Here is a 60948-nt window from a genome sequence, read left to right as displayed (position 1 = left end):
ACGGAGACGCCCACAAACTAATCAGTGCAGACGGGAAACACACAGACTTCATCACAAAGTGCAAAACCCAGAGACAGGACCCCCCCCCTCCCCCCTTCTAAGAATACCTACTGGAGTTCCCAGAAGGGCCTACCTGCTGATTGTAATCATCAATAAGGGAGTGATCCAATATGTCCCTAGCAGGTACCCAACTCCTCTCCTCCGGACCGTAACCTTCCCGGTCCACCAGGTACTGGAATCCTCACCCCCCCTGTCACGAGTCCAGAATGCAATTAACCGAAAAAGTCGGTTCTCCATCTATGAGACGCGGCGGCGGGGGAAACGGAGTTGGCGGATTAGTACGTGCATAAAACACGGGTTTAATCTTGGACACATGAAAGGCGGGGTGTATCCTCCTGTATGCTGGAGGTAGTTTGAGGCGGATTGTCACCGGACTAATGATCTTGGTGATAGTAAACGGGCCAATAAATTTGGGAGCTAACTTGTTAGATACGGTTCACAGCGGAATGTTATTGGTAGAAAGCCACACTTTTTGACCCACAACGTAAACGGGAGGCTGTGACCGGTGGCGATCGGCTTTGGCTTTAGTGCGCTCCCTCATCTGGAGCAGAGTCTCGCGGGCTCTGGTCCAGGTGCGGTGGCACCTCTGGACAAACGCGTGAGCGGAGGGGACCGCGACTTCAGATTCCAGGCTGGGAAAAACTGGTGGCAATTTAAAAAACTCTTTCCAAAATTTGGATATAAATTGAGATCCACTGTCAGAAACCACATCTACCCGGAGGCCATGAAGCCGAAAGACATGATCTAGGACAGTGACCGCTGTCTCCTTGGCTGTCGGTAATTTGGGCAAGGGAATGGAATGTGCCGCCTTCGAGAACCGGTCCACTATGGTCAAAACGACCGTCATGCCATTTGAGGGCGAAGGGCGGTAACAAAATCTAGTGCAATGTGGGACCAGGGTCTCGGAGGGACAGACAGCGGTTGGAGAAACCCATCAGGAGGTTGGTTAGATGACTTACCACTGGCACAAACTGAGCAAGCCAAAACAAAATTGCGGACTTCACGAGCCAAACGTGGCCACCAGAATCGTTGTTTAACTAACCCATTAGTTCGTCTTATCCCTGGATGACAAGCAACGTTGGAGCAGTGACCCCACTGAATGACTTCGGACCTTAACTCCTCAGGCACAATAAATGGTTCGGTGGACAACCGGGCAGAGGCGTTACCTCTTCTAAGGCCGTCTTGACCTTCGACTCGACCTCCCATACGAGTGCTGAGACCACTACTTTCTCAGGTAAAATACACTCTGGAGTCACCGGGCGGGCGGGGGGATCAAAAAGACGTGATAAAGAATCGGGTTTGACATTTTTGGAACCCGGGTGGTACGATAAAGTAAAATCAAAGCGACTGAAAAAAAGTGCCCACCGAGCCTGCCTGGAATTGAGTCTTTTGGCAGTTATAATGTATTCTAAATTCTTATGATTGGTCCAAACAATGAAAGGTACCCCTGAGCCTTCCAGCCAGTGATGCCACTCATCTAAAGCTAATTTGACTGCCAACAACTCTCTGTTACCAATGTCATAATTGTGTTCACCAGGAGATAATCTATGTACCTTATCATCCGAGACAGCACGTTGGGACAACACTGCTCCTACCCCCACCTCTGATGCGTCGACCTCCACCACGGACTGCCTTGTGGGGTCAGGGGCCACAAGGATGGGTGTACTGGGAGAGGTCAAGGCTATCAGAGTGAAAGTGAAGTGAAAGTGAAGTGACATTCAGCCAAGTATGGTGATCCATACTCAGAATTTGTGCCCATCCGAAATGCACACACACAGAGCAGTGAACACACACACACACTGTGAGCACACACCCCGGAGCAGTGGGCAGCCATTTATGCTGCAGCGCCCGGGGAGCAGTTGGGGGTTCGATGCCTTGCTCAAGGGCACCTAAGTCGTGGTATTGAAGGTGGAGAGAGAACTGTACATGCACTCCCCCCACCCACAATTCCGTCCAGCCCGAGACTAGAACCTACAACCCTTCGATTGGGAGTCCAACCCTCTAACCATTAGGCCACGACTTCCCACTTCCCAGAGGTGAGGCTAGTTAGCTGAAATTGCAAATAAAACGGCGATAAAAATTGGCGAACCCCAGAAACCGCTGTAGGGCCTTATGGGAATCTGGAGATGGCCAATCTATCACAGCCTTAACTTTGTCAGGGTCCATACGTATTCCCTCGGACAAGACAATATACCCTAGGAAGGGAACAGACTGTGCATGGAATACACATTTCTCCGCCTTGACAAAAAGACCATTCTCAAGTAACCTCTGGAGCACTCGTCTGACGTATTGAACGTGTTCCTGGAGAGATGAAGAAAAAATCTGTATGTCATCCAGGTAAACATATATAAACTGATCTACCATATCTCTCAACACTTCATTAACGAGTGCCTGGAAAACACCTGGTGAGTTGGAGAGCCCGAACGGCATCACCAAGTATTCAAAGTGCCCTCTAGGGGTATTAAAGGCCATTTTCCATTCATCCCCCTTCCTGATGCGGACCAAATGATAAGCATTACGTAAATCCAATTTTGTGAACACGGATGCTCCCTGTAACCTCTCAAAAGCTGAAGACATGAGTGGTAATGGATAGATGTTCTTTATCGTAATGTTGTTCAGCTCTCGGTAATCAATACAAGGTCACAGAGAACCATCCTTCTTACCCACAAAAAAGAATCCCGCCCCCGCTGGAAAAGAGGAAGAGCGGATGAACAGAAATGTATTTCTCCATGGCCTCCCTCTCTGGAATAGAAAGAGAGTATAATTTGCCTTTAGGTGGAGACTTACCTGGCACTAAATCTATGGCACAGTCGTAGGGATGATGTGGAGGAAGAGAAGCAGCACAGGACTTACTGAACACCTCCTTCAGGTCCAGATACTCTGCGGACACGTTTGACAATACCATGTTCTCCTTCTGAAAGACAGAGACAGGGACAACAGGACAAGCAGAAACCAGACAAGACTCATGACAACTTTCACTCCACAATGCGACTGTGTTGGAACCCCAATCCACTCGTGGATTATGTTTCATTAACCAGGGGTGACCTAAGACAATGGGAGCTACGGGGTAGTCCATGAGGAAAAAGGATATGGTTTCACAATGTTTGCCTGAAGTGAGCAGAGTGATGGGTTCAGTGTAGTGGGTGACGTGAGGCAGTTCCTGGCCGTTGAGTGTGGTGACATGGATGGGAAGAGACACAGGCAGGACAGGAATGTTCAGGTGATGTGCAAGGAGTGAGTCGATGAAATTACCTTCGGTTCCGGAGTCCAGAAGGGCGTGACAGTCATGTGTGTGATTCTCCCACCGCAGTTTCACCAGAAGGAGAGTCGATGATGTTGTTGAGGACTTCCCAGCGGAGATCCCACCCAATAGTAGCCTCATGTTTACTACAGGGCTGGCTCTTTTATGGGGCAGGAATAGTTGGTATGTCCTGAGCCTCCACAGTACAAGCAAAGTCTTGCTCGGCGGCGAAGGTGCGGGGCTGTAAGGCAAAGTGCATGGAACACTTATTTAGGAAAGTTCTGCAGAAAGCTGGCTCACCGGAGTAGTTTTCTGGCGCCGGAAGTGGCGGCTCTGGCCAGAAGTGATCCTTGGGGGTCTCCCGGGGGACGGGCGGCACAGGCGGTGCGATGGGCAAAGTGGGAGAGGTGAGCTGATGGATCTGCTGGATGAGCTCGGACACCTGTGTCACCAGCGCTTGGATAGCACTCCCCTGCTGCTGATCCATGCGGTTGACGCTGTGGTGAATAAAGTCAGTTAAAGAGGTGGTGCTCGCTGCTTCCATTTTGGTGAGTACGTTCTGTGAAGACTGGGTGAAGGAGGAGCTGAAAACAAGTGCGAGTTAAACAATTTAATGAAAACCAAACAAACAAACAAGAGTACAAAACAATGCTGGGAAGACGACAATCCAAGATGGTGGGGAGACAATGAGTAATCCGGATGGTGATGGTGAGTTGGCAGCAGGAGAGGATGGCACAGGAACTGTGGGGAATCGAGTCAAAGGTAAGTGATGATGCTTGTGGAGGTCCGAAGAGTGGATGAGGTTCCGGGGGAAGACACGGACATCCAACGCAGAACAACACAGAAGCATAGAACAGTTACAAGACATGAAACAACGTTCTCACAAACACAAGACGTGAGACAAGCCAATATATAGGGAAAGAGTAATGAGTGACAGCTGCTGCTAATGACAATTAATGGAGATGATCACAAACTAATCAGTGCATACGTGAAACACACAGACTTCACCACAAAGTGCAAAACCCAGAGATCACTGTTTACCAACTGTGACAGTAACTCGCGTTACTTGTAATGTGTTACCCCCAACACTGATCATAGTCTGTAAATGTTTATCAGAATATGGTTGTAATTACATTTCTTTATTGTTATTTTAGACCATTAATACCGATATCATTGCCAATGAATAACAGGTGCAGATGACAACTAAAATATTGTTCAATAAATGCATCTTTGTGAAGAATCCCTTCTCCAAACCCTGATTCTCTTACCGGAATCCTTTCCATATTTGGCTGCCTCAACCAGCATAATATAGAGCTGTAGCGTTCCTCAGCTACAATTGTAATGATATTGTTTTTATCATCATGCTCTTGCAATAAGTAAAAAAACATGGTCACTGACCTGCTGGCCATTTACACAGTAGTCAAACTACACCCACATATGTAAAAGAGAAGCTACCGGTCAGTTTGTATTAATAATCACTCTGAGCAGCATTTGTTCAGCCATTTAAAATAAAACGTCACCAGTGTCATGTAAAAAGAACAAATGTGCATTTTAAGTACTTTTCCACTAAAAACATTTTACACCTACAGAACATATTAAGATTACTTGACCAGCCATTTCTTGCATTTTGACAGATAGTAAACAAACTTGGAACCATAGCAACCCACCTAAAATATGCACTTTGTTCACAAAAAAGCTATTGCCATTGCAATATTATGGCAAAGTGAGTCATTGTTAGGGTTGGTACATTTGTGCAATAAAAAAAGCTTTGTCATTGCATTTAGTAGATTATACTTGCAATAAAACATTTGCAATTGGTTTGTAAAAAGGGTTTTATGCATGTTTTGCCTGAGATTTTGTTCATGAGAAAGATGCAATATTCACCCTGCTGATGAAATATTTGTCCACTGACCAATTCTGTTATATTGACTGTCCCTGTGATCCCAAAAACACACAGTACCTAGTTGTAGTGACCTACATACATCTGTAATCACTGAATATTCAGTATCTGAAGTAGGTTGTGCATGTCATGCATGTGTGTGTGTGTGTGTGTATGTATGTATCTGTAGATATCTTGTCCTCTGGACACTGTTAAAGCTCTTGCTTAAAAACTAATAAGTCATCAAGAGTGTGAAACAGATTAAACAGTGACATTTTAACCTGAAAGATTTGTTGGTTTGGCTTTTTTTATGGATGTATTTATGGATTGATTGATGCTCAAAGTGATTTTATGAATCATCAAGTTACAAATTACATCTTGGCCTGGGGTAGTAAATTAATTTTGGGTCATTAAAATTTTGAGTCAACTACCCCTTTAAGTAAATATTTTATTTAACATTATTTAACGATTAGTCGATTATTTAAATGCGTAAAAATCCCAGTAGATCAGCAGTTTTTGAAATACTCAGACCAGTACGTCTGGCACCAACAACCATTCCATGTTCAAAGTCACTTAAATCCCCTTTCTTCCCTATTCTGATGCTTGGTTTGAACTTCAGCAAGTCGTCTTTACCATATCTAGATGCATAAATGCACCGAGCTGCTGCCATGTGATTGGCTGATAAGCTATTCTTGTTACCAAGCAAGTGGCCCATATTCTGCTGAATGTCATGTCACTTTAAAAAAAAACTTTAAAAGGTAGAACAGGAGCTCAAGTCCATGCAGTCCTTAGGGATAATCTCTGAAGTCGCTGAACCAATGGAATGGGACACCCAAATGGTGCCCGTAGTAAAAAAGAATGACTTCAGAGATTATCCCTAAGGACTGCATGCGCTTGAGCTCCTGTTCTACCTTTTAAAGTTTTTTTAAAGTGACATGACATTCAGCCAAGTATGATGATCCATACTGAGAATTCGTGCTCTGCATTTAACCCATACAAAGTGCACACACACAGCAGTGAACACACACAGACACTGTGAACACACCCAGAGCATTGGGCAGCCATTTATGCTGCGGGGCCCGTGGAGTAGTTGGGGGTTCGATGCCTTGCACAAGGGCACCTAAGTCATGGTATTCCCAGCCCGGGACTCAAACCCACAACCCTAGGGTTAGGAGTCATACTCTCTAACCACTAGGCCACGACTTCCCCTGTACCTTAGGCTACAGGGGGAAAGGCAATTTTGCAAAGGCTTGCCAGACTATTAGAAGTGGCATCTAACTTAAGTTTGATTTTCACCAGTGTACATTTGAGCAAGCCAGTGTAAGTAAAGTTTATTTATAGAGGGCTTTTCACAGATACGCCCAACTGCTCCCTGTGTGCCGCAGCATAAATATCTGCCCACTGCTCCGGGTGTGTGTTCACAGTATGTTTGTGTTCACTGCTGTGTGTGTTCACTTTGGATGGGTAAAATGAAGAGCACAAATTCTGAGAATGGGTCATCATTCTTGGCTGTATGTCACTTTCACTTTTTACTAGGCCCATCTTACAAGCAGTGCTTCAACTGAGCAAATTTTTAGTAAATGGTCCATCTACAACAAACCCCCTCCCCCCGAAATGTTTTTATACTTTCAGTATTTGCTAGGAATTTTCCCATACAGCTAACTTTCCCCCCAGGACTTCTCAAGGCCACCCTTGTAAGCTTTCATATGTACAGTGAGACATGATAGTGATGTCAGCCCCAGTATCAATTTTGAACTTGACTAATCTGGCCTGTATAGGCACCACTTGTCCTCGGACTCATTCATCACAGACCGAGTAAAAATGCATCACATGTCTGTCTCACACACTACCAGCACTGTGAAATTTTTCATTTTACATGCAATGGTGAAATGACCAAGTTTACTGCATCTCCTGCACTGCTATTTACATGCAGGGCATTTTTTCTCCATGTGTCTGCGATTATAATGTATGCAGTCTATAGCTTGTTTTCTCTCACCACCAGACTGCCACCAGATCTAGACCTCTTTGTCCAAAGTCAGTTCAGGTTCCATTTGTAACCTCTGGGAAAAGTAATTATCTGCGATCCTTATGACGACTCGGACCCTTAATTGTTCCTCTTTGCTTGTGCCGAAATCGCAGTATTCAGCCAATTCATAGAGACATCTCACAAAAGCCTCAACAGTCTCTCCCGATCGCTGTGTGCAATGATGAAAACAGGCCTTCTCATGTATGACGTTCTTCAGGAGAACAAAATGTTAATTAAATTTGCCAACAACTGTGTTATAATTATTTGCATTGTGATGTTTCTGCAAATGTGAACAATCAGAAAATCGATTCAGCATCTTTAACCACTGCATAAAGCAGGGAATTGAATTGTTCTATTGAATTTTCCTTGTTCAGCTTTGTGGCAGTGTGAAACCGGGAGAACCACTGGATCCATGCAGGTCAGGTTGCAGGCTGGGTGAAGTCGAAAGCCCTTTGGTGTATTGAACTTGGACATTATACCACTCAAAATAAGGCAAACTTGGTCATGGGTGCAACGTCCACTTCTGACACCATGTCACAAGAGTGAACAACGTTATTTTACGATTAGGCGTTTATTGAACATAGACTGCATGATCTTAACAATTGAGTGGACTGCATAAAACACACTGTATTTTTTCCCCTGGGCTCTCCCTCTCTCTACCTGTACACTCCACACATGACCGTTACTCTGGAAGCAGCATGCTGAAATGACTGATCGGAGAATTCCAGAAGAGTTCGTGCCATGGGTGACGAGAGTTTTCGTGTTGGAGCTGTTTGAGTGTTTGTTCAACATATGTTGGAGCTGTTGGATTGTTTCATCTAGTCCTTAAACATAACTAATTCTGGTTGGGTACAGAAAACCGGTGCTAATATGGCACTGGTACCTATGTAACTGATACAAACCAAACCAATTCAGAACGCAGATTTCAGTTCCTCATTTTAGTGCCACTTAAATGTCTGAGCGATTGATTGAAATTGACCTGCTCCTCCGAGATGTACACAAGAAGCATGGGCATCGCTAGGCTTTTTTAGCAGGGCTATAGCATTTAGCTCCATAAACTGTACACAAATTTAAGATTGTACAGTAGCCCTAAACCGACAAACTGCTCTACATAGGACGTTTTGTCACTTTGTTGTTTTTGCGAATAAAACACAGAGACAATGTTGAACAAGTACATAAACATTCACAATAACATTGATGTATTGAATAATTAAGTAAATATAATTCCTTGATTTACCTTTGTAAAGAAATCTCATGGCTCTCTGCTGTCTTTGCCAACGACTTCTTTACCTGAATTGGCCACCTTAGCTTCTCTAAAGGGTGGGGTGACCGAGGTACTAAGCTTCATCCGGAAATCATCTGCAGCGCTGCATAGGATTTGTTCGAGAATGTCTCCAAATAATTGCGTTTTTTGGATTTGAGGAAGGTTTACCGGGTTCAGCCTCCCAAAGAACCCAGCTTTACATGAACATGCAGTTTGTTTTTCCGGGGCAGCAACTGAGTGTATCAAGTGTGTTTGTGTGTTCTCGTCATTCAGTGATGGAGGTTTTATAAACAAGGCCCAAGTCGACGTTGGATTTGCACATTGTTTGCTATTAAAACATGGAGCCATTTGTGTGATAAAAGACTGAAATGACTGATCGGAGAATTCCAGAAGAGTTAGATTTCTGTATTTTGTTGGAAATCCACACATAAGTGAATATGTGAATGGAAACAACATGAAACATCAGTATTATAGCTCCGCCCACAGCACGCCTCCAGGAGATCTGCTTTTTCCGGAGAGAATCGGAAAGCTGTATTTTTCTTTTATAAATATGATAAAACTAAAGACATTTTGGATATATGAAGGATGCAGTACTACTCTATTCACCTTATTTTCCATGGCAACAACGGTGCCGCCATTGGGCTCGTTTTGTCATCTTACTTCCGGCTGAGGGACCGGATGTAACGTACCTAAGCTAGTGGCTGGCTAGATAACAGAACGAACAGAAGTATGATATATGCTCAGTTAGGGGCTGCATAACAATTGTATTAAAAAAAACAATTGCACCAACGATGTAGCGAACACATTGTGAATGCATTATGTGAATGAACATTGTGAAGCGGTCGGAGTGTTGTGGTGCACTTTACAATTTACACCCACCACCTAAAGAAGAGAAGCACCTGAGGAAATGGATGAAGGCGCTAAATTTGAAGCGCCCACCCAAGCGCTCTTATGTGTGTTCGTACCATTTCATGGACGGGAAGGCGACTGACGAACACCCTTACCCCGAGAAATGGCTCGACTACGATGTCCCGTTAAAGAGGTCACACTGGGGGATGAAAAGGTTGTCAGATTCGGGTAAGCTAACCTTAACTAGATATGTGTTTGCTCGCCTAACGTTAGATTTATGAAGTCCGTTCTATGAATACATTTATGATCAGTAACAGGTAGTTAACAAAGTACAACGAATGTTCCATGATTACCATTGTCCACCTATTTATTTAATATTTATGGTAGTACAAGATATTATAGTACATTACAACAGCTAACATTATTCCTGCTACAGAAACTGCAGGTGATAACAGGCCAGCTAGCCTCATTTCTCATTCAGATACTGACCTACGTTTGAACACTACAGTTAAGAGTGTGTATACTGTTTTGTCTCTAATGCATCTCTCTCTCTCTCTCTCTCTCTCTCTCTCACACACACACAGTTCTAAGTTCGGGTCACATAATATATTAATTCTCATGATACATTGTAAGTACTAATGTAAAAATGTTTAATTATTTCCACAGATGTATCGATGACCGCCAGTGATGCAGTGGACAACTGTGATCAGAGGGTGATCAGATCCACATGCCCCTGATCTTGCTGAAAGTCACCAGAAGTTACCTGCTGTGATAGTTATTTTTATGAACCTTTACAAAGTCACCAAAAGTTACCTGCTGTAATAGTTATTATGAACCTTTACAGTGTCACCTGACATTACCTGCTGTAAATAGTTTTTATTTATTTATCTTAATTTGATCTTTTTTTTTCATCTTTAATCTCTGATTTGAAGGAATAACTCATTTCAAGTTTGCAAGTTAATTCCATCTTGGTTTATTACATATGGAAATTAAATGTCGAAATTTTACAGGATGGTCAGTAGAAGGTGTCTCTTGCTTCCTGAAAACAACAAACACTGATCAACACATCACAAATGATTTTATACAACTTAAATTAAATTATCCATGTTCTAAAAAACAAATCACAGTCTGTCTCTTGTTTAACACAACTGATTTAAAACAACTTATTTCATATAGTTAGTCTTCACCCAAACCCTCTACATCACATCCCAATTACCTAATATCCTATCCTTAACCTAATTATTCTCATTCCTGCTTATTTACAAAGCTGCAAATATCTTGTTGAAAGCAGCAGGTCACCTGCCTGAAACTCATCTGAGACGAGGAAGCATACACTTAAAATAAAAGGTGTGTAGTCTAGCTACAGTCTTGGCACAGAATTGCTGATTGTGTGGCACATGTAACTTGCTGTGAATGAACCCAGATGAGCAGCTTACACGTCCTCAGCCCTGTACAGAACATGACAAACCTAAAATACATTTCAAAGATTTTACAGTTCTCTTATTTCAGAATCATTCATTATTATTACACTTGACATTAACCTTATTCATTGATTAGACTTGACGTACACCTACCAAATCTTACCTTTACCTTACCTTTTGCATATACACTGTGTAGAATTAAGAGGCAAGTTGATTTTCTTATTCATATTTTTTTGGTAAAATTTACACTCAAAAAAAAAAGTTGTTGAATGAACTTAAAAAAATTTGAGTAAACTTTTCCACGAAATTGAATTACATTTTCCAAACAATATCGAATTAGTTTGAAATTATTTGTTGTAATCTTGTTGTGTAAACTTAAATTATTTTAGTCAAGACAACAAGAAGAAAATTGGTCCATTCTACTAGATAATGTTTAGCCATGCCTAATAGAGAAAGTTGTGTCAGGTTAACTACTCTGAATTTTGTCATGCCTACTATATAAAATAATGCTATGTTAACTACATTCAATTTGGTCATGTCTACTATATCTAACAATGCAATGTCAACTACAAACATTTTTGTACTGCATACTAGAAACAATTTAAATCATTACACTTTTATAACTTGATTCTACAGTTACTTCCAAATGAAAGTGAAATAATTGTGTTCTATTACATTAAAACCTTTTTACTGTATACCTATAGTCTACTGTGAAGAAAGTCAATATGTTAAAAGTCAATCCATTTAGTAAAAATCTGTATTTAAAACATGAGCACATTTAACCTTGAGTGTCTTCTTGCTTAAAACTGCAAATATGGCAATTAAACATGGTCATTAAGTTACAAAAATGACAATTCAAATAAAACATGAGCATATAAGAATATAACAAAATGTTATTTTATTTTGTTTTCTTAAACATGATATTAAATGTGATTGAGAGACGTAATCACCTCTGCTCATCGTGCAAAAATTCAGATACAACAAAATCACATGAGCATACAAAGAAATAAAACAGCATTCACAAAGGGATCCTCAAACACAGCACACCTAAGTGAAGAGCTTTGTTTTCTGCGCCTGTGCTTTGGCAGACAATTTACACAAGTTCAGCTCGAGAATCATTTTTTGGAGCACCTTAAAAGTGTAGTGGATCTCCTGTGGATGAGTAAGATTTAAAGAGTATATTAGTCCAAGTAGCATGGCTGTAGCCAATGCTACATTACCTAAACCAGAAAGCACCTCCACATCTTCCAGCACAATGCAGATATCTTCGGGGTCTTCTGTTGCATCAGCAAATTCATGCTTTACATCACAGAATCCCTAAAAGGTCTTCTTTATGTCCGCTTCGGTTCTTGCAGGGTCATCATCCTTTAAAAAAAACAAAAAAAAAAAAAACAGTTATTTTTAATGAACAACTCTACTTCCACAGCACATTCATACATTCACGAGCCATCTAAAAACAATGCTATTGCGTTCGGTCACCAGATCACAACCCAACTCAACACCTTTGGCAGACTGTTTTCCACTTTATAATGTAAAATAATACAGTGCCTTTGTCAATATCACAACAATGAATAACTATGCTACCTTAAAATCTCTAACTATCACTCAGTGACTGTTTGAAATTAATTAATTTAAATGACATTAACAAATTACATTTATAAAATACCAGATATTCTCAAGAGCCATTGATACTTCGGTAACACTTTAGAATGATGTCCATTAGTTAATGTTAGTTAATTCATTAAGTAACATGAACAAACAATGAACAATACATTACTGTTCCTCCATTGATTTAAAACATAAGAACTTGAAATTTATTGCCAACAGTTATGATTTTTTGTTGTTGTTGTCTTGCAGCCATACGAAGCAAAAGTCATTTTATCATATTTTGTATTTTGAACCCGTGAAGCCTGGAATTAAACTGCTGTTTTCATCAGGCCAGAGGAGAACTGGCACCCAGATTAAGTAAAGTTTCTCCCAAAGTTTATTTTTCATTTCTGTCACTAATTAAAGGGATAGTTCACTTTCAAATTAAATTTAGGTATGTTTTAGCTTACCTCAAGGGCATCCAAGATGTAGGTGTTTTTTGTTTCCGTAGTAGTTTACATTTTGATATTTTTAGGTCAAACTGTTCTTGTCTGTGACTAATATAATGGAGGTCTATGGTCACCACCTCAAAGAGCATGAACAGAGAAGTCCGAATTAAACAATTCCCACCGTAAGTACACATTGATGACCTAAGACACGAAACAAACGGTTTATGTAAGAAAATGAACCGTTTATTTTGGTTTTATCTCCTGTACACAACCACGTCCAACTGATCTGAGTGCACAAGTACTTACTGACGTGACGTGCGCACGCGCTCTGGCTTAGTCTGCGCAAGCGCGGAAAGCGCCGGAAGCGATCTCTCGCGTGTGTACATCACTCTTTTTTTATGGTTTACCACACAATACACCACCAATCTGCATTGTCTGAAATATAATGCAGTAACTGTAATTATTAATTTGTTTATAATGCACCCTATAATCGTTGCAATTATAATAAACAACACATTACTCACTATTGACAGTGTGCCATTGGGTCCCTCTGGCATTGGACGTCGCCTCCAGTTTATACGTGGCAAACTAAACACAATGTGCAAAACGCTGCGGCTCAACAGCGGAGAAAACTCAGGATCTTCAGTCAGGCAGGTGTGATGCGATACAGTCAATGTCCTCGTCGTCTTGTAGTTGTTCCATTCGTGACAACATACGCTCTCCACTTCTGTCGGCATCTCACAACACTTGCTACTAAAACGCCACCAATTTTTAAGAGATCTCTGTCTCTCTGAGGCTTGAAGATGTGCTGCCGCAGCGGATGCTTCCATGATCGCTCCTGAGTACTTTATCTGTGTATTCTGGTTTAAATATGGCTGTGACAAATTCAACGTTGTCTGTTGATGTATTGAAATCATCTTCCATTGCAATTTCCTGTACGTATAAATATGTTTAAATCTTCACAGTGTAAGGTAACACTTCAGAAATCTCTGTGTAAACCATAGACAGTAAGTGTAAACCATGAGTGTGCTTTCCGTGCTTGCGCAGACTAAGACAGAGCGTGCACACGTCACACAACAGGAAGTACTCGCGCCCTCACATCAGTTGGACGTGGTTGTGTACAAAAGGTAAAAACAATATAAATACTGTTTGGTTTCTTACACAAACCGCTCGTTTCGTGTCTTAGGTCATCAATGTGTACTTACGGTGGGAATTGTTTAATTCGGACTTCTCTGTTCATGCTCTTTGAGGTGGTGACCATAGACCTCCATTATATTAGTCACAGACAAGAACAGTTTGACCTAAAAATATCAAAATGGGAAATACTGCGGAAACAAAGACACCTACATCTTGGAAGTCCTTGAGGTAAGCTAAAACATACCTAAATTTAATTTGAAAGCGAACCATCCCTTTAAGTTTTGGTTCCTTGCCACTGCCACCTTTGGCGAATAGGGATGCTTGACTGATTGCATAGACACAATTGGAAGAGAGTTGAACTGGATGATGACATCACTGAATAATCAATGAACTGACTTTTTCTTAAAAAACAAAACAAAAACTGTCTGTTTGTTATTGTCCTCTTGCATTACCGACAAACTATTTTCCTGTTTAATTATGCTGCTTTGACAATGTGTATTGTGTAAAGTGCTATATAAATAAAGGTGAATCGAATTGACTATTAAGAACTGTGCTTATCAAACAGGATGATATCACGTAAACCTAAACCAGTGGCTGTGTGGAGTACAAAGGTTTAAAGAGAAGTTAGCATCAGTCATTTAATTCATATCTGAGCTTTACAATTTACTCAATATTTTAAAATTAAAAAATGTACATTAACTCTTTACCCATCAGCAGTTTTAATGGGGAATGTCTTTTGATATTTAAACATACAAACGTGTGTATATATATATATATATATATATATATATATATATATATATATATATATAGGAAAGTGTCTCTGCTTTTAAATTGAAAAAATTTTAGGCACAGTTCATGTCACGTCTTTTGCAAGGTCAAGTTTGTTATTACTTTTGATAACTGTTTGTAACGAAAAAGAACTCACCAAATACTCCATCATATTCATCTTCATTCAGGTAGATGCATAGCCCCTTGAGAATGCACTCTTGCTTGGTCTCCATGGTGGCATTATAAGAAAACAGACAAAACATTTTTTCAGGTTTCTGATATTCATACATGACACCCTCCAATACACATCTCTGAGCCATTATGAATTACAGAGCACTATATCAATAGCTTGTATTTAAAAAGCAATTTATAAAAAAACTGAAAAAAATAAAAATACTACCTGAGACATTGGCAGCATCACATGTTGAATCTTTTTTCTAAACACTCCACCCTTTTTGGTAAACACTTTTAGCAGATCATCAGAGAACAGATCCAGTTTGGACATGAATTTTGGAGTGTAAAGGAAGGGTTGTGATCCGATGAAATTCATTTATCTGAAGACATAAGTTACAGAGGTCTTGTTTATGGGCAATTCAGCAAAGACAAAAAAGGTTAAAATGCTACAAAGAAAACAAAATATTTAATACAGGGTCAGGGTGACAACTTATTTATGACAGAAATCATTTTCGATTATTCCTCTTGATATATTAATCGCAAGTAACAGAATAACATTACATTACAAGCGCTTGGAGAAACAAAACGTTATTAGCTGACTACACAGACATAATGTCGGTCCATGATCATAACCTAGCTAGCAGAAGAAATGCAAAAACTCCACTTACAATTACTGAAGCAGCGAAATGTAATACTTACGTCGCTAAAACATTATTTGTTGTTTAAGACGAGAGACTCCGTGAACGCTGTGAATTCAGTCACGAGCACGTGACTTTAACAAGCGTGACTAATCTAAAGCCTTGGATTGGCTGCTGGGCGCTTTGATTGGCATCTCAATCGTTTTAACAATGACGAGCAATAAATTATAAATTATAGATGAGGAAGACCTAAAATATAAATTTGAAACTTTGTCACCCTAACAACAGCTGAATGCAGAGTAAGAATTTAAAATCCTAGGGGACAATTTGGCAATTTCTAATTATCAGTCGTGTCTTATGGCCCTGGTTTTATACATTAATTCATGGTACTGAAGGGTGTTCTGTTCTCTCTTGTTCCGCGATTCTTCATTTTAACGTTTTGATACTTTTAGGAAAAAAAGAAAGTCTGCACCACGTGCTGAATCCAGAAACCTAACATCAGCTACAAATGACACACTTAAGAGCTATATTCATACAGTGCTTATAGAAAAATAACTTTCTGGTATGCAACAAGATATTAAGAAAGCATATTTTAATTAGTTTGTTAATTAAATAAAATTAGATGGACGGTGATAGACAAGAAAAAAAGGCCACTTACCCAACTCACATGTTAGCTGCTGAGCAATCCATCTGCATCCGTTTCCGTTGATGACGTGCATCCGGTTGAGATGAACAAAAAATATTCTTGTTGACTCAATTTAAAAAAATGTTGTAAACCTAATTTTTTGAAAATTACATTGTTTCTGTTAAATATAATTAAGTTGACACCATTTTTACAAAGAGTTATGTTGTATGTGCTCATGTTAATTAATTAAATTGAACAAAGAGCAAAAATCATTTTTTTGAGTGTACCAATTCCAAACCAAACCAATCTTAACTATTAATTTTGCATTTAATCTTTTATAAGTGATATATAATCTTTTTTTTTGGCTTGTTTTATCTGTAAAATAAAATCTGCCTAATCATTATGCATACCTGGCTATACAGCGTTTTTCACTTCCAAGTTCCAGCCTCCTCCTTTTCTAATATGTAATTGATAAACGTTCACTTACCTTACTCCACTGTGCTATTAAGTTATTAGACAAAATACTTAGTCTGATGATGGTCATCAAACAAGTTATTATACTTTTAAACATTTATAACTTCGTGTATATTAACATCACACACACACAAAACTAACCAGCACCACGCTGAGAGGTTTAGACTGCTCGACTGGCTGGTTGCACGTTCAATTTTAAAAAGACGAGAAAACCCTCGCTGTGTAACAGTACACGACCCACTGTCTCACTGTAAATACTGGTAAGCCTCGGTACATTTTTTTAAATCATTTTTCCTTGCTGCTCCATCAACTCCTCCTGACAGGGCAGTTAAATTTAAAGGTTAACTCTGGCCACTTCTTCATATCGTCTAACATTACCCACGTTAACAGCGTCGATGGATGGGACAATTTGAGACCATTTTATCGTCGTAAGACGTTTTCATCGTGCTCCCAATTTATAACATAACGTTCTTTGTCATTTCGCCACATTTATAGCTAGCTATAAACAATCGTACAACTACTAAACTAGTAACCGGACGTGCCGTATCGGTTTAGCGGAAGTCGGATGACAAAATGCGGAAATGCGAAGTATTAAAAGTGGGCGGGGCGGAATAAGGTGAATAGGTACTCAAGATTAGCATGAGATTAGGTGAAACTGTGCATGTTATGTACCCTTTAATACATACACTACTGAACAAAAGTCTTAGGCACATTAGTACTTTCACCCCAAAGAATGGTGTTCAGTCATTTATTTATATATTTTGCTGTAGTGTGTCAGTAGAAAATATCACTTTACATTTCCAAACATTAATTTTGTCATTAATTTTAATAATAATCTAGTGAGATTGTTGAATGCACAAGCAGTCTGACAACAGCCAGTGCTCCACATGGAGATCTGATCTCACCATCATCGATGTCGGTGATTACATGAAGAAACAGATGAAACTGAGACAAACAAAATTTTAGTATAAGAGTGTTTGACAAGAGATACAGTAGAAACATTATGTGTGGTTTTGTAATAAATATTGACCCAGATTGTGAGATACATTTATTAGCCTTACAGTAAGGGAAGCTTGGGAAATGAGAGCATCCAAGTAGCGTGTAAATGCTATGGAATTGCCACCATTATTTTAAATATTTTAAATGTTAGGTACACATGGATCAGCTGAGCATCAGCTAGTACAATCTTGATTAATGTGACCTTTCAGAACTGACGCTGGATTATAAATCATTACGGTCTAAAATATAACAGTACAGTGCACAACTCTTCTGCCTAGGGCTGCATGATTAATCACCTGCTTTCAGGTGGAGCAGCATTTACTACACAAATCTGTAGTTCACTGACAATTTACACAAAAAAAATTGCAGATGATATAATCATACAATTATGGAATCGAAAAAATTGTTTGCGATAATGACAGCTGTTTGCATAGCTTCTTTATGAACTATGGCTCTGTGTAACGTTAGTAAATGCTGCTCCATCTGAGAGCACATTAAATAATAAGAACTCAGATAAACCATGCAATGCCGTTGTGTGTTTATTAGTCACGTTGAATCAATGGAAGCGGTTGAATATTATATTTATTCAGCTGCAGCAGGGTTTTTTCTTAGGGTCATATTTGGAGTTTCCATGTGAGAGACATTAGAATTATTGAGGACACTGTTGTTCTTTCAATATTCAAACCTAGCTCTACGATTGTAGGGCCACCATGAATGACAACATGGTCCATTATTATTATTTCACCTGAGACATTTCGACTAATTGGCCTCTTACCTCTTCCTCTATTTTGTTTCCCTATCCACTGCACATCCTTACCTCTCTTCTTCATCTTAACTCTTGACCTTGTTCTTTTCCTGGTTGTTCTTCCATTGTCATAAATTGTAACACTGTATTGTGCTCTGCCCATGCTTGCGAAATTAATGTTCATGAGATGCACCTTTGAGCTATAGAATTGATTGGTCATTGTATAATTTAACACATCCAATTCCCTTCATTAGTCAAAGCTAAAATTCATCAGCACAATTCATTGGAATTTTTTTGAAATGTGTAGAAAATATGCTTGACACATTATGACATCTGGTTTAACCAATTTGCATGCAGTAATAAACCAAAGCATTTACGATTTGTTCAAAAAGCTGAGAATTTGTTTTCTGATTTGCACAAGTGACTAGATGATGTGGAGCTTAAACAAATAGTTCTAAGAATTTCAATTATGATTTGAGAAATGTATCAAAGTGACTGAGAAGGCGTGATAACCTACAGTCTATGGTGATAACATCTCTTGTTTTAGGATACCCGGAAATCCATATCTCTAATAGTTCATTCTTTTTATAATTAATGATGTTTTAGCACATGTAAAAGGCACACTGATGGACTGTGATAAGGAAAGGCTGTGGTTCCCACTGAAAATAATATAAATATTTTTTTTTATGTTTTAAAAAGTAAAGGGAGATATTTGTATAGGCTGTTAGATGCTAGTATACAATAAAAAGAAATAACATATTTTTTAACACACACACACACACACAGAGATAGACAGACAGACAGACAGTCAAACAGACAGATAGACAGACACAACAATATATTTTTTCAATTTACATTTTCCTGAGTAATAGTTTCCTTGTAGGACTATGTAATTGTTTTCATCTGGAAATGCATTTAACCCCCCCAGCACACACACACAAACAAACACAAACACATTACGCACACACAAGCACACGCACGCATGCACGCACGCACAAATTAATGCTATAAAAGCTCAGCAAAATCACATTACACATTCACTGAGCTCTCTCATCTGAACCCTGCCCATAACATTATATGTTTCTTTCAATTTCAAATAGGCCTAGCTGATAGAAGGATTATTCATACAAAACACAAATACATTCAAGTAATAATGATCAAAGGTAAGAGCTTTTGAATTGATTTTGGTTATTAATCTTTTACAGACTTCAAACTGTTGCTCCTGTTAATCTGTCAAACTATCTGTATAAAAGCTTTAAAAAGCTGTAAAAAATGCCAGTTTACTGTGTGTCAGGAGATGAATTCAGTGCTATCATGTTTATTTTTATGTTTTAGTTGTGACTCATTTGTGACTTTAAAGACCAAATAATGGATATTAGAATTTTAATTCTCATTCTTGTCTCCTGGTGTGAGAGAAACTCCTTTATAAATGCAAACTTTATAAATGTAATCTGTTTCAAAAAACTGTTCTATGTTTATGAAATGAAATACTGATGTTTTAGCTGGTTTGATTTTATTGTTTCACACAGAGAACCACTTGCATACAGAAATGATTGTTGTGGTCCTCTTTTTCTCGGGTAAGAATTGCACACAAATCTCATACAGGCCTATTTAAGTTTAATGTTATTTTTAATGTCATGTAATGTAAATTTACACTTTTTTAACCTTTAAGATTAAAGTTTTTTAAGATTAAAACACATTCTGCTATGAGATTTGAGCACTGGTTTTAACTTGAACGCACATTCGATCAAAATACAGTAAATAAGACTGTTTATGTTCTTCCTCAGCTGTCTATTCTCAAAAGAAACCAGATTTTGGAGCACTCTCAGCATGTGTTAACAAAAATGGAAGCCTAACAGTTGAGTGTTATTACCCACCTTGTGACAACACACCCTTTAACTGCAACCTTTATGATGTTGAGCAAGACACAAAAACTCTAATTGGCAGCTCATATGAGAAACTGGTCAACAAAAATGTTTCATTCTTAAATGCTACATCTGGACAGTGCCAACTCATTATCAAAGATCACGTCCGGATTTACATCAACCAGACCAAGACTTATGTATGTACTCTGAAACGGAGAACAAGTAAAGAAGAGAAGAGACTCACTGTGAAACACACTGGCACAAGAAAAGGTTAGAGTCAGTTACTTAAAACGTCTCAAATAAATGATTTGATCATAATAAAACTGACCAATAAATAATGATTAATATTTCGTAAAATACGGAATTTGCAAAACATGAACATTTTGTGACAAACAGCATGTTCTAGATTCTTTCTTTTTTATTTCAATTCATTACTCTCCACCCTTTAAGCATCTGGTTTTGTTTTTCAGAGCGACCAAAGGACTGCCCTGCATGTGGACCATTACTAAATGTCTCAGAATTGCTATGGTTAGCAGCATTTATTTTCTCCCAAGAAACATACTTGTAAAACCAAACATCCTTCAGTAGGCCATCTAGAACAGTTTACAACAAGCCTTTATGTGTGTTTCTTCAATGAGCATTTGGTCCTGTGTCTAAAAGCACACTTTTGTTTCATATACTACTAATGTTCAACGGTGTATGCATGCATCATAAATATTTATATCACATTGTCACCATATCTCAAGTTATGTATCATGTTTAACATTTTGTCATGAAAAGCTAATTTTTGGAATAAAATGACAGACCCTTTCTGGATCGACCCAGCGGCGCTCTCTAGCGTTTTCTTCAGATACACGTTTGACAAAACAGAAGCGACACTCAAATTCGGACACAGCTAATTTATACGTTAACTGCTTACTGTCTATGGTTAACCGTTACATGGGCTATTATGCTTTTATAGTTCATTTCGCTGCACTGGCGTAGCTCATGGGTTTCTTTAACAATTCAGCTCCCCGCCATGGGATCGAACCATGTGTTCAGTGTTTTCATCCCAGCTAAATTACATTAAACCAGCACGAATCGGCTTTCAAAAAAGATAACACATACTTATACGAAAGAAGTTGTTTAATTCAGGCCTTAACAAGTTTGAGCATTCCACATTATGAGGTTCAACATAAGAAAGACGCTTACAGAAAATGATTCTGTGCGCATGCGCAGAAAGCTAAACGATCCGGTTGCTGCTGTTGTGTACAAGAGAGGACACAAGAAAAGTAAACGGTGAGAAACATGAAATCACATATTTATTTTGCTTATCCCAACACCAATGTTATGATGGCTATATTTATATTTATTTGTGTAACTCGGCTCATTTAAAACATTTTTGTTTTTTTTGTCTAAGCTCGTCTGATAGCACTGTAGCTAACTAGCTAACCTTACAACCGAGTCAAATATAATATCCATTTGAATGGATTAAAAATCCTTTTGTATGCATAATTTAGTTAGCCTAATGTTTATTTTAAAAACAATGTAATAAAAAACAAAGTATTAATGTAACGAGTGACTCCTGTTGGCCGGTTCTGTTAATAATTATTATTGTGTGTATTTTATAAACCACACACACATATTTTCACAAGCATTTTCATGTTAACATTTATATAATTGGTTTCCTCTGTTGAATCCAGTACAGGTTTGATCAGGCATCAGTGAGTGAAGGCACATTTTACCAGTTACATACTGACTGTGGATATGAAAGGGTTGGTAACAATTATTAATGCAACTAAATATTTGAACTATACAATTTGTAATGCACCATTTTAACTAAATGTTCAACAATGTAAAATGCTGTGTTTCCAGACAACAGAAAAGTCCTGATATCAATGTTCCAGTCATTGAAGAAGGTATGATAAGATTCAGCATGATGTAGTAATATCAGATTATTTTTAAATAAATTTAGAGAAGTGGTTTGCGTGTGTGTGTATGTGTTTTCTTAATTTCAGGGGCAGTTGCTACTGCAGAGGACCCATCAGCAATCACAACTATTCAGTCTGCTTCTACTTTCTCCTCAGAGCAGCCGATTAAATATCTCTTCAAGACGGAGGGAGCTGGGGGGCAGGTAGGGGAGCTGTACCCTCCCTCAGGGCAGGTAGGAGATGGGGAGGAAGTGTTATATTCAAACCTGAGTGAGATGACAATGGAGAACCATTTTACAATGTTATTCAGTGCTGTCAACTCCAGACGGATGAACCAACCTTAATTGTTCCCATAGAGTGATCTTTCTGATGATGTTTCAGAAAGATTTAGCAGTGATCTCTCTTTCTTCACTGTAGGTATCTTCTACAGACAATTGTAAGATTATGTTTCATAACATAATTTATCCTTTTAATTTCCCTCAGGTTACATATCGAGTAATCCAAGTCGCAGATGGGCAGCTGGAAGCTCAAACTGATGGTGCAACTGCTGTTAGTGTAGTGACAGGGTTTCCTGCTACAACACAGCCTGTGACACAGGTGGACAACTGCTTATTATTTTAGCTGACATGGATGAATAGAATTGAACCTTTTTACATCTTGTTTCAATATTATTTAAATCTGTTTTTCAGGCAGTTTTTTCTCAGTCTGAAGGCTTGGAGGGTGATGGCACAGAAACCCATTACACATATTACCCTGCTACTATCTCAGACGCAGCGGCTGGAACCATGGTGACCAGTGTTCAAGCCTCAGATGCTCTGCTTAGTCAAAGTGCTCCTGCAGGTACATCATCAAACCATTTTTAGCGTAAATGATGGATTTCACTTCCTATTATGCACATTAATACTTAACAGTGCAACACTTCTGTTGCAAAACAGTCTGGGTTGTTTGTTAATGTGCTTTTTACTCCTGCTTTAGGTCAGTTGTATGTTATGATGTCCCCGCAGGAGGTCCTTACTGGAACCAACCAGAGGTCTATTGCACCTCGTACACAACCTTACAATGCGTAATGTTGCTTTTCAGCCTTGTTTAATACATTTCTTTTTTCAGTTATTGCTGTTTTGCTATCTTTATTTGCATTCTTTTTAATTTTTTGTGACCGCACACAGTATAATGTAAAAGGATAAAAACATTTTTTTTTATCCATTTATTATTTTGATGTCAGTATAGGTATGCCATAAGTCTATTTTATATTAAACTGGAAAAACTCCCTGTCAAAAGTTTGGAATAATCAATATTTTTTATGTTTTTGAACAAATTCTGAGATGTTCGGTGAGGTTGCCTTTTTTTTAATTAAAAAATAAAGTTAAAATAGGAATATTGTGAAATATTACATTTTAAAATAACTGTTTTCCAGTATAATATAAATGTAATGTATTCCTGTGATGGCAAAGCTGAATTTTCAGCAGACATTACTCTAGTCTTCAGTTTCAAATGATCCTTCAGAAATCTCTAATTTGCTGAGACTGGAGTAGTGGTTGCTGAAAGTTATTTTAAACTGTAATAATACTTCAAAATAATATTATATTTAATGCATTTTTAATCAAATAAATACAGTTTTAAGAGCAAAAGAGCTTCTTTCAAAACAGAATAAAATTTTCTACTTCTGACCTGTAGTGTACAGTGTTTAAATGAGCTGTTGACTGAACATCTAAATGAATGGATAAGCATAGGAGCAAAATGAAAAACAGTTATTGTAACATACTTTTTTAAATATTTGCAGTAAGACAGAGGGGCCAAGGACTTCAAGAGATGACAAAAGGCGAGCTCAGCACAATGAAGGTAACTGAAAAAGGATTGAAAATTACGTACGGTTAGATGTGTAAGTTAATTGCAAATGATTCTTTTAAACCCACTTGACAGTTGAGCGAAGACGTAGAGACAAAATTAACAACTGGATTGTTCAGCTCTCCAAAACAATTCCAGACTGCACCATAGATTCCACTAAAACTGGACAGGTATGTGTCAGTTTTGTGAATAAAATTGTGCAGGAAGTTCTGGATTATATCTGATTTTGCTGTTGTGTGTGTGTGTGTTACAGAGTAAGGGTGGGATCCTATCAAAGGCCTGCGATTACATTCAGGAGCTGAGACAAAGTAACAGCCGGTTAGGAGATGAACTGAACAGCCTTGACAGGTTGAAGATGGATAACCAGCTGTTACGGCAAGAGGTATTTACACCAATAATAGATAACTTGAATTATCTAGATTAATTTAGGCTCGTATAATAATTCACTTGCACTTTAGTCATTGTTTTGATCCTGGTTTTACTTTAATTTAAACTCACATTTAAACTCAAATTTAATATGGAAAAACCAATATCCCCTGGAAAATGTCTTAATTTTAGGCCATATATATATATATCTGTTTTCCTGTCTGTCTCTATCACTTTCTTAATTTCTTTATTTATCTCTTTTGTATTGATCTCATTGATTGTTTTGTAATGTTGTTGTTTTTTAAAGATGGAAGATTGGAAATCTAAGAATCAGATTTTGAGGAGCCAGCTCCGGCAGCATGGCATTGTTGCAGCAGCGAGTGCAGATCCCCAGTGAAGAGTTCAAAGGATGTAGGAGTTTTGGAAATTTAGATCGAAAAACATTCAGTGCAGGAGATTCAATTTTCTGACGTTTTTAAACAAACTTGAACAATGCAGGACTTAATGCAGTATTCAGCATACCGGTGATGATTCTCCATTGGGATCTTGCCTTATGTACATACTTTCTTTTTCTTTTTTTGTGTACCCCATACTTTCTTGTAATTTAGCATTCATTTTTTATGTACCAGGACAGGTCAGATAAATTTTGTTTATTTTGTACTGTTACTTCTAAACTTTGTGGAAATGATTAATGTTAAATATTTGTGTTATGAATGCATTTTCATACATTTGATACTTTTCAGGTTCAGGTTTTTCAACTTAATTTGTCTGAATAATGAGCATGTCAAATAACTGCCTGTTAATTGGCAATTCACAACATGATCGTAGTAGATTTCATTATGCAGAGTACTGAAATAAATACATTACCCCACTACTCTATTCTTCTAAATTGTGGTCTAGGAATGTTTTGTTGTAATGTCGACACTTTTCAAATTCATTTAGATTTTAAGAAAAATAGACAAGCTATCTGCCGTTCTTGAAGATATTGTCGTCTATAATACCAAATATTTGAAAGGTTCAAGACTAAAAAATCAAGACTCGTGCAGAACTGCACACTGCTCGTACCTGCCTTTAATGTTAGATGTTCCTCTAGCAGCATGAATATTTGGGCAAGCCATTTTAACATTAATACAATAGTAAGTAGTGTTTTTGTCGGTTTTACTTGTAAATTTATCAGATACCAGTATGTATTTATTATGACATTAGTATTTATGCCAATGGTGGCTATTGTATTTGTACTTCTTCATCATGTAATAGTACTTATTTCTTTGCTACTACTGTAGCTACTATCTCATTTATGACCGTTGACTATTCCATTGTAACTGCTAACAGATTTTACCATTGAAGTCTACAGGGATCTCTGTGGTTCAGAATTCCAATATTCACTTCTAAATTTTTCAGTTGTTTCAGGTAGGTATTCCCATTTTACTCATTACTGTTATCGCTTGCAGGTATCCTAGTACTAATTCAGCAGACACAATGTATTGGATTCCAGTGTATATTTCGGTTGATTCATAGAAGGCAGCCATCTGACTAGTTATTAAAAGCAATCAGAAAGGGTGAAATATGAACTATTACTATTTGGAATAGTTTTTGTCTTAATCACTATCCAACTAATGATATACTAGTCACTATTCAATTACTTCATAGTAATTAAAATAATTGTTCAAATAAAGCAATGTTAAAACGGCTTGCCATATTAAAAATAAATGATGAGCCTGTTTCTTTAAGGATTTGCAGGGCTTCCGTTGACGTGAGGCACTTCACTGTTGTTGCTGTTGCACTGTGGACTTTTCCGCAAACCCTGTGATGGGAAGATTATGTGTTGATAATATTTCAAATACATAAACCAGAACTATGATTTGCATGCTGTTAGTTGCAGGGCACGGCACGATTTTAGAGACACAGATCAAGGTAAATCAACTAATATAAACGTTTTCATCTGAGCCACAAAAACTTATGATTTCTTAACTTTGGCGCTCGTGTGGACTTAAATGCAACGTTATAAATGTATATTCAAAACAAGAAAGAGAAGAGGAGAAAGTGTGCTACGGTTAAGAATAGGTTTGCAATGAAACGCTGCGCTTTTCTAAACTCGTCTTTGTTTCACAAGAGTGATATTACAGGTCTGTATGCTCATCTGACCGGTGTGCCCAAAGCTCTGTTACCTGGAGTCGGGGGAAAGAAAATATTGGATTTCTGGTGGGAAACCGTCAACACGTGAGTCGTCATATTTGTTGTGCTGAATTTTTAGCATCATTTAAAAAGGTGTTTTCCATGCAAACCAATTCAACGCAATATTACCCTCTCACTTAGGCGCCAGCTCTTCAGTGAAGTCTACCTGGTTACAAATGCTGATAAGTAAGACATAGTTTTTTTACATGTTTACATTTTGTTTTGTGTAAATAAGGTCGGGAGGCGTGGCTTCTTTTGAATGTTTATGATACACAGTAGCACCCATTAAGCTTACTTAAGAATGTATATTGGTTCTAACAACATTCAATTCAGATACAAGCACTATGAACGGTGGGCAACAGCAAACGACTTTCCAGTGGAGAATGTTGTGAATGATGGCAGCACTACTTTGGACAACAGACTTGGGGCTGTCGCAGATCTTGAGTTGGCCATCAGAAGCCGACAGCTACAAGATGACATCATGGTGGTAAGGACTTTTTCCAGATTCTATTTGACAAAAGAAAAAAGAAAATTGGCTTAACCCTCAGGCCATCCATAAGTTTTTTTCTTTATTGGAATGGATTTGGAGAAACTTTACATTTAATCACTTGCTCACCTATGGATCCTCTGCAGTGAATGGGTGCCGTAAGAATGAGAGTTCAAAAAGATGATAGAAGGCTCACGATAAGTAATCCACACAAATCCAGTCTATCAGTTAGCGCCTTATAAAGTGAAAGATTTGTTTTTAAGCTACAAATCCATCATTAATACATTTTAGGTACCTCTGGCCATACATTTACATTTAAACATTTAGCAGATGCTTTTATCCAAAGCGACTTACAAATGAGGTCCAAACGAGTACATAATCCATAATAATGTGTGAAAAGTCCATCTTCTCTTGTCTTCTCACATCAAAATCCACCAACACGTCCTGTTAAGAGCTGTTTTGAACCATTTTCGCTTGTAAATGGTGACTAATCTGTATATATTTCTCAGGCAAGATTACTTTTTCCCTGGAGAAATCAATTTTATAGATTAGAGCCTCTATTAAAAACCATATTTTAGCTGGAACGAAGTAGTGATTTGAACATTGTGATGTTGGATTTGTTTATTACAAACAAGCAGCCGGAGCCCCGTAGATTACTCATGGATTACTTTGATCTTTGTGGTGTTTTTATCAGCTGTCTCATTCTGACGGCACCCATTCTCTTAAGATGATCCACTGTTGATCAAGTGAAGTAATGCAAAATTTCTCTAAATCTGTTCTGATGAAGAAAAAAAAAATCTCCATCTTGGATGGCCTGAGGGCGAGTACATTTTTATTTTTGGGTTTATTATTCCTTTAATTCTAATGGAATGGCAGTTTTTAGTTGTGAATTAACATATTGCACTTACAGATCGCAGGAGACATGCTTTGTGCTGATCAGAACTTTGACATTGCACAAGTCATTCGCTTTTTCAGATCTAAGGTAAGAGAGACTCATCCTATTGACTGTGTTGTTACAAGATTATTCTAGTGGGTGAGATGTCACACACAGTGACCCAACCATGTTTATACTGATTTGTACTTTCCTGCTTGCTCCACACCCAGTAATTGGTGCGTTTATGCTCATACTTCACACACACCTCTGTATTTACTCAACACTATTTTATCTATGTTTCCACTCATTTACCTTGTTGAAATAATTGGTGTAATTCCTACTCAACTGTTAGTCTCATTACCTGTTTCATACTTCAGCCTGGAGAACTTGCTATTTATTATGAACTGGAGTCGGGAGAGAAGAGCTACACCAGAGGAATTGTTGAAGTTTGTCCAAACACCCATCGGTGAGACATGATGAACCATTGTTGTGGTTTTCATGGAAGAAGTACCCTCTGATATGATATTATAAAAATAGCAAAGTTTAGCAGATTATTTAACATTTTTGCATTTTCTTGCACTCTGAATAGTCGTAAAATGGAAATATGGAAGTCTTTACATTATCATAAATCACAATAACCAAGAAATAACTTATATTTTTTTTTATCATTTAGGGTGGCATTTGTTTTTTGTTTTTGAACTCTAAATAACAGAGTTTAGTCTAATCAGTTTGTCATAGAATGAAAATATATTTTTTTGGCTTTATAAATTGCATGTAGCTTTCGCTGGAGGGCCAAGATCCTGCAGTGTTTAGCTCCATCTTACCTGCTTAGAAGACCTTGGTTACTTCAGGTGTGTTTAATTGGGTTTGGAGCTAAATTCTGCAGAACAGTGGTCCTCCAGGAGAAGTATTGGATACCCCTGGTTTAAGTGTTCACCACAAGCTTCTGAACCTGTGCTGACAACAGGGTCATGCGATTCTTTGAGAAGCCTCAGGAGGGAGTCACTACTTCTCGTCTGGCCAGTGTGGTGTTCTACTGCCTACGCAAAGAGTCCTTACTGTACATCTCTGAATTCCTCATTCAAAACCCTGATGCTAATGATAGAACTTTTGGCAAGTTTTGGGTAAGTGTTGAACTTATCTTTGAATTAAAAAATGTGAAGCATCCAGACTTTGTTTTGTGTGACTTGAGATGTTTAATGGTTGTAGGAATGGCTTATAAATGAGGAGAAAATTCCTGTTTATGGGATGAAGTTACCAACAGGATTTCAACTAATTGGACAAGTGGTGGGTACAAATGTAGCATTATTTCGGGTTAATGTTTTATATTTTTATATGATATATTTGTGACATGTAAGATTTTTAATATGTTATATTTTAATGTTTTTGAAAGAAGTCTCTTATGCTCACCAAGGCTGCAGTTATTTGATCAAAAGTCTTCATTTGACTCCTGTCTTCAGTATCACATGATCAATCTTGCTGATATCATTCTAAAATGCTGATCGGTGCTCAAGAAACATTTATTATCATCAGTGCTGAAAGCAGTTGTGCTGCTTAACATTTTTTTTGTGATGCATTTTATGTCAGGATACTTTGATGAATAGAAAGTTAAAAAGAACAACATTCATTTGAAATACAAAACCTTTGTCACTTTTGAGGAATTTAATACATTGCTGAATGTAAGCATCAATTTAAAATAAATGTTTGAATGTTAGTGCATACCACATTATTCTAAACATAAATGTTGTATTAATGCATGTTGAGTTTTAACATCTTTTTATTACAGGGTCTGTCTGATTACACAAAATGGCTCGCACACTATTCTTCAAAGCAGCAGCTGTCCCCATCTAAACCCATTACATGCCGCTCCTTTGCCAGGTCAGGCAGTACACATTGGCTAGTATCCACAAATGCCTACTTTTCTTCTTACACATAGGTCTGTGTGTTGACTCACAGGGTTGGACTCATGGGGAACCCCTCTGATGGTTTCAATGGGAAAACTATTGCTATGAGCATAGCTAATTTCTGGGCTGAGGTCACGCTTATTGAGAGCCAGACTTTGGTAAATAAGAACAGAATGAGATAAGACATCACATGAGGAAAGCACTGTTCTTCACTCATCTCTCTAATTTTTTTTCAAGGTTCTTCTACCTCATCCTCTGAATGACCCCACAGAGTTCGGAAGCTTGCAGGATCTTTTTCGGATCAGCCGGAAAGAAGGGTTTGTCCAATCATGAAGTATTTGTATTGCTTTGCTTTGCTAAACCATTTGACTTTCTTGAGAAGAACAGAAATGGAGATGGTTTGCAGAATGTTGGAGGTACAACAAAACCAATAATTGTAATGAATATTGTTCATTTAATTATCGTCCAGGTATTTGGGAGGCCTGAGACTTCTACAAGCCACCTGTAAAAAGTTTTACCAGTTCTGCTCTGAACAAGGGTGAGATGTTGCGATCCAATTGTAAACATAATTCGGCATGAAATGAAACTCACCAGTTTCTATTAAGACACTGACTTCTGTTTCTTTTTTGCCACTTTAATGCTGACAGCATTGCTCTGTCCAAGCAGAACTTTACGCTCAAGTATGACACAAACATTCCTCGGCAAGTGGTAAGATTTATTATTAATATAATTTGCAGGTGTTTATCTAAAGTTGAAGTCCTGAGAGTTTATTTTGAGGGAATAACTACGATGTACTACATTTCTTTTAACTTTTAGGGTTTAGCTGGCAGTAGGTGAGTTGAACATTTGACTACAAACCTAAGTAAACATGAACCGCCAGTTTCTCCCAAGCTCACTCGTGCCCTTTTTGATTTACGGTCTATTGCAATGTATGATATTATTCAAGTTTCAGTATACTTGGTGTTTGATCTTTGATTTGAAACACTGTCCAAATTTGATACTGTAACATCAAATTTGAATGCTGTAAAATTATCATTTGGGTGTTTTCTGTGTAGTGCGATTGTGTCTGCCACCTTGAAGTGCCTGATGAAGTTTTACAACATCACAGACAACGTATGTTCAGCCTGGATCAATTTAGAACTTCTTTTTTTTTTTTTGTATTGAAATAAACTATTATCTTACATAAATTCTATCCTGGGACAGGATCTTCCTAAACCAATCAGAGCCAACTTTATCCTCAACGTTGAGACTGATGAGCTGTTCATCACAGCTGGTCTACAGGATCGAGTTGTGCAGGTATGTATACTCATTAATTTGGCTCATCTGACTTGCACTGTGTGGAACATGATCGCCTCTGTATTAACTTTCTAATAGGTCTATGAAGGCTTGGTTTACATGGACTTCAATAAACAGCTGATAGATGAGCGGGGTTATGGTACCGTTTTTGAACCTAAATATTATTCTGGACAATATACTGTAAATAACCTTTTTCATTGTTTATAAACCTGGGATGTACCTGGGATCATTCAAAACTGTAAGGTTTGCTAAGATCTTTTTTCTATTTTAATATATTTTAAAATTAATTTATTCCTGTGATGGCAAAGCTGAATTTTCAGCATCATCACTCCAGTCTTTAGTGTAAAATTATCCTCCAGAAATCATTCTCATGTGCTGGTCTATTGCTCAAGAAACATTTTTTTTTAATATTGTCAATGTTGCAAACTGTATTTGTACAGCAATAGAAATGTGAATTTTAAGATGTTTTTCTATATGTCAATATTAATTTCTGTAGGGGAGTACATTCCCTTGGATATGAGCGATCTTCCCTTGTTCTGGCTAGCCTATTTGGGCAATCCGAGTGATTCTGGACAAATTCACAGTAATGTTAGACAGCGCTGGTTGAACGGTAAGTCCTGCTTTATGTCCTGGTTTATGTATTAATTGTAAATAAATAAAAGCCTTTCATAAGTTCTCCCCTTTCTGAACAGGTGAATCTGCTGTTGTTGAAGCTATGAAATCCTTCGCTGATCTCACAGACCAAGCCCGGTTGGTTTATCTTTGAGTATTTGTCCTTCAGTTATTGTTGTGTTACACTTTTCATGCTGTAATAGCAGCTCTTGTAGCTTTGATGTTCATTCAGGATGACAAGCAGTCAATGAAAAAGTTGATTTTCTCACCGTATACAGTGCTGCCTTTCAGTGTAAAGACTGGCCCAGACTTGCACAGCTCATGGATGAAAACTTTGAGCTTCGCCGGTATGATGCTTTAGTCCATGTATCAAACTTCCAAACGAAGCTGAATAGAAGTTTGGTGCAATTTAATTGATAAATAGCTCAAAAATGCTAGTGTTGAAGTTGCATTTCGTCCATCAGGTCGGTGTATACTGATCACTGTTTGGGCCCTGGAAGTCTGAAAATGGTCCAGATTGCGAGACAGGTAAATGAATGCCTCAATGCATAGTTTCCTAAAGATAACATAACCTTTTTCACAAATTCACTACTAATGTCTTTAGAAGTAAAGTGACCAGTAAAGTCTTTGTTGTCTGTGTAGTTTGGATCTGCAGTCAAATTGCCTGGCAGTGGTGGTGCTGTGGTTGGATTGTGTATGGACACTGAGCGGCTGGTATGGCGGATCTTGTTTTTTATTTAATTTACATGATGTGTGAATTACCGTAATTAGGAGGAAACCACTTACTGCTCAGAGCTGTTCGTGTGCTATTGGAAATTTTTTGTATGGCAACATTAACACAACTAAAAAGGTTTACTGATACTAGATCTAGAGCAAACTTATTAAGTTATAGTATCAGTAAACCATTTCAGTGTGTTTGGTTTATAATTTAAATCATTCTATATTTAGACATTACGAGTGCATAATGATATCAAACATAAATATACACTATCGTTTGGGTTTGGTAGTTTTTTTAAATAGTTTTTTAAAGAAGTCTCTCTTGCTTACTAAAGATGTTAAATTGAATATTGAAAATATAGAAATATAGATAATATTGTGAAATATTATTACAGTTTAATGTATTTTAAAATGCAGTGTTACATGATCCTTCAGAAATCAGTGTAATAGGCTGATTTGGTGCTTAAAAAAAAACATTTCTTCTTATCAATTTTGCACATTATACACTTAATATTTTTGTGCCCTAGTGTATAAATCTTTATTATGTTTTACCACTAGGTGGAGATGAAGAGGGCTTTCCAAGAGGCTGGATGTGTGTTTTGTTTTATTGTGCCTTATGATCCATCAGTGCAGAGTCAAAACTGATCAATCAGTGAAAAGGTTTTATTGTTTGTTTGCCAAAAAGCTGTGTTATAAAGACTCCATAAGAGGAACATTCCTTAAAGTGATGGTTCAACCAAAAAAAAAAAAAAAAAAAAAATCAGTCATCAGTTATTCCAAACATGTATGATTTTATGTATTCCGTGGAACATAAAAGAAGATATTGTTACTATTTTGTATCTATACAAAGAAAAATCATTAGTAGACAATTTTTTTTTTTTTGGTTACTAACATTCTTCTAAATATTTTATTTTGTGTTCCACAGAAAAAAAGTAAGTCATGGAGAGGTTTGTAATTCAGACTTTTCATTTTTGGGAGAACTATTCCTTTTAAGGTTGACTTAAGTTTTCAGTTTAAATGAACTTGTCACTGTTTTCCTATTTCAGATTAATATATCACCGGTCACTGTTTAGCAAAGGGTGGGGCTCCAACTGTTTTGGATGGAAAAGAGAAACAATTGACCTTGCAATGGTAGTCTTTCACACCCATCCTGTTCTTGTGTCGTAAAGACATTTTTGTGAAGAGCCAAAAGTGTTTATTCCAGTAGATGTGATTTGTGAATGGAAGTTGTTATTGAATTAAATCTGTATATTATAGTCAACACTACCAAGTCATTTCAAAAGTTCTATATGTAAGTCAATATGTGAATGAATCAAATAAATCCTTTGACTCACTTTACATTAGTACTGAAATAACAGAAGTAAGCAATGTTCATTTACTTGTAATTGCATGTCATGTGTAAACGGTAAAATGTCATTATTCTTAGACTTTTAGGTAAATTAGGCTAATTAAAGCGGGTTAGTGTCAAGCATGACGAATGAACAGGCTACTGCCAGTTATCAGTGTTTGACACGCATTATAACTTGGGCTGTGTCTCAAAACCTCGTGACCTGCCTACTTAGACAGCATTTTAGGGCATACAGGCGCGTTGCTCAAATGTGCTTCGTGTTCTTACTTGAACCCCACACATGGTGTCCAAAATGTTGTTTAGTAGGAAGGCAGCTCGATCGGGTTTTGAAACAGCTATTAAGTGTAGCTCGTTAATCTACTGTATGTCTATTGTATACAAACATACACTGCCGCTGTCAGGAGGAGGGCCGATAATGCTTGTAGATTAAGATGTGGATGTGTCGTCTTCGACTGTCGTCAGTATCATTTGATGGGACTGAAGGATGGCAGCAAAGGAGGATCTTTACTCGAAGATTATTCCGCGCAGACTGAGACAGAACAGTTGCGCCTCTGTCAAACATGGATCCAGCCTGGACGTCCTGCTTTCGATGGGATTTCCTCAGCAGAGAGCGTAAGTGCCATATTTATCACAAATAATGGCGTTCTTTTTACAACATTCAAGAGTTAATCCGTAGGGTGTCTCAACCCGCTATTGAACCTAATTAAATTGTCATTGAGGGGAACTACTTTGATTTTAAGTCGGTATAAAGTCACGAAACTGAAAACAACGGTTTTCCTGCAATATATATATATATATACACACACACACACACATATATATATATACACACACACACACACACACACATATATATATATATATATATATATATATATATATATATATATATATATATATGAAATATAAAAACGTAACAAAATATGAAAAACGATAGCCTATACATTCTCCTTTTTGCATGTTATCGTATTTGTCAGATATTTTGTAATTTTAAAATAAATATAAAGAAAATGTTGTATTTAATGGCGCTTATGCTTTTGTATTAACTAACGTGTCAAGTGTAGTCATGTAGTCGTAGGAGTTATTAATATGCTTTTCCTCTGTCTCCTTTATAGATGTATTGACCCACATAACGACATTGAACTGCCCTCATTTCCTGTGAAAGACTCTTTCAGAGTTAAAAGCTTTTAGACTTGTCAGTTGCCCTGATGCCAGGGGTGCCATGAACAGTTTTCCCCCTTCATTCTACTGTTTAAAAAAGAAATTTTTTTTTACATAAGGCACTCAAAATTTGCAATATAATTTTAATCCTTTTCACTACTTTATTATTATTATTATTATTACATTTTGGATTTGGGCCACCGAAGAGGTGCCTCTTTCTATACAGTGCCTCTTTCATGTTATCTTTGTGACATTAACGCCATGTGTTGTTACAGTAGAGAAAGTTCACTTTCATTTAATAATTTCAGTAATTTGCAGATTTAACTTTTACTTTACTACACTTTTAAAGGTAAAAAGAAGATATAAAGTTTGTATAAAGAAGATAACATTTAATAATAATAATTCCAAAGTTTGGGGGCCTCCCAATGCATGCAGAAGGGCCCTTATGCCTGGCATACTCTGCACTCCCCAAAATGACTTTGGCAAAAGTTGAAGTCAACATTTCGAATATCACTTGAGTAAAAGTCTTAAAGTATGTGATGATATTAATTGTACTTAATACTGTCACTCACGTTTTTGAAGATAGACTTGAATGTGCATGATACAAACCTAAATTTTTATAATTCATGACTGAAAACATTTTGTAACATGATTTTGATGTGCCATTTACATAGTAATGGAATGTCTGATTTTAAAATGGGGTTTTAAAGGATGGATTTTGAGATTTTATGTTTTCAAGTGATATATAACTTCTGATGATTTCTAAAATGTGATAGAGAAAAAGGCAATGAGGAAGTCTTTTTTTAAACAAAGGTCAAAACTCATTTTGTAATGTAGATTTCTGAGGGTGCACTCTTGTCATAAATTAATCTATTACTTTTCCTACATAATTTTTAACAAAAAATATTGGTAAAATATATATTTGGGAGTCTTAGACCTTTCCAACGATATATAGTTTGTCAAGATTAGATTAGATTGTAATATAGTATAGTCAACGTTGGCGTCCCATATTCGGGACGGGGTGACAGTTAACAGGTCAAGTACGAAAAGTATTTAAATATTGAAAGTACAAGTAAATGCATAATGGAAATAAAGCATATATATATATATATATATATATATGTGTTCATACACCGCTTTAGTAACAAGATTGAGTTCAGTTTTAACTCTTTCTTTCATTTTGTATTTTTGGGTAAGAATAAGAAGCACTTCATTCAGTACTTTGTGTATTTCATACCAACATAAGAACAAATTTTTGGAATCTGCATCTGAAAGGCATTTAGCCTACAGTTTAATGTATCTCAGAGGGGACATGGATGCATTTAACCCACGGCTGCACAATTAATCCATTTTTTAATTGCGATTACAATTATAGATGCCACAATTATGTAATCATTCAAATCGGCAATTAATCATTCAAAGTCCACTTATGTTATTCTGTGAGCTTAAGATGCATGCTTTTTTCTTTCTACATGTTATCTTAAGTTTTTTTTTTTTTTTTCAGGTTTAGGATGCCTGGAATTTTGAGTTTTAATAGACTAATAAATCAACGTGCGTGCACTCTGTGTGTGTGATTTGGTGATGTAGCCTACTAGATAATGTCAGATCGCAGAAGATAAACTGTATTTTGCACACCCCAGCCTCGACTTGAGTGGAAAATGAATCATCATCGGTTGTGCGCACACTTGTTTGCACATGAGCAAAGGTTTTTTTTAGGGGTCTAACTTGCAAGCTCCAGACCACCGATTCATCAAACCTGTTTTCCTGCATTCTTTGTTCTTCTGACCTCTGTCTATTTTGTAGTAAGTAACGAATATGCTTCTGGGAGATGTATCATAGTAAAAGTAGGCCTATACTTTTTAATTAGGAAATGCAGCGGAGTAAAAGTTGGCTGAAATATAAAAACTCAAGTAAAGTACAGATATTATTTATGATTTATTATTACTTCGTTACATTACACCACTGCTCCTATCTGACTTATTCGCCTGAGATGGCTGCGATCATACCGATCCATTCAATATAACAAGATGGTAAATGTGTCCTGTATGTGAGGAGGAACATCTGTGCTCATTACAGCATGAATGATTTGTAAGTCACAAGGTGTTTTTTTTTTTCATTCTTATTCTGGCACATCAATGAGAAAACCCAAGACCATGCAGCTGTTTTTTTTTTATTTTTTTTTTTTTTTTTTTTTTGGTCCTGGTGTTTACTCGTTTGGTCCTGTTGCATTTGGAACTGATCTGAAGGATTTTTTTTTTTTTTTTTGTCTGTGTGGAGATTGATGAAAAACAGAAAATGTGTCATCCTTTGTTCCCCCTCATGCTGTTCCAACATGTAGGACTAATTTTCTTCAGTGGAAAACAAAATGCAATTTTGCAATTATTATTATTATTTATTTTATTTTTTTTGTAATAAAATCATTCTTTTCCGTATAATGAAATTGAATAAGGACTGGAAAATTCGAGCTTCAAAATTATAAAAAAAGAAAAAGCGCCATAAAAATTGTCAATCTGACTTTGTGAGAAATACATTGAACATTAAGAAATTATTAACCGTTCTGATTCCAATCATTCAGATCAGTAGAATCATTCAAATGTGTAGAATAATTCCGATCAGTAGAATCATTCAAATGTGTAGAATAATTCCGATCAGTAGAATCATTCACATCAGATTCATTCCGATCAGTAGAATCATTTAGATCATTGGAATCATTTCTATCAGTAGAATCAGTTGATCATATCTTTCCTATCAGGAGTATCATTTCAATCCATAGAATCATAGGAAGTCAGAGATCATTCTGATCAGTAGAATCATTCAGACTAGCTTTTGTATACTGTTTAACAGATGAATTTGAAAAGATTTGATTCACAAGTGATTCATTCACAAATTAAACATCCCTAATTCTCTCATAAACTCAAGTTCATGGCAGTTTAAGTTCTAGTCCTCTTACTTTCATGACATTCAAAATATCATAGATATTCTTTACGATTTCCTCTTTGTGTTCACAGTAGAAAAAGTCATACCGTTTCGGAGCAACACGAGGGTGAGTAAGTGATGACAGAATTTACATTTTTGAGTGAACCGTTAAGTCTGGATACACTGACTAGTTCTTCTCGCTATTCTGTTGCTCATCCATGTATCACCATTACTGACTTGTCATAATGTAGCATTTACAAGTAGTCAGTCTGTGCATATAATAACACTGCATCACTGTGGTTTTGTCTCAGGGTCATGTTGTGTAAATGTCATCAACTTCCTTCCTGAAATATGACACGTTGTGCTGGAGATGAGATAGAGACCATGACCTCCTGGTGCACAAATACAGACATCCTGATCATCTTCCGCATTAAAAGGCCACATTATGTCCCTCACAGCCTGTGAGGATGCATATCATGGTTCTGATGTGATGTTCTGTGGGAACAAGTGTGCCGTCAGTCTGGCCACATTTGCGACAGCCCTGCAGGTGTTGGCTAGCCATATTTTGGGACGGACAGCTGTGCGCTCTTCCCTCTGTCAGTCCCGTGCGGCAGGGATGGCAGCTGGTACTTGTGGGCCTTGGGGCTTGTGGGATAGCATCTGTTTGTTGCTCTTGCCGGGCATCAGTGAGATCAATCGTATCTTTTTCTTCTTCCTCTTTGGCTCAGCTCCCTTAGTAGCTGCTGGGATAAAGGAAACAGATGTAGACCAGCACAGGAGTAAAACCCTTATAGACACAGGCACAAGATTGGGATCCACAAAGGCAGTTGTTAGTCAGCCTACTCTTCCACTCCTCCACTGTTTATAAGGGGCCTGTATCAGTGTGTGTTCTCTCATTTGTGAGTCCACCATCTGTAGTGGTTGTGCGGTTGCCAGATTGAGGGCTGTGTGTACTTCCATCCTCCTGCACAGAGTCAAGCTCTGGAAGACACACAAGGATACAGCTCCACCCTTTGCTATGTTGGATATTGTTGTAAAATTTGGTTTTAGGGACAGGATTCTTGATTGTGTCTGCATTTATTTGATCAGAAGTACAGTAAAAAGAGTAATATTGTGAAATATTATTCCATTTTAAAATAACTTTTATTTTATTTTTAAATCTGTTTTAAAATGCAATTTATTCCTGTCATGACAAAGCTGAATTTTCAGCATCATTACTCCAGACTTCAGTGTCACATGATCCTTCAGAAATAATTCAAATATGCAAATGTATTGCTCAAGAAAGACATTTTTGTGGAAACTGATTGTTCTTTTTTTTATCAGAACTATTTGAGGAATAGAAAGCTCTGAATAACAGCATTTATTTGAAATATAAATATTTTAAAACATCATAAATGCCTTTACTCTTACTTTTGATTAATTTAATGCATCCTTGCTAAATAAAAGTATTAATTTCTTAAAAAAAAAAAAAAAATCTGATCTCAGATTTTAAATGTTACTGTTTAGGTGTAATTGTGCAACAGTCCAATACAGCAGTAGTAAATCTTTTAAAATACACTGTAGACACTGGAGTATCTGTCTGTTAAACTAGTTTTTGAAAGAGGTGTTTTGGATTGCAATGACTCTCTGGAGTGTCTTGGCAAAGAATCAGGCTAAACGGAAGATTTGCAAACAGGAAACTAAGGGATGCAGAGGTCTGAGATGTGGGATTTCCCCAAAGAGAGGATTTGAAGGTGTGTTCATGTCTGGCTGGTCATCTGGAAGATTATGAAAAGACACTTTGTGGAGATTATCTGGAGTGATTTATAGAAAACTGTTATATGCATGATTAAATAAGAGCAAAAAAGTTGAACTGAATAAAATAGAATAATCTTAATTGGGTTATGACAGCAAAAGCTATTTGCAAGTCATGGTATGAATATCCTCAAAATATCTCCTTTATGTCATTTATATGCCATACTGTATATCACAAATACAACACGAAAGATGTTGCTCTTGTTAGTGAGATGTGGCAGAAAATCAGTAAATGGTCAAATTATTGATAATTATTATGAAATGCTTTTACGAAAATTATAAAAACTAAATTTTTCCCTCTTCTCCAGCTACATATTACCATATATCTCCATTTTTGCTCCATACACTTGTGGATGTAGATGTGCAAATTCATTGAGCCATATATAGATGGAAAACTTGCTGATCACAGCTTTCCATATTCAGTCATATTTGATTAGTTATAGTATATGTCACCGGAATTTGTAAAGAATCAACCCACTGCACCTTTATCAAATTGTACATGAGTAATACAGGGTGAATTGGAAATAGCTTGTAAGACATTAAAAGGCATCTAAGACGTGACAGGTTGTGAGTGTGGCGTGTGTGGGCGGTTATTCGTTTTTTTTTCTTTTCTTTTTTTTTTAGTGTTTTTTTTTATCTTGATTTAAAATGCATATTTGTTTTTGTTGAAAGGAAAATATTACTTCAAGCATTATGACCTACTTTAAACTTTAATGGGTGGTTGTTTTCACTCTCACACTTGGTATGAATGCTAAAAATGTATGTTTTCATGAGCTTCTTTCCATTTAATGAGATACAAATTTGTTCTGAAACAGTATCATGCAGATCTGTTCTGATAAAACATGTTAAATACAAACATAACATGCATCTTACCATATCATGTCAGTCTTATCATTATATTATAATTTATTATATATTTAAAATATCAACAAAAACTAAGAACAAAAGTATTTTTGTGTCTTTTTGTTGTGAAATACCATGAGCCCAATCAAACTGATATTTTAGCACAAATTGACCCGAACATGTAGCTAATATGAATACAGTATTCAGGCCAGTGCTCATTCTTGTGGATGGTAAAGCACACTTCTATATTTTGTTGAAAAAAAAAAAAAATCCCATTCATCATATGTCAGGTTAATAATTTGCATGATGTTGAGCAATCAGAAATAGCAGAAATTTAAATGTTTGATTGTATTTTCATATTCTCTTCAGTTTCATATTCAGTTTTTTAACATCTGGTCATTTATTTATGCTCAGATGTTACTTGTTGTCCTGCTGTTAATTAATCCTCAGTTATTAATAATAATAATACATTTTATTCACAATGCGCCTTTCTCATACTCAAAGCTGTAATAAATAATAATATAATCTAATATTTCCAGTTGACAAATAATATTGCAGAAACATATCACACGTTTCCTTTGATTTCATTAGAATTGTGAGAAACCTACTGTACTCTAAAACAAAGACTAAATTTGTTTGCTGGGCTGTGCTTTGTTTCGGAAATTTATTTTAGGCTCTCAGAGGGAAGTTTGTTTTTAACTCTCATTTGCCTTTCTTGCTATATTGTCTGTCATATCTGCTGAACCCTATTCTTGCTTCTGCTTTCTATAGTGTTGTTAACTAAATTCTTTATTCTAAGAGATCAGGTTGATAGCCGACACGCATACAGGACTGGCCGTGGCCTTTGGTGAACTACTTCCTGTTGAAGTAGCTGTAGAGCAGAGCTCAGGGGAAGTCCTGGTATACCCTGAGGTTTCGCTTCAGTGGTGATAGCTAAAAAGAGGCTATGTGAGGTCTTATGATGACCTGTTCACACAGGCTGAAACACTTATACACTCTGCGCTGACCACAGTCATTGTCTCATTCCGTTGAGCTTTCAGAACAGAAACCATTTCGCTAGGTTCAATGGGATGGTCATTTGATCACACAAAAGCTTCAGTTTGTTACATTTTCCACCAATTATATCAAGTTCCAGGCTTTCTGGAAGTGACAAACTAGGGTATTCTTTATCATACTTCTGAACATCGTACAGGTTACATATATTATCTTATTATTCATGAGGGTAATGAGGAGCATGTATTTTAGATGAGTATTATTATGTATTATAGCACAAAAGTTATATATATAGTAAAATTGTTTAATAGTAAAAAAAAAATAATAATAATAAAAAAAATAAAAAAAAAATATATATATATATCATTCTTGTGGATGGTAAAGCACACTTCTATATTTTGTTGAAAAAAAAAATCCCATTCATCATATGTCAGGTTAATAATTTGCATGATGTTGAGCAATCAGAAATAGCAGAAATTTAAATGTTTGATTGTATTTTCATATTCTCTTCAGTTTCATATTCAGTTTTTTAACATCTGGTCATTATATATATATATATATATATATCATATATATATATATATCAATTTAAATGTCTGCTATATGTAAAGACATTACAGGTTTTGAGTATCGTGTGTGGGTAATAAACTATTGATTAAAAAAATAATAATTATCTTGATTAAAAAAAAAAAATATATATATATATATATATATATATGCATATTGAAATATTGTTTACCAGTAAAAATGTTACCTTAAAACTGGTTGGTCAAGGCCCAGAAATGGGTCATAGATTTGTTACAGTGATACTGAAAAAAACTAATCTGGTGTAGTAACCATTTTCACTCAGAAATTGCTAGAAAATTTCACACATAATTACAAAGAAATGGCAAGTAACATATTGAAATAAAGATACAATTTTGAAGTACGAAGACTGAAATTGTTCTAGTAATTGTTGTTTTTTTGTAAAACTTTGAAATGTCCAACTATATTTTGGTGCATAGATTTATTAACTTTTAAAATGAAGAAGGAAATGTGTACCATATCTTTTGTTATTTATAAGGATGTGTGTCAATATTTAACAATATTTAAAAACTCACATTTATTTAGTCATTTTGCAGACACTTTTATCCAAAGCGACTTACAAATGAGAACAATGGAAGCGATCAAAATCAACAAAAGATATTCAAGTTATATAACAAGTCTCAGTTAGCTTAGTTAGTTATTTACTTTTAAAATTGTATAATAATGAAAAATTAAATAACAGAAAAGAACAAAGCAAGCTAGTGTTAGTGGCCTTTTTTTGCTTTTGTTAATTTTATAATAAAAAGAAAACAAATAGAATACAAAAAGATTAGAGAAGCTAGTTTTTTATAAAAATAAAAAACAGCAGTTAGTAAATTATTTTTCACTCTAAAAATCGTTCTGCTTTTTAAAGCTGTATTCTCACTTCAATAAGCAACCACAGTGTGTGAGAGACACTGATGTGCGAGAGAAGTGAGAAGATCAACTCTCACGCAGCTTCTTCTCTAGTTCACATATAAGAAATCTCATTTTCCGCACGTTTTTCACAGACTTCATAACATGGAGTCATAGTGTGAGCACATAGTCGATTAAAAAAATGACACCTACTCCATCGGAAAATATTAGTGCGTCTTTGCTCTTATGTGACCACTCATAAAATTCAAACATGTATTCATCATATGCTTGCTTAAGCCTGTATGGCACAACATGCTGAATGAACTTAAAATGCACACAGTGGAAAAGCATTTTCTTAACATAAAATTTAACGATAGACTTGACTGGAATACCTTAAGTAGAAGAAACTTAAGCTGAACTGAATTTGAAGTAGATTAGATTATGGTAACCATATGGATTTATTTATTTATTAGTACCCTTGTGAAAAAGCAGTGTGCTTAACTTTGTTTCTTACTTTTAAATAAAGGCAAGGCATTAAAGTAGAGTCCAGATGTTTTAAATGTTGTATCTGTATTCCTATATCATTCTTTGATTTTGGTTGCGAAATGAAAGATCCTCACTCATTTTAAAATATGCTCTCTTTACAGATCGAAAGCTCTGGCCTCAACTGGAGGCAGAAGTGTTCCACTTGCATGTGACTGGTGAGCTTTCCTAAACCCTGCTTGAATTGGCTCTTCTTGAGGAATGGTACCACCCTCTAGTGGTTCATTTGAGGCAATCCAGAAATTCTATATATAAAACAATCAATATAAAACAATTTCTTGTTGACAGTTAAAATTACACAAGCTGTATTTGCTGGTTTGACTGGGTGTAGTGTACGTGATCATGTACATGTGTCTCCATAGGCTTTTCTCTCATTTGGATGACCCTTTCCTGGACGACCTTTTACCCAGAGAGTATGTGCTGTATCTGCGCCCCAGTGGGCCTTTACAAAACCAGCTTTCTCATTTCTGGCAGCAGTCTCGCTTGACTTGTGGAAAAAACAAAGCTCACAACATATTCCCACACATCACACTCTGCCAGTTCTTTATGGTGAGTCACAATTTCTGTTTTTATCTTGATGTCTTATTCTTATGTTGCAGAATTTTGTACATTTCTTTATTTTATGTATTTGTAGTGTCCAGACAATAAGCTAGTGGCTCTGTGTGAAGCTCTGCAGTCTGCAGTGAATCAGTGGAGAGGACGCTTCCCCAGCCCTCTGCCCCTGGAGCTCTACACCTCCACCAGCTTCATAGGCCTCTTCGTGGAGGAGCAGGTGGCTGAGTCGCTGAAGAAGTTCGCGGCTGACTTTGCGGTGGAGGCTGCTGCTAAAGCTGGTGGGGAGGCATGATCAGAGCATTTGTCACAGATGGTGCCTGCATAGTGGTCACGTTTTTTTTCTTCTAATCAGCTCATTACTCATCCTCATGTCAGTCTAAACCCGTGTGACTTACTTTTTTTCTTGGAACATAAATTACGAAATGAAGCAGAATGTCCTCCTTTTTACAATATTACGAAAGCAGGGAATTTACAAAACTTAAATTCTCAGCTAATAAAAAAATATCAATTTTAGTTGTGCAACAAACTTAAAAAAAAAAACTTAAGAGAAAATTAGAAATGTTGCCTTTGCAAAAAGTAGTTTTGTCCTAAAATTACTAAAACTGAAATAGAGTTAAATAGAAATATATAAAAAAGGAAAAAGCACATAACAAAATGATTGAAAACTTAAACTAAACTGAAAACTGAAAATATTAGAATAGTAAATATTTTTTGTATATATATATATATATATATATATATATATATATATATATATATATATATATATATATATATTAGTATGTAAATACTCAAATAAAACTGTTAAAGCTATCATAAGGCTTCAGAAAACACACATAATGCACATAATATAGTAAAAAAGTTTTATTTATCCTTTTTTATAGTTGACATACCAGAACTTTAAATGCTTTCAGTATATGAATAAGAGCAGCAAATATGTTCACTTTTTTATTTAATTTACTGAAAAAAAGAAAGACATGAAATAAATGGTGACTTTTCATTTTTTGAGTGAACTGTCACATTAAATCTGTTTTTAAAAGATAAACTGTAAATTAAACATTCTGGATGTTTTATCTGTTTAAATCCTGTTCAAATGAAATGAACGGATGTGGATTCAATTATCAAAATGCTGTGTATTTGAACAGAGAATAAATTCATAAAAATACTCTTCATTATTTCTTTCTTAGATATTCACGTGGAACCCCATAAAAAGCAGCTTCATTTGACTCTAGCCTATCACTTCCCAACCAATCATTATTCTTCCTTGGAAAAGTTGGCAAGAGGGATTGAGATCAAGCTGGGTTGTGATTGGCTTGCTGCCCTCTTCTCAAGAGACGTACGATTTGCAAATCATGAGGTGAGGCCCATATTAAGCCTTATTAGTTTAAAACCTACTGTTATAGAAATTTTTTGTTTCCAGTTGAAATGTTTTGCTAGTTGACATAAATGCACTTTAATGCAGACCTACCTCTGTTTGATTGTCAGACTTTGCGAGTGATGTACCCCTACACTCCTCAGAATGACGATGAGCTGGAACTGGTGCCGGGAGACTTTATCTTCTCCTCTACAGTGGAGCAAACGAGCACTAGTGAGGGCTGGGTGTACGGCACGTCTCTGGGTACAGGCACCTCTGGACTGCTGCCTGAGAACTATGTGAGCCCTGCTGACGAGTCTGACACATGGGTCTTCCACGGGTAAGTTCTCCAGATGTGCCTTAAGTTTGATCAGCGAGACTTACCAGTATTGCTTGCACCTGCTTAGAGTTCAAGGGAAAGTTCACCTAAAATGTACTCATCGGCTATATTTGAAATCTACTCTGAGTAGTATCTCTTGAATAAATAAATACTTTGCTTTGGATAAAAGCTTTGGATAAAAGCGTCTGCTAAATGATTAAATGTAAATGTAAATACTTCACAAACATGTTTAGTATGAATTTAATTTGGACATTTGCCATTGTCACTGTCATGTGACCTGTAAGCCTCAGTTGCATCGCTTTACTGTCCCTCACAAATCTTCTTCTGTGGCCTCATGGGATAGTAAAGTGTCCAATGAATGCAATCTTGCCAGAATTACTCGGTCATCCAGGAAGTTTTTGCCTACTGAATAATATCAATTCAGACATCATTTTTTAACATACTGTTTTTTTGCCGGTTATATTGTAGGCATTCATCCTTTTGTTATTCATACACTTTATGTCCTTTTTTCTCTGTGGAATCACACACAAAATTATAATAATGGGAAACATATATTTGTATTTTTCTGTCCATACAGTGAAATTGAATGGGATCCAATGTTGTTTGGAGACCAGGGGTGAACTATCCCTTTAAGCATTCAAACAAACTTTAAATTAAAACTCAAAAAAATTAAAGTGAATACATAAAAATACAAAATCTTTACTTTTTCATTGTAATCTCATTCTCACAGTCTGAAGGAATGATAAATGTCCGTTAGGTTTTGCCGTACATTTATATCTATGCTTCTTAAACAGGTCACACTCCTTCTTTTGTACTTCCCCTTCGGAAAAGGGTTGCAAGGAGAGCAAATCACTGGATGGACTGCTCAACATTCGATGCTTTGAAAACTCAAAGCTGGGGGAGTCGGCCATCTTGAGTGTTATTTGCCAACCTATGCAGGTGCCTGTTACTATACATAACACCAATTAAAGTAACATTTCCACCATTTTTCATTGTTGAGTTTGAGTTGGTTTAAAATAAACTTGTGTTTGTGCAGATACTTATGATTTGAGTGATTTATTTTGTACTGTTGATGATAGGTGCTCCGCTCCAACATCCAGTCTCGGACCCCTAAAAGGACGCTGTTTGTATGTCGGCATGGAGAAAGAATGGATGTTGTGTTTGGGAAACAATGGCTCTCACAGTGTTTAGACTCTAAAGGTAATCTGAACAGACGAGTCATGGTGCCTCGCTCATATGATACAGTTCGTTTGCGAGCTCAGTTTGTCTTCCTGTAGGCAGTTACATGAGGAGTAACCTGAATATGCCTGCTGCTCTACCTGCCTGGGGTGGAGCACACAGGGACTATGAAATGGACACTCCTATCACAGTGGTTGGAGTTACACAGGCTAAGATAGTGGGTATGTCTGCTCAGTGTTAAGAAGCTCTCATGAATTCACCAAGTGAATGGTCCATCATGCTCTTTTGATATTATCCATCCATCCATTTCCAGGTGAGGCTCTGCTGGAAAGTAATACCACTATTGATTTTGTGTACTGCTCACCCAGTCTCCGATGTGTCCAGACAGCTCATGAAATCCTCAGAGGTACGTACTGTAGTCAGGAATCTGTTGGCAGTCGACATGTCTACAGGAATATTCCAATAGGAGCATGTAAATGTCTTTTAGACCAGGGCTTTTCATTTCTTTTAGATGCCGTGGTGCCCAAAATATGACAATAACCTTGCAAGAGACTTAAAATATAAAAGGTAGCTTGTTAGGTGTTATTTATTATAAATTATTATTTTTAATATATTATTATATATTTTATATTTAGAAATTATTATTAATTAATACATAACTTATTTATAGATTATAAGTACCCACTATATATTGTGCAAATTTTTAAATATTATAAATACACAATGGTTCAGTCAGCAAGATATTCGAAAAAAAAAAAAAAACTTTTATACAGCAAGAATGCATTAAATTGATTAAAAGGGACCGTAAATACCTGTATAATATATATATATATATATATATATATATATATATATATATATATATATATATATATATATATATATATATATATAATGTCAAAGAATCCTGAAAACCCCCTGGAGCCATGTGGAGTACTTTTTTATGATGGATGGATGCACTTTATTTAGTTTTAAAATCTCAACCACCATTCACTGCCATTATAAAGCTTGGAAGAGCCAGGGCATTTTTTTTATATAACTTCAGTTGTATTCGTCAGAAAGAAGAAAGTCATATACATTTAGGGTGGCTTGAGAGTGATTAAATCATGGGGTCAAATTTTTATTTTTGGGTGAACTATCCCTTTAAGTTACACTTTTACTTTTTTCTATCCACCACTAGATTTTAGAGAATGCTAAAATGAAGCTTGTATTAGACTAGAATATTCCAGCAAGTTCCTTGTTGCCTCAGAAATTGCTGTCTTGCTATACATTAATCGACATTTTCACTTTATTAGTCTATTTTACATTTAAATGCTGTCTGACCCCAATGTCATGTGCAAATTTTCTAGGAATGCAGCAAGATGGCAGAATAAGCATTCGAGTGGAACCTGGGCTTTTTGAGTGGACTAAATGGGTGACAGGAACATCTTTGCCTGCTTGGATACCCCCCACAGATCTTGCTGCGGCCAACCTTAATGTAGACACAACATACAGGTAACAACTGGAGGAATCATATACATTGTAAGAGCTAATTACATTTCGGATTCTGTCCTGATTGACAGTTGCCTTTCCGCAGACCTCACATCCCCATTAGCAAACTAACCGCCTCGGAGGCGTATGACACGTACATTAGTCGCAGCCACCAGGTGACCAAAGACATTTTGGCGTACTGCAAAAATAAGGGTGAGTGATTAAAAATACTGCTTTTATTATCTGACCGCCACATATATTTACTTATACCCTCTTGTTTAACATCAGGAAAAAATATTCTGTTTGTGGGACATGCTTCCACTCTGGAGGCCTGTACTCGCCAGATCCAGGGCCTTTCTCCTCAGAATTGCAAAGATTTTGTGCAAGTAGTCAGAAAGGTTAGTTTCATCCACTTTACGTTAAACATTTAATTTTTATGCTTTAAGCATGATGCTTTATTGGAGCCAATCTTTCCGTCCAGATTCCATATCTGGGTCTGTGTGCCTGTGAGGAGCAGGGGGACGCAGGATTCTGGCAGCTAGTGGACCCACCGATTCTTCCTTTAACTCACGGGCCAAACCACAGCTTCAGCTGGAGAGAGACTCTAAAGCAAGAATGACCTTATCTGCAGGGTCTGTCCACAAAAGACAAAATGTTGTCTGCAATGGAAGCAAACAACTGAGAAAAATTTTAAACAGATCTAATCTGTCACATCCGGATTTAAGTTATGCAAATAATATACGGGATGTGGCAGAGGTTTTGCTTGCAGGTGGAGAGAGGAGATGCACTGAATAATGAACGTGTGGTAATGTTTACTGGGCCTTTGAAAAGGCTTTCTCAGGGCACTGCCTGTCACTCTTAACAGGTCAAAATGCACAGTGGCATAATGTAGCACTTATCGTACAGATTCAAGATCACTTCCTGCCATGCAAATATGTACAATTTTGCAATGAGATGTTAAAGAGCTTTGAGGCATTCACGTCTTAATCATTTCTCTTGCAAATGTAATATCTGTTTTAGCATAGCTGGATGAATAGTAAATGCATTTGTAATATCTTTAAAGCTGAAGTGTCTAATTATTAAAAGAATATTATAATAAAATAAACAGATAATCAGTATATTTGATATTTAATATGGAGCAGGATTTGGTCCAGACAGAAACGGTGACTGGTTTGGACTACGACTTTCTGAGGAGACAGAGATTTCAGATATAATTTGATATTTTAAAGTAGTGTGTCCAGTGTCTGGGCATATGCTGTAGCATCACAAAATATCATAGCATCTTAAAAAGATTTTTAAAAGTATTGATTGTGTTTCATATGTGAATACACAGCATAATTATTGAATGAAGCCTTAATGCACTGTGGATTGACTAGATTAATTACAAAATATCTCCCCATTTAGCAGTACATCTACAATCAGAGATAATTAAAATTCACTTGTTATTACTATTAATGACAACTGCTTATTTTTGTCAAATTATTTGAATAATAATATATACTTGGGAAAAGTCGGTATGTTTTTGAACGTGCACTAAATATGAATCTGCTTTTTAACAGGTGTTGATAATATCCTGATATAGGAATGATATCCTGTAGAGATCCGTGAATGGAATTATACAGTAAACTGCATTTATATTCTAAATGACTATTTTTATAAACGATTAATTGTCACACAATTATCTATAATCCCTGTTACTAAAGCCTAATTAAAACACGAAATGACTGGAATTAAATTGAGTTACAAGTTATTAGCAATGTCATTACGCCTAGAGCCACACGATGACGCAATTGAGGTGTAAGACTTCTTTTTATGAAATGGTTCTTTGGAACAAAATGTTTGAAAGAATCGACTCGAACGAGTGACAGCTGTACCACTTCATTATAGCGGCTGATTGACTTTTTTTCTTTTTTTTTTTTAATATATACATATTATATTAAGTCTGAAGCTAAAATTGTATATATATCAGGCCATTAAAGACAGAGATTGGCTGAATGCCTCAAGCGTGTGACGAAAATGCCCCTTAAAGGGTTAGTTCACCCATAAATGAAAATTGTGACATCAATGACTCACCCTCATGTCGTTCCAAACCCGTAAGACCTCCGTTCATCTTCTTAACAGAGTTTAAGATATTTTAGATTTAGTCCAAGAGCTCTCAGTCCCTCCATTGAAGCTGTGTGTATGGTATACTGTCCATGTCCAGAAAGGTAAGAAAAACATCATCAAATTAGTCCATGTGACATCAGAGGGTCAGTTAGAATTTGTTGAAGCATCGAAAATACATTTTGGTCCAAAAAACAAAACAACAATTAAGACTTTATTCAGCATTGTCTTCTCTTCCGGGTCAGTTGTGAGCGCGTTCACGATGCTGCTGACGTAGGACGCTACATTATGCTTACGCAAATCTTCCCACACAGTCACGTACACATGTGGGTGCGTGTTTAAATGAAGCATTTTAGAGGGGTGTGGACAACTCTTAACTTTTATAAAAAACATGTCTTTGGGTTTGAGACTTTAGTCTTTGCAACTTTAAGGATCTTATCTATTCACAAACAGCTTGTAACACTCCAAAGAGAAAGGAAAACTTAAAATTCCATCATATGACCCCTTTAATTTCCAGGCTTAACCTCATGTATCTTTTCATATGGCTTTGTGGGCTAATGTGATTTATTAGACATATTTGTTCTCTTCGATAAGCATGCCCTGTAGTAGCATCCTGTAATTAGATCGAACAAATGCAGCATTGATGCATTTGTTCAATTGCAGAGAGCCAGTCAGTTCAGGTCAGCTGTTAGAGATCCTTATGGGAAAGGTTTCAACAGGAAACACCAGACAGGTAAATATCTTAGATCAGTTGTGCAAATAGGCACAGTTTTATACCTTTATGTACATTAAGTGCATTTGGAAAGTGTGCTTGGAACACAATATTGGCAAATATCTATCAGTTTAGATCTTGTTGGCAATATGAACATAAATTACTCTTTGATTAATTGTTCAAGGCAAAGTGGCACATTAAGTTTTAGTCATAGCAATATTAAATACTTAAAGCGTGTTTGTCACTTTAGAGATGAACCTGAAGCAGTTGCACCATCTGTATTAATCTCCTCTAATTACACAAGCTGTAAGCAGCCTTTTCCCCCCTTCTTTTCTGTTTGGCACCTGCAGTCTTTCAGGCGTGGGCTGGTTGGACCTTATCCTGATTAATGGGCCTGATTGGCAATAGAGGAGACTGACAAATGATTGGAGGATTTCATTCCTCTGAAAATCCAAGTCATTATTGGAGACTAGTGAATCTCTGAAATCTAATAATGCTCTCAGTGTTCTTTTCAAGCTTTTAAACTAATTCATGATTGATCACTAATTATCTGTGACGGAGCCTCTCGAGACAGCACTTTCCAGCTCTGAAGGTTTGTTCCTGTCTTAAAACAGTTTGAAAGGAGCTATAACTTCCAAATGGTTGACTCTGCTCCCTGGTGGAGAGTCATTAGGTCGCCGTGAGACGTTTGAGTGAACATTGATGTTCTTTGCCAATATGTAGCATTGCCTCTCGACAGAATAAAACACCTGGAACCAGCTGTCTGGTTTTGATGGGACCGTAGTCCGCAATCAGCAGTGTTTCTATTCTTATTGAACTTCTTATTGGGTATAGTGCTCCCCATACGCGCTTTAGCAGCCAGACGTCACTTGACAAATCCACATTCTGTAATTGCATGATCATTGATTTCAATTCCAGTCAAATAGAGAGAAAAAAGGGAAGAGCCCTCTTAAAGACAAGCCATATATTAGTGTAATGCCGATGGCAAAGGCACGTATATGTGGAGTGAAAGGAGCGCACACACACATACAGAGTGTGTGAAGACACTAAGCCCCTGGTTCTCTGTTTAAGAGTCAACAGACATCTCACCGGGATAGGGTTTTCTTTTCAGCATTGATTTGATATTGCTGTCTTTACTTGTTCACGTTTCATTCAGAGTTTTGTACCTTTTGTTTGTTTGTTTGTTTGTTTTTCACTGAATGTAGAGAGGTTTCTAATCTTCTCTCTCTCTCTCTCTCTCTCTCTCTCTCTCTCTCTCTCTCTCTCTCTCTCTCTCTCTCTATAGATAGATAGATAGATAGACCTAGATGTATAGATAGATATAGATATATACACACTCACAATATATCAACAAATAAACATTTTTGTTAAGGAAAAGGACATACATTTTAATTTTAAAGACAAGAAATTTAAAATGTATTCCTGTTTCATTCACACATCTATTCAAATAAAGCCTATCATCAGGGGTGGATTTAGTGATCTTGGGACCCCAGGCAAAATACAGGAATGGGGCCCTCTATAATGTCACACATTTACAACTTTGAGGTTCTTTTCACTGTTGTGATGTTTGCTGCTGCACGACTGTGTCCCATATTTGTATCCAATCCTTTATATTTTTCATTTTCATGTTATAAATAAAGGAATTAATTTTGTAGATCCCTTTTAACCGGTTATAATGGTATTAGAATAGGTTGGACACTAGGTGGTGCTTTGGGGTAATTTTCTCTATGCAGTTGTTACAACGTGAGGCTGTCTAACCCTAAACTTTAAACTATAAATGTATCTTCTATTTATTTTAATTACAAATTTTAATGAAACTAAAGACTTAAGGGTTATTTCAACAAATGATGAAGTGTGCCTGTGTGGAAAGTGATTGTGGATGGTCCTTCTTGGGTCCTTCACAAAAACCAAATTATAGCTTTAGATACATTATATATGAAGGGCCCTATAAAATCCGTTTTATTTTTCCCAAATTAGCAAAGTTTTTTTTTTTCCTTTTTTTTTTTTTTATTATACTTTTTCTGGATTTTTTTAATCTTTCCAGATGGATATATATATATATATATATATATATATATATATATATATATATATATATATATATATATATATATATATATATATTATTATTATTATTATTTATTATATCTTTATTTAATTTAATTATTATTTAGAAATCCTGTTGTGTGAGGCAAAACATTAATCTACAGTTTGTGCAATTAATTAAACAAACCCTTTGATTTTTGTACATTCAAAGTGCTCCACATAATAAGTTTACTGTGTAATGAGCAATAACATGGAATTCGTCAAATATTGAATTAATAAATCAAATGCAATTCAGTAAACATAAAGGTACAATTTGTAAGATATTTGCAGTAAAGTATTCAAAAACCACTAGGCTAGTGTTATATATTTTGTCCAGCTGATTACTAACAATATCTCTAATGTTTTCGACTACTTGTAAATCATGAGAAAATTCCCATTCTAAAAAGAGACACGGTGCAGTGCAGTCGCCTGTCAATGACGTTAATTACCCTTTGTTACCACCTTTACTGATGTAGAAACCACATGAAAACAGTGTTGTGGACAAATGCGGAAGTAGCTTTGCGACAAACTTCAACTAGAAAGAGATGCCAATCTCGCTTGTGTTTTACTCTAAAGGTGTTGTTTCGATTCATATATTTACAGAAAACGTATGCTATTATAACGATCAACAAGATTAGTATTATGGGGCATACACACCAAAGGCGGGGCATCACGTCTCTAGACCCGCGCCTGATCCATACTCTGATCACGTCTTTGCATTGACTTTTTATGTAATCTACTCTCGCAAATCATTGAACTCGCGTTAAATCCATGATTTATCTTTCCGTCTGATTGATGGCCATCAGCGGTTGGGTAGAAGACAACAAATCCCATCATTCCATGCTCCTTCTTAGCGTCATCAAACCACGCGTTTGTTATTGTTTTGATAGTGCGCCCTCTAGTGGCAGGTTCTACAACCTGTACCTTTAAATCAAACCGCGATATGGACTAGTGTATGTGGAACATTCAACGGTAGACGGTAGTCGTGATAAACACTACAGCCACCATGTGTTTGTCTGCGCTGAACGCACACCACGCATATTAAAAGCATTTTTACGGGGCTTTGGCTTCTGGGGGCCCAAGAAGCCTTTGCCTAATGGTTAAGTCCACCTCTGCCTTTGAAAAAAAAAAGTTTTCATTTCAGGTATCTAAAAAATAACTTTAAAAAAAAATGTCTAAGTGTCATAGGGAATGAAAAGAGCTGAAAATTGCAGCTTACTACAGTGTGAATCAAGCTGTTTGAAATCAAGTCCTCGGGAACTTCTATTTATTTCCAGTAGGAGGCCATAGAGCTTCATACGGTGCAATGCTAGTACTACTTCCGCGCCATTATTGCTTCATGCAACAACAGTGTAAGACCAGGGGGCAGGGTTTCATATTTTATTGAAACAGCCATGGGCGCCGCCATTGTCTAGCGGACCCCCACCTGCTGTTAGCAGTCCATTGACTCCCATTCATTTTGACGTCACTTTGACAGCGAATAACTTTACATCTGAGGTGTTTAAAGAATCCATTTGTACATTAATTATTTCTAAAGAAACACACAAATGTATAAAGGGCTCCATTACCCTGTATCTTCTGTTATGGTCCCGTAGAAGCAGTTTTTGTAAAAAATAGGCTAACGATTGTGTCATAACCAGCGACTCTCTGTCACACAGTAGAGAAATTACCGTATGGACAGGAGGAGAAGCTTGCAGACAATCTTTTACTGTCTATGAGGCAATTCGGGGGGTCGCGGATGCATGATGTCAAGGGAGATAATTAATCAGAATACTTACCAAAATACTTACAGAATACTTCCTTTATACGTTCACCTTCTCTGCAAGATTCGGTGAGTGATTCAGATTTCTCTTGGCACAGCTATTAGAAGACTTACAATTGTCAGACAGGTTGCTCACGTGACATGAAGTGAAGTGACATGACATACAGCCAAGTATGGTGACCCAAACTCGGAATTCGTGCTCTGCTTTTAACCCATCCAAAGCGCACACACACAGAGCAGTGAACACACACTGTGAACACACACCCGGAGCAGTGGGCAGCCATTTATGCTGCAGCGCCCAGGGAGCAGTTGGGGATTTGATGCCTTGCTCGAGGGCACCTAAGTCGTGGTATTGAAGGTGGAGAGAGAACTGTACATGCAACTCCCCCAACCTACAATTCTTGCCGAGCAGAGACTTCAACTCACAACCTTTCGATTCCGACTCTCTAACCATTAGGCCACAACTTCATTTCATTTACTGTCTATGTGTAAGACCTGGGAATTTTCCACTTTTTGCTTGTTGCTAAGTATTTAGTTCAAGGTCAGTTTATAGACCGCAGCATGCACACAAAAGTCCATTGTGGTGTTGTGGAGGTGTTTCTAATAAGAAGAAAGCAGTAATGAAAATTTGCAGTTCCAGAATCTTTTTTGGTTTGCCCAGATAACTTACCATAATGATTTCTCTTTTTAAGAAATTCTAAATATATTATAATGCATAATTAAAAATGTGTGTAATATGCTGATAAATTGCTTATAATATATAATATCTTAAGTTTTCATAGCAAAGGAGTAAAATACAGCCATCTGCTGTCTCTAATTCTTTTAAATGAGCATAATTACTTTCATTATATTTTTGTGGCCGACAGAATAAGCAAATACTTAATGTGTGTGATAAATATAATTTATTTGCTTGTAGAACAAATGACGTGCACCGTAGCTGCTGTTTACAAAGGCTCATGAGTTTGTGATGTTAGAAGCTTTATTAATGTGCACAACTGGGAGAGATCAGGGTCTGACTTATTTACCATGATGAATTAAAATATATGCTGTTTGTTAAGATTTAGCTGTTTTCAATATGTCCTTTTTTTGTATTTTCAGATGAAACACAGATAGCCTCATACTATTCAGCATCAATGGAACAGGCAGCAGCTGCCTTTGCATTGAAGAGTTAAGCCACATTCTTCTTATTTGTTTTCACTTGGTAAAGTCATTGGGTCAGTGTAGTGGCTTGCCTGTCAATGCTGCTGTGTTATGGCAAGGCTTGACCCAAGAAAAGCAGTAAATGTACCACCTTTGTTCTTGATGTAGTTTTTATGTGAGCTATTTGTCTGACTGAAGTGGTGATTAAAGCTGACAAATAGGACCAGGGCTAAGAGCCAATGGCTGAACCCAGTAGGGTCTCTTAAAGCTTAATTGGCATTATTTGGCTTTGAAGGGTCACAGGCTAAAACCTTTTATTGTGGTCACCGTAATGACAGTCTTCCTCCCCCACTTCCACTTCACTGCACCGTTTTGTTCTTACCCAGTCAGACAACCATCTTCACCTCAGCACGGGTGCTCTTTTTACCTACTTTTTTCCCCATAACCTTTGACCTTATGGACCGATCTGCCATCATCTGGAGCAGTCCTCCCCTATTTAATTTTCTCTTTTGTAGTCACACCCGCCAAACTAATCGGGCAATTTGTTTATGGAAAACATTGGAGGTTTTGTGTAAACACCTTTGAAATGGTTTCAATCATATGACGTAATTAATTCAGTTTTATAATGAACTGCATAAACTATTTAAGATGCCCCTTCTGGAATCATCCAGATTCTTTCTAAATGATAAAAGGTTGCTGTGTATTTTAAGGCTCATGGCGTGTGAGAAACATAGCAAATATGATATTATAAAGATAAATTAAATTTAATAAAAAATAAAAAAATAAATAACTGCCTTTTTATCTTTGTACTTTAAGTTAAAAGAAATAATTAAAATATTATCTATACTTATTTATTTATTCAATTCAGATTTATTTGTATAGCAGTTTTTTTTACAGTAAATCCAAAGCCGCTTTAAAGAAAATATTGAAATACAAATCCCAGTGAGCAAACTAAAGGGTTACAGTTGTGAGGAGAAACTTTACTTGACAATATATACATTGCAACACTTTAATTTTTTTTTTAAATTTTTCCACTCACAGAACAGTTTTTTGCCACATGGGGGTCCCTGGACCCCATTCAGAAAACCCCTTTTCTAGATAACGATGCTCTAACGTTTAAAAAAATGAATAGAATCTATTTGAGGTTAGACATTAATGTGGTATTTGTTTGGTGCCTACAGAGACTTAGTATGATGGACAGGTATTACGAGGGAAGAGGAATGAAGAGAACGAGGTAGGGTTCTTATTGTAGGGTGGCAATCAGGAAAAAAAGGTGTGTGGGGGAAGAGAAAGTGAGAGTGTGTGAAAGAGGAGAGCGCTAGAGGGAAGATGAGAGAATGTCTCAAAGGACTAATGTCCTCATTGTACAACCTGGTTTGAATGCAGACGGATTCTCTGAGAAATTAGGGCAGGAGAGAGAATCGCCAGAGCATTGCAGAAACACCCTACACAGTTAAACTATTCTTTTCTAATATGGATAACATAAAATGTAATACCTATTGTCAAATATCTTATAATCAATTTCTTCATTTATTTATTTTCTTTTTAGACAAAATTTAGATTTTAAAAGATAAATAATATATTTTGTAATTGTATCTGAATAGAAGCTTGTTCCAGCTAAATCTTGTTTTCTAGAATGAGTGTGTTTGCTCTTCAGGCTTATCAGCTCAGCATGTGTTTGTGAGAGTGGGCTGGAGAATATGAGCAGTGATTCCATGGGCCGTGCATGTTTTTGTCTGTGATAAGTAAGCATGTATGTGTGACCACAGCAGTGTCTTGTTTTGCTACACGCCGCAAGCAGAAAAGTCTCATCCGGTTGATCAGTGAAATGGCAAATACAGCAGCATGTGCACTAGGACAAGGCGCTTATCAGAGTTATCCAGACAGCCGCACACAGATAGTAGAGTAAAAACAGATATGCACATACTGACAAACACAGAGGGAGGTGTGTCTCATTCTTCCCTTGGGTGGATATGTATATGAAACTTAATACTGTAAATCTGTGCTGTACTAGAAATATATTTTAAAATATGAATTGCTCAGTGTAGTTTTTTTTTTTTTTCTATGAGTTCATATTTTGTGTTTTTGTTTGTGGTGGATTTTTGTAATTTTTTATAATAACTTATAAAAGCACAACTTAAATCCATGCATATTGTTACAAAAGCTATTCTATTTCAAAGAAAGTTATGTAAATCTCGGACTTTCCATTTAACAAAGAATCCTTTTATGAAATGTATCACAGTTTAACAAAATCAACACAACTGTTTTCAACAACAACAACAATAATAATAATAATAATAATAATAATAATAGGATTATAATTGTTATTTTATTTTACTTAATTTTTTTGAGCACAAAATCAGCATATTAAAATGATTTCTGAAGTATCTTGTGACACTTAAGTATGGCGTAATGGGTTCTGAAAATTAAGCTTTGCCATCACAGGAATAAATTACATTTTAAAATATATTTAATTAAAATAGAAGACTGTAATAGTCACAGTATTACTGTTTTTGTTGTTTTAATCAAACAAATGCAGAAAGACCCACACATAAAAAAATGTTTCACACACATAAAAAAATCTTACTGACCCTGAAACTTTTGAATGGTAGAAATAATTTAAGACCTGTTGAGATTCAAGAGGTCAGAGAGTTCACTAAGGAAGGTGTGTCACCTGTGTTTTGTGAGAACTTGAGAAGCGCAGTAACACAAGTAGGTATTTCACATCGTACTTAACCAGTTACACACTTTTGCTGAGGTGTCTTTTTACCTCACACATTCCAATTCTTTGTAGAAAAAAAAAGCCATTTATTTTGTGATGCCCCGAGGCAGATGAAGGGTCAGGGAGTTAGTTAGGTGCCGTTCTCCCAGCAGTGGTTTCAGTGAAAACCGGGACCTTCCCATTTGTGGTACAGAGCTCTTGCCATTCAGCCACCTGCCTCCAATACAGAAAAGCAAGCGGCCGGCAAACTTCACCATTTGCCTCGGGCAGCTGGACGTGTTATTGATCAGGTCAGGGTAGGCTTTTTCCCTCCTTTCCTTCTGATGGAAGCTGGACTTTGGTCTGAGCCGCATTCCTGGGTTCTGTTCAGCTCGGAGGCAGAAGGGAGGGATGATGTGGAGGGGAGGAGGGACACAGAGGCTGGAAATCACTTGTCATGTGCGTATAAAAGTCTGCCTTTCATTTTAGAGCATGCTCACTGAGGCATGCTCAGCTTCCACCAAATCCAGCCCCCAAATTTGAACTGGAGGGAGGGGAAGTTACGACACTGACTCTTGTGTTGTACTCCTCTGTGTCTGTTTGCTTTGGCTCCCACCCTGCCATGGTTCCCTCTGCACCTATGGCTCTACGTTTGAAAAGGTGAAGGCGGATTACACTGGAAAAGATGGACGGCATTGACAGGAAGCCATGTGAGACATGCTCTTTTTCTTAGTTCTAGTGTCTTTTGCCCCTGTACGGTGTATCACTTAAAGGAGGAAAGCTTCATCAGAAATATAAGCACCAGTTGGTATAAAAATCTGAAAAAGAATGAGTTCAAAGAAAGTTGTAGTCTGAAGTGTTGTTGAGCTCAAATGGTAAGAATTGACTCGTTTGATTCAGGTAGGCAATCAGTGAAGTATAAGAAAAGGTCAGGAGCAATGTTTGCCTTGTGTTTATGTGCTGGCAAAATAGGGTTTGAAGGCTTGGACTTGTGTAATGATGTGGGAAGACACGTGGACACATTCTGAGAACTCCTGCATTGACACAGGGTTCAGAGTTTACCTAAATCCTCGAAGCATCTTATCACTGCTTCATGTGTGGCTGCTCTGAGTCAGAGTGAATATCTATCTGAGATGTGATGGGAGGGCGGAAGGGATTTGTCTCTACTGTGGCCATGTGGGTACGATTAAAAAAAGGGCAGATTTCATAAAGTGCTGTGCTGTTCACGTGGTTGATCTTCTGAATTTATGCTTCAGCTCTTTCTTCTGTTGTGTGAAGTTGCGCGCTCTTGTGCCCCACAAACTGTTGTCAAAGATTTTAGGGATTCTTAGCACTAAAATATTATTGTAAATAATCTGTGCTCTCATTGTCTTTAGACATTATTCTGTAAAAAGTGAATTGTTAAAATATTTTGTAGAGTTACAATACACTTATAGACTTTCCACCTGCTGCATTTAAAGTAATGAAACAAGGCAGCGATATATAATAAGCAGTTACGGCAACTCTAACGGCTAATTTTCTGTCATGTTTTAAAAGCTCATTAATGTATCCTTGTAGTGCAAAAATATTTGAATGTGACTTTATTTTACTGTATGTTTCAATACTCTAATCTAGTAGTCCGTAGTCTAGTCTATATGTATCCTCTAAGGTGAAACCACCTGGATCTGTTATTTTAAAGTGGTCATATGACGTTGCTAAAAAGAACCTTTTTGATGTAATGTTTATGTAGTTTAGGGTTAAAAAAACATTATTTTCCACATACTGTACATTATTGAAAAGCGAGGTTTACACTGATTGCCTCGCTATCCAGTGTGTTGTGATTGGCCGAATGCCTCAAGTATGTGATGGAAATGTTACACTCCTTACCATACTATGATGCCGTGTCCCGGCACGACGGGGGCAAAACCAATAAAACCCATTACAAACAAGGCATTTGTTGCATCCAGTGGGGACATAATTACTGATTATAATGACTCCTACTCTGTTTTTACACTTTGTGTTGCGTATCGCGCTGCGTAAACATAAAACCACTTCAGTCAGAAGCGCCAGACTATCCTTGCAAAGTTGGAATTGCCCAACTTTATAGAAACAGACACCAGCATTGTAGGCTACTCTCACAGGAAACAGTCCTTGTCTTCCG

At 36.9% G+C, this 60948-nt stretch overlaps 3 protein-coding genes and 1 long non-coding RNA gene across 17 annotated transcripts; 3 read left to right on the top strand and 1 right to left on the bottom strand.

Moving 5' to 3' along the window:
• Positions 1-11615: 11615 nt before the first annotated feature.
• LOC128028624 (uncharacterized) lies at positions 11616-16201 on the bottom strand. Of its 2 annotated transcripts, none has more exons than XR_008187180.1 (4): positions 16155-16201; positions 15085-15238; positions 14842-14911; positions 11616-12105 (listed from the first exon to the last, which is right to left on the bottom strand). It is a non-coding gene; the product is annotated as an uncharacterized LOC128028624 (long non-coding RNA). The 2 variants fall into 2 exon arrangements; XR_008187179.1 differs by lacking the exon at positions 16155-16201 and adding an exon at positions 15558-15645.
• Positions 16202-21181: 4980 nt separating this feature from the next.
• On the top strand, positions 21182-25199 carry LOC128029249 (upstream stimulatory factor 1). Of its 11 annotated transcripts, none has more exons than XM_052616905.1 (11): positions 21182-21482; positions 21892-21958; positions 22059-22102; positions 22276-22347; positions 22598-22711; positions 22804-22954; positions 23090-23177; positions 23895-23953; positions 24035-24129; positions 24213-24341; positions 24633-25199. In XM_052616905.1, exons 3-11 carry the CDS (start codon positions 22082-22084, stop codon positions 24720-24722), a joined length of 819 nt encoding a protein of 272 aa, XP_052472865.1. In that variant the 5' UTR covers positions 21182-21482; positions 21892-21958; positions 22059-22081; the 3' UTR covers positions 24723-25199. The 11 variants fall into 11 exon arrangements, with proteins under 11 accessions (XP_052472865.1, XP_052472862.1, XP_052472857.1 ...); XM_052616902.1 differs by having other exon boundaries at positions 22271-22347; XM_052616897.1 differs by having other exon boundaries at positions 22202-22347.
• An 864-nt stretch (positions 25200-26063) lies between these two features.
• gkup (glucuronokinase with putative uridyl pyrophosphorylase) lies at positions 26064-33728 on the top strand. 2 transcript variants are annotated; one of them, XR_008187320.1, is made up of 23 exons: positions 26064-26239; positions 26439-26545; positions 26642-26686; positions 26834-26987; positions 27898-27969; positions 28239-28327; positions 28829-28985; positions 29071-29148; positions 29648-29739; positions 29818-29923; positions 30003-30082; positions 30235-30303; positions 30413-30473; positions 30582-30598; positions 30821-30878; positions 30969-31061; positions 31140-31200; positions 31558-31671; positions 31754-31811; positions 31965-32020; positions 32138-32201; positions 32316-32387; positions 32949-33025. XR_008187320.1 is itself a non-coding variant. In XM_052616895.1 (23 exons), exons 1-23 carry the CDS (start codon positions 26183-26185, stop codon positions 33033-33035), a joined length of 1860 nt encoding a protein of 619 aa, XP_052472855.1. In that variant the 5' UTR covers positions 26065-26182; the 3' UTR covers positions 33036-33728. The 2 variants fall into 2 exon arrangements, 1 of the variants encoding a protein (XP_052472855.1); XM_052616895.1 differs by having other exon boundaries at positions 26065-26239; positions 31952-32020; positions 32949-33728.
• Positions 33729-33940: 212 nt separating this feature from the next.
• LOC128029247 (ubiquitin-associated and SH3 domain-containing protein B) lies at positions 33941-49609 on the top strand. Of its 2 annotated transcripts, none has more exons than XM_052616894.1 (14): positions 33941-34350; positions 43512-43565; positions 43770-43956; positions 44042-44240; positions 45150-45319; positions 45481-45656; positions 46451-46595; positions 46736-46856; positions 46934-47056; positions 47149-47241; positions 48185-48329; positions 48412-48518; positions 48594-48703; positions 48787-49609. In XM_052616894.1, the coding sequence occupies exons 1-14, from the start codon at positions 34223-34225 to the stop codon at positions 48922-48924; spliced, it is 1896 nt and encodes a 631-aa protein (XP_052472854.1). In that variant the 5' UTR covers positions 33941-34222; the 3' UTR covers positions 48925-49609. The 2 variants fall into 2 exon arrangements, with proteins under 2 accessions (XP_052472854.1, XP_052472853.1); XM_052616893.1 differs by having other exon boundaries at positions 33942-34350; positions 45448-45656.
• The last annotated feature ends 11339 nt before the right edge of the window (positions 49610-60948 follow it).

The sequence above is a fragment of the Carassius gibelio genome, chromosome A15 (assembly GCF_023724105.1).
Source record: "Carassius gibelio isolate Cgi1373 ecotype wild population from Czech Republic chromosome A15, carGib1.2-hapl.c, whole genome shotgun sequence".
NCBI classification, from domain to species: Eukaryota; Metazoa; Chordata; class Actinopteri; order Cypriniformes; family Cyprinidae; genus Carassius; species Carassius gibelio.
The sequence above is the reverse complement of the archived record's forward strand: the minus strand, read 5'-3'. Positions and strand labels throughout refer to the sequence as shown.

Coding starts and splice junctions, on each gene's coding strand:
- gkup (XM_052616895.1), top strand. CDS start 26,183: ATGATTTGCATGCTGTTAGTTGCAGGGCACGGCACGATTTTAGAGACA. Junction 29,924..30,002: donor TTATTGAGAGCCAGACTTTG/GTAAATAAGAAC, acceptor TTTTTTTTCAAG/GTTCTTCTACCTCATCCTCT. Junction 30,083..30,234: donor CGGATCAGCCGGAAAGAAGG/GTTTGTCCAATC, acceptor ATTATCGTCCAG/GTATTTGGGAGGCCTGAGAC.
- LOC128029247 (XM_052616893.1), top strand. CDS start 34,223: ATGGCAGCAAAGGAGGATCTTTACTCGAAGATTATTCCGCGCAGACTG. Junction 46,596..46,735: donor TTATTTGCCAACCTATGCAG/GTGCCTGTTACT, acceptor TGTTGATGATAG/GTGCTCCGCTCCAACATCCA. Junction 48,704..48,786: donor TTGTGCAAGTAGTCAGAAAG/GTTAGTTTCATC, acceptor CTTTCCGTCCAG/ATTCCATATCTGGGTCTGTG.
- LOC128029249 (XM_052616897.1), top strand. Junction 23,954..24,034: donor GCGAGCTCAGCACAATGAAG/GTAACTGAAAAA, acceptor CCCACTTGACAG/TTGAGCGAAGACGTAGAGAC. Junction 24,130..24,212: donor ATTCCACTAAAACTGGACAG/GTATGTGTCAGT, acceptor TGTGTGTTACAG/AGTAAGGGTGGGATCCTATC.